Source organism: Apium graveolens, chromosome 1 (assembly GCF_009905375.1).
Source record: "Apium graveolens cultivar Ventura chromosome 1, ASM990537v1, whole genome shotgun sequence".
Taxonomy (NCBI): Eukaryota; Viridiplantae; Streptophyta; class Magnoliopsida; order Apiales; family Apiaceae; genus Apium; species Apium graveolens.
Genome location: NC_133647.1, coordinates 136,290,357 through 136,351,304, shown reverse-complemented (window position 1 = coordinate 136,351,304; position 60,948 = coordinate 136,290,357). Strand labels below are relative to the sequence as shown.

Here is a 60,948-nt window from a genome sequence, read left to right as displayed (position 1 = left end):
CGAGAGCAAGTGAACGATAAAATTTTGGATTTGGTACATTGTAGGACGGAAGATAATTTAGTGGATATATTTATAAAGTCATTGAATCCAGAGATGTTTTACAAAATAAAAAATAAGCTCGGAATGTGAAGTCGAGTTTGGGGGGGACGACTATTAGAATTTGAAACTCTTCCAGATTCATTATTAATATAATTAATCGCTAGGATTAACATCAGTGAAAAACACTAAGAATCATATTAATAGTAATACAACTATGGGGTTGAAGGTGCATGCATGAACTACTTGGAGAAAATCAATGAGAAAGAATCAGTGCAGCTGTACAATTTCAGCTGTTTAGAAGAATTAGAAGTGACAATACAAAGTTGGAACATGTTTGTTAATAAATTATCCCATAAAAATAGTGGTATGGAGCCTGCATGATAAATTAATTATCCCATACAAATATTTAGCTGTATTTTTTCAGTGATATAAATATAAACAAAGTATTTTAGTCAATTACCCTTCCAACAAGCCCAACCATTTTTAACACCATAACCCCTAAACTAGTGTATTAAGTATTTTAATTGTTGCCTCTCTTATTAGTGCTTGATTATCCTATAATCGAGAAGACAGAAACCCCATCAACAACTTCACAAAAAAAGTGATAAGTTAATGAAGAAAAAAATTATCACTAGGAATAACAATTTAGGTTGTTAGTTCATGCTCTTAAATATAAACTATCCACTACTAATCTATACTATACTATTATAAGTAAGACATAAGATAATTTGGTTGGTTGGTTAACACGTTCCAAAAATGATTATTAACACTTTCCAAAAAAATAAAAATATATATATAATTAATTTAGAAACACGTTAATTCCGTATAATTAAAAGTAAAATTACATATCCTACATAACTACCAATACTTGCACACTCCCATCACTCCCATCATAGCCAAAACTCTACTAATGCAAGTCTTAGAACAAACCCTCCATATATTTCGCAGGTTATTAATTAATATATAATAATTCAATTATTATATATCCTACATAACTACCAACACTTGCACACTCCCATCATAGATAAAACTCTACTAATGCAAATCTTAGCAGAAACCCTCCATATATTTCGCATGTTATTAATTAATATATAATAATTGAATTAAGTTACTATTATCAACCTCTTCACTATATTTCTTATATTTACTTTGTCCGGGACATGTCTACATAGTTGTTGTTCATAAAGAAAAAAAGGAGTACACTTAGGGATATATAAATTGTACAACTATACCAATTAAAGGGAAAATGAAAATGAAATTCAAATTCCGTAAACTCATCTTGAGAATTTATATGCCTTCTATAAGATTATAACAAATATAAAATTTATTAAATGGAGTTTTTACCACGAAAAAACTAAAGCTTTTAAGAAAATAAAAAATTTTGTTATTAAATTTTTTAATATCTTAAGATAGAATAAAACAAATTAATTTTCAATCACAAAGAACACAAAAAGCCATTATAGTTGAAAGATAAATAAATTGAAATAAAAAAAATTAAATATATAAAAAATAAACCATTTAACCCTTGATTAGGTAGCCCGTGCATAGGAGGGGTTACAGGCTGGTAATAATTATTTCATATATAAACTAAATATACATTGCTCTAGGACTGGTACTTGGGATTTGGAGTTCTAACCCTAGCTGAACCTCGCAGCTCTCCTGGACCATTTGCCGAGTTGGAAGAATTCCTAACACACCTCTGCTCTTTGATTGCCACATTTTCTTCCACCATATCATTTTTATTTGATCTCTTTTTCTGAGGCCTTCCTGGTGTAATCTTCAGTACTTGAGGAGTAGCACCGTAACCCTTAACTAGTGTATCAAGTGTTTTAATGGTTGCATCTCTCAATGCTTGATCATCCTATATTGAACAAGATACAAACCACATCAACAACTTCATTGAAAAAACATAAATAAAGAAAAGAGAAATTTGTACTATCCCATTGATCCAAAATATAGGGAATTTGACATTTTCACACATATCAATATGTTTTGAATGTATATTTTTTTTTCTTTTGCTAAATTAATATGTTTTTAAATTTTAATTCAGAAAAAAAGATGAAAAATGTGAAATCTAACTATATTTTTACAAGTGCTAAAGATAAGTGAAAAAAGTCAAATGCCTGACAATGGGCCAGAGAGAGGGGTAGTAGATAGTAATAATTGTTGGAATTTAATCATAGCATGTTAGTTTGAATAATAGTCAGCTTCCTGGTTTGTAGGAGTTGTGACTTAGTCTTCTGAATAGTTCTAGTTTGTTAGGAGAGTTAGTGGATTAGTGGGAGTACTAGCTAATTCTTAGGAGTTTAAGTTGCAGTTGCAACGTTAGAAATAGTAGCAGTTCTTTTCTATTCTCTATAAGTTTTTCAAGTTCAGTAAGAAAACTTTTCCCTTTGCAATATTTGTTCTGTGTATTGTGTCCTGTGTGTGTGTATCTATTCTGTGTTCTTCACGTGGTATCAGAGCCTGAGTAAGGTGTATGCCGAAGTATATGCCCAGAGTAATGGCTATGGAGATGAACAAAAGCAAGGAGAGTACGTTGGGACTGAACTACCCGATGTTGACAAAAAGTAACTACACTGCGTGGTCATTAAAGATGAAAGTCTTTATGGAAGCACATGGTGTTTGGGAAGCTATTGTACCGAAGGACCCTAAAGCTGCTGTAGAAGAGAAGAAAGATAAGCTAGCTTTAGCAGCAATATATCAAAGTATTCCAGATGATATGTTGCTCACTGTTGCAGAGAAGACGACAGCTAAAGGGACTTGGGAAGCACTCAAAACAATGTGTCTGGGTGCAGATCGGGTTAAACAAGCTAAGGTGCAGACAATGAAGGCAGAGTTTGAAGCTCTGCAGATGAAAGATGTTGAGGCGTTAGATGATTTTTGTATGAGGTTGAATGCCCTGGTTACTAAGATACGTGAGTTGGGAGAGGACATGGCTGAGTCGTATGTGGTTAAGAAACTGTTGAGAGCCATGCCTCCAAAATTTCTCCAAATTACATCGACAATCGAACAATTTGGAGATCTTGAAGTCATGACTATTGAAGAAACAATTGGGTCCCATAAGGCCCATGAAGAACGTCTAAAAGGATCAACCGAGCACGTAAGCAAACAGCTGTTATTAACTGAAGATGAATGGAAGAAACGCGAGGTTGGAGAAGGGCTACTATTTATGACCAAAGAAGACTGGGCCAAGAAATATAGAAAAGAAGGGACTGAGATGTCAAGACATCAAGGTGGTGGTAACTATTATAATCGAGATGGAGGATGTGGAGGCCGTGATAGACGTAACATCAAATGTTTCAACTGTGGGATCTATGGTCATTTCGAACGTGAATGTAGAAAACCACGACGTGATCGAGAAAACAAGGACAAAGACACATTTAAACAGGAAGCAAATCTAAGCTTCGCCCAAGACGATGAACCCGTATTGTTGTTTACAGAATATTCTAAGGAGGAACCAAAGGAGTTGTTGCTAAACGAAAGGAACATGGTGCCTAAGGTCAGTCAAGGGGGTAATCAAAATATGGAATCTAACGTCAGGTACTTGGACAATGGAGCCAGTCAACATATGACTGGGTATCGTACTAAATTCCGTGAATTGAACGAAGAAATCACGGGCAAAGTCAAGTTTGGTGACGGGTCCACAGTCGATATAAAATGCAAAGTTTCAGTGGTTTTTCAATCTAAGGATGGAAATGAGAAAGTGTTTCATGATGTGTATTAGATCCCCGAGCTGCGCAATAACATTATATCGCTGGGTCAGCTTACAGAATCGGGTAACGAGGTTGTGATAAAAGGGGAGCACATGTGGATTTATGATGATCAGAGGCGACTTCTCATGAAAGTTAAAAGGTCTGGCAATCGTATGTATAAAATTCTCCTCGAAACAAGTCATGCAGCGTGTTTAATGTCTAATGCGGAAGAATCAACATGGCTATGGTATACACGATTTGGGCACGTAAACTTTCAAGCAATGAGTTTGATGTCTACAAAGGGGATGGCAGTGGGGTTACCAGAACTTATACAGCCTAAGAAGGTGTGTGTAGGATGCTTAATGGCAAAGTAGACAAGAAAGTCTTTCCTTCGACAAGCAGATTTTCGTGCAAAGAAAAGGCTGAAGCTTATTCATGGTGATCTTTGCGGACCAATTTCACCAACAACTGCTGGAGGAAATAGGTACTTTTTACTTTTGGTTGATGATTTTAGTTGTGTGGTGTGGATATATATGTTAAAAGGCAAAGATGAGACATTTGAGGAATTTAAGAAATTCAAAACTTTTGTTGAAAAAGAATCAGGAGAAACAATTAAGATTTTTTGAACCGATAGGGGAGGTGAATTCATGTCTAAAAGCTTTACTGAATATTGTAATGAGGAGGGAATCACACGACATTTCACTGCTTCATACTCCCCTCAACAAAATGGGGTAGTAGAGCGAAGAAACCGGACTATTGTTGCCATGACACGTAGTTTTTTAAAGGAGATGAATTTGCTTCAAACCTTTGGGGTGAAGCTATACGCCACTCAGTATATGTATTAAACAGGTTACCCACAAGGTCTCTGTCTGACATGACTCCGTATGAAGCCTGGAGTGGTGATAAGCCCAATGTTGCTCACATTCGGGTTTTCGGTTGTGTGGCACACATGAAAGTGCCAAGTGTGCATACGACAAAGTTGGATGATAGAAGTAAAATAGTGGTGAATCTTGGCAAGGAAGCAAGGACTAAGGCTTATCATTTACTTGATCCTGCTCAAGGTACAATCCATGTAAGCCGTGATGTGATTTTTGAAGAAGGAAGAGCCTGGAACTGGAGTAATCAAAGGACAGAGTCCAATCTACCTGGAAATAACTTCAAAGTTATTGTTTCTCGTATGATGCCTGGTACTGATAATACCACAGAAGAGGAGGAAGCTAGTTCACCACAGAGTAATGAGTCTACAGAAGTGTGGACACCAACATCCTCATCTATAGCACAGAGTAATGAGTATACGGAAATGCAGACTCCAACATTGTCATCTGCAACTGGGCGGACGAGGTCAGACATGGATAACACTGTAGTACTCACCAGCGATGAAAGTGCCCCACGAAAGTTTCGCTCTATCTATGAAGTGTACGATGAAAGTGAGGAAGTGTTCCTTGATGAGAACATGTTGATGTTGGGGGTAGAGGAGCCAACGAATTACAAGTAAGCACTTACAGATGCAGCATGGACACGAGCTATGAAGTCAGAAATTGAGGCTATTAGGCGAAACAACACGTGGAAACTAGTGGAGCTACCATCTGGACACAAGCCAGTTGGTCTGAAATCACTACACCATAAAATGCCTACTGTAACACCAAAAAAATGTTGTATTAGGGGGTAAATATGTTGCTCTTGCCCCATTTTTAAGCTAAGGTAACATTTTCTTAAAGATAGGTTTTTCCATGTTGCCTTAGGGGTCTAAGGTAACATCTTTGGTGACTAAGGCAACATCGTGTTTTAACTTGTTTATATGTTGCCTTAGCTTGCTAATGCAACAGAAAGAGAGATAGTTGTAACTTGTTTTTTATGTTAGCTTAGAGTTCTAAAATGTTTTTAAAAAAGTGGGACCCACATTAGGGCCCACAATTATTACATGGAATATGGGTCCCATTTTTTTTATTATTGTAACATTTTATAAAGCTAATGTAACACTTTGCTAATAAAAAAAATGAAAATTTGTTGTTAATATTTATGCAATCCCAAAAACAAATTCATTAACCCAATGATCCATCCAACAATACCATTTCATAAAACCGATGTACAATTAAATGTACTATATCTAATACATCCCAAACTTCTTAATCTACTAAATACAAACATTACAAGTCTAGTTCATTGTAATTTTCTGCACATTGTCTTTGCACTCCTCCTTGTAGTGTCCTCTATGATGGAAGACATCCAATAGGTGGTATTCCAAATACACCTATTCGACGAGCACCCAATTTATTCCTTGCTCATTCTTTTTTATTATTTGGCAGAGAGCAAAAGGTCCCTGAAAAATTATAGAACATTTGTAAGAAAAGAGATCTTTAAAGTACGTACTTTTCAATTACCACAATTACATCAAAAAAGACACGAGTAACGAGTTAATTGAATATACCTGAGAGCTTGGGGAATCATGAGGAACATCAAGAATAAATGAATTTGCTGCAACTCAAATCTTAATAAATCAGAACCACCAAACTTTTAATTAAATTCTAATACCTGAAATCGAGCTACAATACCTGAGTCATGTTTGGTGCAAAAACCACATAAATGTTTATGGCATTCATTTTATTAAAATCATCTTGCTCAACAACATTATCCATGAGATTGATTAAGTCTAAATTCAATATACAAAACAAGATCAGTAAATAATATGCAAATCAAGGTTATGCACACCAGGGCGTCCATATGACACAGTGCACACACAAATATACCACGTCTAAATTATGATTCAACATGCCCTGTTTCTCAAAGTAAATCCGTGAATTTACATTGTTCTATTGAGTCTGAAGTCTGAAACAGTAAGCTTCTGCTAACTGCTCTACACTTCTACTATTAGCATACTGAAATGCCACATCCTGCATATTAAAACCTATTCTGAAGTGGGTAACATTCAACTTCAAGAGCAACATCCAGCAGAAGAAATAGTAATAATCTATCTGAATCATACCTTTTCTATTATACCCTTTCTTCTAGTTGATATATAACGGAAATCAACTGCAGTGCATTCTTACGTGCTCCTTTCTCGCGCTCACACACACAGAGCATCTTTGTATAAAGGTTTTGATGCTTCTGGAACATTACTAGTTGTATAAGCATAAACTCATTTTCTTTTATTTGTTTGGGATGCTCTTGACTGGTTTATCTATATAATGTTAGAACTGAAGTCAACTAAACGCACAATATTTGTAGTCATTTGTATAGATATCATATTTTAGAAAACATCAAGTATGTGAGAAATAATACAGAGACAGCGTGAAGGACTAAACATTCAATTTGCATCAAAACCAACTTCTAAAATAAAAGAACAGCTTCTGAGTAAAACTATCTTGATTCAAACAAACCTTAAATTACAGGCAACACTTACAATCAAATATTCTAAAAAGGTAAGATAGCATCAAGCATTTCAGATATCGTTTGCTATCATTTTGCATTTTTGATATCAATTTCTATTAGTATTTTTTTACTGAGGTAAACAAAAGTGTGCGCTAGAAACTGAAGCAAACATACATATTAAATGGTAAATGGTCCTGGTGTTTGACCAAAGGATTGAACCCCGGGAGTGGTGGTGAAGGTGGCCCAATTCCTATAAAACTTAAACAATATAAATGAGATAACTAAAATCAGACAAGTACCATTAAATCGTAAAATTCTAAATACAAGATTAAATTTAGACAGTTAGACTGGATAAATATAAGTTTGTGGGGATGAACACAGCATTAATTGATAACCTAGGGAAAGGCAGTGATAAAAGAGAAGCCAACAATCACCTAAAATACACTTTATAATCAGCCCATGCAAATAGATACACCAAAAATCTAATCCAGATTGATCATCATATATGCCAGGGTCTACCAATAGACTAACTTACGGAAATTTTACATTTTATAAAATGGCAGGGGATTCCGTTAAAAAAAGTTCAAAAAGGTCAAAATGAAAGTGACGACCAAAACTAGGCAGTGAGGCTATCTATATCTACTATGTAAACACTAATGATCATATGAATAGATTTAGACTAATATCTAACTGATTTTTTACGATCAGAGTTACAGTGATATCTACTGCCATTGACATATTACTAGAAAAATAATTTATGAAGAAACATTATGTATTGTAAACAAACCTAGCTAGACTTAGTATATATATGAGTTGAGCCTAATAGTCCATGACATTACAATATGTAGCTATCACAGAGGGAAGGTGCGAAAGTAACCCGGAATCTGTACATTGTACAAATTCGATTACAAACTACAATGGATATATAACGTTCAAATACTACTCACATCTGATCATGAGTCTACAATAACAATACATGTTGGGCAAAAAGGTAAAATCAAGAGTGAGAAGCTTACGTGTGATTGCAGAAAAAAATTATGCTCGCAGCTTCATACAAAATCATAATGCATGTACATCTTCAATCTAAGCCTCCTTAAAATATGTTCAGTGAATTGAAACTGGGTCATTGGATTCAACTTCCAACCAAGGGAATATAAAATCATATTTTTCCACTCTCTAAATTATGCTCTTGACATCAAAAATTTACTTAATTTATCTACTTGAAATACCCATCAATAAAATTAAATTAACATAAACATTAAAAATAAATTAAACATATCCATATATATCTCCCTCATTGAAACCACCACATTACAATGCTCAGAGAAAAATAAACGAGAAACTTATCTGAAATTAGTTCTCTTCAACTATAGAAGCTAACATTAAAGCGGAAATCAGGTCCTTAAATCAAAGTGAGAACCCCAATTCATTTTTCAGCAACCATGGACTTTTTGAGCTAATCTTTCACCTACATAAAAATGAGAAATTGATTAATTGAAACTTAAATAAATAAATACCTAAGTGAGAACTCAAAATAAAGAACCCTCAATTTGAAGACTGGACAAGATCTAATTCCGCATAACCGAGAAGAACCGAAGTACGAGATTTGAAAAAGCAAATTAAATCTCTAGTTGAAGAACCCATTTAAAGCGACGATGAGAACTATAGAGATAATTAAATCTCTAATTGAAAAACTCATTTCAACCCGTCTTACTGAAAGTGTGAACGAATAAGGAAAAGTCCCAGATAAGAAGAATCGGAATAAGATAAACAAGAGAATTGAAAGAAAAATGAAAGTAAGAAGAGAATAGAGAGAGCATCCAGAGAGAGAGGGTAACAAGAGAATAGGAGAAGTGAAGGAGACTTGGTGGGTTGAAACTTGAAATGGGCTGAAAAATTGGGCGGCTTTTACCTAAAAATTTGCCGCTCATGTAAAAACTAGGCGCCGGGTTTGAAACTTTTGATGTATTTCCCGTAGTTACATATAGAAATTGTAATAAATGAATACTTAATTTTTTTCAGAAAATAAATAATTTTTTTATGTGAATTTTTACTTTTATATCATAGATTTATAGTTTAATATTTGTATTTTGAAAAAAATATCTATAAACATTCATTTTAATATGGGAGGTAGATTTTACTATATTTATTTTTATTAAGACATCTTGAAATTGGAAATTCAATTAGTATTATAAAATTCCTTTTTTAATTTTATCTGTGGAAAATACTTAGATCATCATGTATTTTATTTATTGAAATTAATTCGTCTATCTCCCCAAATTCTTTTAAAATTAATATTTAAACTTAAAACAATATTATATTTTTCATTTTAATACTCTAAGCTAACATTTATCAATGATGTTGCAAACTTTAACACTTTGTAGCTAATGCAACACCAATTTTTTGGCTAAGCTAACAAAAAAAATATAATGTTATATTAGGTCTTAAGTAGCATACCTAAGGTAACATATTTGACTAACATTTGTAAGGAGGGGGTTGTGATAGGTCATTTATGGTGTAGTGAATGGGTATATAAATTAAAAGGAGACACCAGCGGAAATATCATCAAATATAAAGCACGCCTCGTGGCGAAAGGGTACGTTCAAAAACAAGATGTTGATTATGAGGAGGTGTTTGCACCTGTTACTCGGCTTGAGACAGTGCGGCTTTTGCTGGCTTTGGCAGCTCGAAACGAATGGGAAGTTCACCATCTAGATGTGAAGGCAGCCTTTTTAAATGGAGAATTGCAAGAAACAGTGTTTGTATCTCAGCCACCAGGTTTTGAAGTGAAAAACAAAGAACATCTTATTTACAAGTTAGGGAAAGCGTTGTACGGTCTTCATCAGGCACCACGAGCCTGGTACACTCGTCTCAACAAATATATGGAGAGTCTTGGTTTTAGTAAGTGCCCTTACGAGCATGTTGTGTACACGAAGAAGGAAGGTTCTTAAGTGTTGATCATAGGTGTATATGTTGATGATTTGCTAGTTACGGGTACGAGTATCTCCAATATTCAAAGGTTTAAAAGGCAAATGGCGGAGGAATTTGATATGACGGATCTCGGAAAGGTATCTCACTATTTAGGCCCGGAGGTTAGTCAGAAACAGGGATATACTGAAATCAAACAGGAATCTTATGCAAAGAAGTTGTTGGTTCGAGCTGGGATGGGAGAGTGTAGACCAACGAAATATCCAATGGAAACTTCAATCCAGCTTGACAAAGACGAGAACGGTAAAGTTATAGATTCAATCCAGCTTGACAAAGACGAGAACGGTAAAGTTATAGATCCCACTCAATTCAAGAGTATTGTGGGTGGGTTACGTTACTTGGTCCATATCCAGCCGGATATAGCCTATGCAGTTGGAATTGTAAGTAGATATATGGAACGACCCACGGTTCTTCATCAAGCAGCGGTGAAGCGGATTCTACGTTACATTAAAGGGACTACAAACTACGGCTTAATTTACTTGAAAGGAACAGGTAATCATCTGTTGAAAGGATACTCAGATAGTGATCTTGCTGGGAGCACCGAGGACAGGAGGAGTACTGGAGCAATGGTTTTTTACTTGAATGATAATCTGATTACTTGGGTTTCTCAGAAGCAGCGATGTGTGGCCCTTTCTTCCTGCGAAGCTGAGTTCATGGCAGCTACAGCTGCAGCCTGTCAAGCGGTTTGGTTGAGAAATTTGTTGATTCAGATAACATGAGTGGAACATGGTCCAGTGATCATCTATGTGGATAATAAGTCAGCTATCGATCTGGCAAAGAACCCAGTTTTTCACGGTAGAAGTAAACATATCGACATTCGATATCATTTTATTCGTGAGTGTGTTGAACGTGGGGAGATTAAAGTCAAATATGTGAGTACGAATGAGCAGCGTGCAGATGTACTATGGCAACGGTGAAATTTTGAACAGATGATGGCTTTACTTGGAATTCAGTGTCTGCAGAAACATGCTTAGATTAGGGGGAGCATGTTGGAATTTAATCATAGCATGTTAGTTTGAATAATAGTCAGCTTCCTGGTTTGTAGGAGTTGTGACTTAGTCTTTTGAGTAGTTCTAGTTTGTTAGCAGAGTTAGTGGATTAGTGGGAGTAGTAGCTAATTCTTAGGAGTTTAAGTTGCAGTTGCAACGTTAGAAATAGTAGCAATTCTTTTCTATTCTCTGTAAGTTTTTCAAGTTCAGTAAGAAAACTTTTCCCTTTGCAATATTTGTTCTGTGTATTGTGTCCTGTGTGTGTATATCTATTCTCTGCTCTACAATAATAACAATATAAGTTTATTAGACATTGCTAGCTTCTAGCTTCTTGTACCTAACTTAAAAAAGATGAAAAATGTGAAATCTAACTATATTTTCAAAAGTGCTAAAGATAAGTGAAAAAAGTCAAATGCCTGACAATGGGTCAGAGAGAGGGGTAGTAGATAGTAATAATAACAGTATAAGTTTATTAGACATTGCTAGCTTCTAGCTTCTTGTACCATTCTTAAAAATGCAGTCAGATCTGCCATAACATGCTCTAGGACACAGGATAGGTCTAGGTGCATTGGAGAAGCAGCAATCAGTGAGAAGGCCTGGAAAATAAACCAGATATTTAAAAATTAAATTGAAGAGAAACAACATGAGATATAAACATATATATTTAGTTATGCATGTTACGACTAAAATTTAAATTATGCACCTTTACAGCTGCAAGTCGAGTTATCTCATTTCCCATCCGATTTGCAAGAATAGTCAGGCAGGCAGGTAATTCTGCTCCAAGATTATCACCAAATGTACAAACAACAAGACCTATGCTGGAAATAGCACATTCTTTGACCTCCTGAAAAAAGACACGGTAAAAAAATTGCACAATGACCTTCTAGAAAGGTACGCCTAGAGAATTAACTAACCTGATACTGATCTTGATTCACTAAACATTCCATGATTGCATTATAGATTGGATAAATACATGGCTTGTAATCAAAATTGTACCCCTGAACAGAGAACGAGTTCCTTACATTTTAGAATTTGCACCATAATATCACACATAACTAAGAACAAGGTGAGGAATTGGACCTGGGTCTTTGGACGGACAACACGAACAATCTCATCACATACTCTTAATGCTTCAGCGGTAACTTTGTAATAACTGTCACGGACAGCTAATAAAATAGGACGAGAAATATCCTGTAACAGAAAAGAAGATGAAAGGAGGAAGGGAAAATATCTGACCAAGCACAACAGCTAGGGCAAACACGTCACTGCAGTAACTGTTTCTTTTATGTATAATTGATGAAGAGATATGATCTTGACATTAGATTAGCTTAGCTTTAGAAGAAGATTATGCATGCATGTTCTATGTGACTGTGACATTATCACATCATTTTATTTAGTGTGGACAACCAGCTTTATAATTACAATAAAAATATTAATTTACTTAAAAAAGTGCATCATTTTATAAGTTGACCTGGGGTCCAAATCTTTAGGGCCGACCCTGATTACATGCATAATATTGCAGGAATTTATGACCTAACCTTCATTCTATAAATGTAATTCTTGCACTAAATGATAGAAATGGAAAAAAATGCAGCATAAATGACTTTTATGTAACCACAGCCCACCCTTCTCAAACAGACATGTTCCCCCAGATAATTGATAAAGATGACAAGTTTCAGAAATTTCTAGTCCTAACCTTTCCTTGTATCAAAACTAATGGCAGGAAATTACAGGAATTGGGTGTTACTAAATAATTGATTTTAATCCAACTATAGGTTATTTATGACTTACAACATGACTCGTGAGAAAATTATCGCAAATAGTTTGATAGCTTTTCGGGAGAAGGGGATTACTTTTAGTAACTTATATTAATATTCTAACACTTAATATAAGATGTTGTGTAAGGGCTTTCCTGTAAAAGTTACTTAATATAAAATAAGATAGTCCGCAATTTGAACTTAAATTCAATCTTAATTCTTAAGCAATCATAAACACAATTAGGAAACGTTTAAATTTACCTCAATGTAAGTGTAAAACACGGTAGGAGAATTTGAAGCTAACACTAATCTTGTCAATATAAGAGCCTCAAGCTTCAAAGCTGAGGTAGAGGACTTGTCCTGGTAAAGATAACAAAAAAAATAACAAGCTAAGAAGTTGGATAATATAAAAATTTGCAAGCTGAAGGTTGATTAGTAAAACGTGGAATAATACTTACACACAAGGCATTTTGTATCTCTGGAAGGAGAATTTTAAAATTGTCTGCCACGCAGACCGGCAAGACAACCGCAAGTTCTTTCAAAACTAAAAGTGCGGCAACCTGCAGAAATTTAAGGCATGTTGAAACCCTGATAATTATTGAAAATTAGAGAACTAAGATTTCAGAAGGTTTCGACCTTTGTGTTGACAGATATCCCTCGCAGCTGCCTGTGAACCAATTTAACAATCTTTGGTACTTTTTGTTTCACTAAACATATGGGACTGATGGACAAATAGAGACAAAAAATTCAATAAGCAATCATATTCATATACCTTAAGTAAGTATATTATTTTCTCAAGGAATGAAGGACAAGAAACTTCTTGAGAGATGCTAGATAGACCCGCTAAGGTAGAGCAAGAAATCGATAATCAGTTAATACATTTGCATCAGACTTGGCGATATGGACAGAAAACTATATAACTGACAAAACAAAACCAAAATAAATACTGTAACATGATTCAACTGAAAATAAAATTTTTTAAAAAGGTTTGGATTGGTTCCAAAACCACTTATTACCAGCTCTCAAATATGTGATAACCATATTATGTATATAACTCTAAATTAGGATAACCATACCTAAAATATTTTCCCAAAAAACTTCTTGACACTGCAACAAATCTGGCCATTTACGACGGGTTTTTTGAACTGAAATCGTTCTAATTGAGAAATTTACGATGGAAAGAAATCATTTTTTTTGTCGAGTACTAAGTTCGTTTTTTCGTCACAAGATAAAATTGCGTCGCAAGTTAGGAAGTAGGGGCCCACATACCCAATAAAATAATAAATCTATTTAGGACGGAACATACCCAATAAAATAATAAAACTATTTATAACGAAATATATTCCGTCGTAAGTTAGTTACTTATGACGGAGGAATCGTCGAATGCTTTCTTGTGGGACCTATTTTTGATAAAATATAACATAAATTTACGACGCAATTATACGTCGTAAATTAGTAACTTCTGACAGAAAAGAATGTTGTATTCTGGGAGTTGGGGCCAACTTACGACGGAATATGTGATGAACAACCGTCGTAAGTTTGTTGTTTTAGAATAGCAAATTCCGATTTTTCAATTTCCAACAATTTTCGGCTTTCGATTTAAATTCCATAAAATACAACAAAAAACAATCAAAACTGTTGGAACAACTAACTAGTGTTTAATCCTGAATTGTTGTTTCAAATATTTTAGAAATATTTTTCAACAATCCAACCGTATGGATTTCAATAAATATATATTAGTGATATAACCAAAATTTCATATTAAAATAATTTTATTTGATTTGCCATTTTAACAGTCAAACTGATGTACAACTAACTAGTGCTTAATCCGGAATTTGTGTTTCGATTATTTTAAAAATATTTTTCAGCGATCCAACCATATAGATTTCAATATATATATATATATATATTAGTGATATAACCAAAATTTCATATCAAAATAATTTTATTTCATTTACCATTTTAACAGTCAAAGATCAGTTTGACTAGTACAAATAACTAGTGTTGAATCCTGAATTGGTCTTTTGATTATGTAAAAATTATTTTTCAATGATCCAATTGTATGGATGTCAATATATATATATATATATATATATATATATATATTAGTAATATCACAAAAGTTTCATATCAAAATAATTTTATTTGTTTCCATTCTAACAGTAAAACTTCAGTTTGACTTGTACAACTGAATCCTGAATTAGTGTTTCAATTATTTTAAAAACTATTTTTCAACAATCCAACTGTATAGATATCAATAGATATAGATATTAGTGATATAACCAAATTTCACATCAAAATAATTTCATCAGTTAAACATCAGTTTGACTAGTACAGCTAACAAGTGTTTAATCCTGAATTAGTGTTTCGATTATTTTAAATATATTTTTCAATGATAACCTTATGGATGTCAATATATATATATATATATATATATATATATATATATATTAATGATATAACCAAAATTTCATATCAAAATAGTTTTATTTGGTTTGCCATTTTAAAACTTAAGCATCAGTTTGACTGTTACGACTAACTAGTGTTTAATCCTAAATTCGTGTTTCGATTATTTTAAAAATATTTTTCAACGATCCAACCGTATGAATGTCAATATATATATATATATTAGTGATATAACCAAAATTTTATATCAAAATAATTTTAGTTGGTTTCCATTTTAAGAGTCAAACATCAGTTCTAATAATACAACTAACTGATAATTAGTTCTGAATTTGTGTTTCGATTATTTAAAAAAAAATCATCAATCCAACCGTATGGATGACAATATATATATATATATATTAATGATAATCAATGTTTCATATTAAATTATTTTTTAAAAATATTTAATTTTTTTCTGTAATTCTTGAAATGTCACCCAAACAAATAAATGATGACATTAATATGGTTGGATCATGAAATAATATTTTTTAAAAATTGAAATTATCAAAAATCATGTGCTAATTTATGCCGGAATCTGCCATAAATTATTATCTACAAAGAAATGGAGATAAGTCAAATTTACCGCCAAAATTTTGGGGAAAAGTTAAATTTCTCTCTTTGATAACTTACGACGAATTTTAATTTCCATCTTAAATTAGATGTTCAAATGTTTTCCGTCACAAATATTTCATCATAAATTTAGGTGAAATATATTTTTTGTTTAATTTCAAATTAAAATTTTAGTAAAAATATTTAACTTACGACGAAATGTTCAAATCGTCGCAATTTCAAATAATTTTTATTTTCCCGCCAAAAGTTTGGGGAAAATTTAAATTTCCCTCTTTGATAACTTACGACGATTTTTATTTTCCATCGTAAATTTTAATAAAAATAATTAACTTACGACGAAATGTATAAATCATCACAACTTCAAATAATTTTCATTTTTGTTTAATCGTATCGTGCATAATTTTATTAATAAAATACTAAACTTACGACGATTTTGGGTTTCGTCATAAATAATTACGACGTTTTACTTTTTTCCGTCGTAAGTTGGGCGCGTATTTTTCCATACGTAAGTTGACCGTCGTAATTGGCCTATTTTGTTGTAGTGTGAGTTTAACACTCACCGAAATGTATCTACAGGTTTTAACACACACTGATATGTATTTACCTTTTACACATAATCAGATTTTGAAATTATTTTAAGATGATAAGGCAAAAGATTAGATATATATAAATACAGTGCAAATTTACGTGGGCCCATCTTCATTCTACCCCTTCCAGGCATTTCCTGTCTGGCGTAGTAGCTCAATAAAAGTATTGAACACATCCATGTACATTAGGAAGATCTGAGAATTAGATCAGCTAGCATTCGATAAAAGAGGATAAAACATACAGTTTGTCGGTCCTAACCTTAACAACTTCTTCTCTTTCTCCGAATCTGTCCATCAATTTCGGGCAAGCCTGCAGGTACAGTAGTTCATACCCATTTAGGGTGACTTACTTTCCTTTTGTTCGAAACATAGCAGGTACAAACTTGCATGCCCTTTCTTTGTACTTTCATATACTTCTATTTTCTTTTCTATGTTTTTGCAGCCCTATAGTAACTTTTGCACAGGTTTTTACATGATTTTTTTTTGTTGTACAGAAAAGAAATATTTAACGGAGACCTATTAAAATTAGTTACTTTGTAAAATGGTTAAAGCAAAATTAGTTGACTAATGAGTTAATTATGAACAACAGCTTCTACAAAGTCAAAATAAAAATGAAAAATAAAACTTTAAGCACACCGGAGTTTGAAGCCATCTAAGAATTGATATTACCTCCACAAATAGCTTTGGGAGCATCTCCGGACGAGAAATAATTAAAGCTGCTAAACATTTTACAGCAGCCCTCCGGACTTTCCAGCTAACATATGTTATACCCAAAATTTGGCATTAAATTAACTCGGGTCAAATGTGGATTACGTGCGGTCAAACCCGGTATTGCATTGTAGAAGATTAGGACGCGTCCAGGCACAGAGGACGCGCCTACTTGTGAGAAGATGTGTTATAGTCTGGTAATGACGAAGCATGAGAGTGCGTGATCAGTATAGGACGCGCCCAAGCTATGTGGACACGTGAACCATGGTTAGAGTACTTAGCAAATATGGTCTTGTGGCAATAGACACTGGAGGACGCGTGTGCCTTGATCATGACGCGCCCTAATAAGTGGAATGATGTGTATGATGGTTTTTGAGGAGACGGTGCAAGTTTTATGAGGGTGAGGACGCGCCCAATGTGTTAGGACGCGTCCTATGATTGGTCTATGTGTTCTCAATGGTTACATCAGGATAAAATTTGCATGGAGAGGAGCAATGGAGGTTACTTTTACTAATATATTTGGTGCAGGTACCCTTTGAAGAATTCCCTCCTTGAGACGGTCAAGGAGAGGGATGTCCGTGAAAAGCTTGAAGGCCTCCAGGGGTATGCCTGATGATTGAAGGCCTCCTCCTGTATTCAACGGGTGTCCTCGTTGGGGATGTGGGGTTAACTTTGGTGTGTGCTTTGGAAACTCTATTCTTGTAATCAACGGGTGTCCTCGTTGGAGAACTTTGGAGTCATCCTGTACTTTGCACCCAAGAGCTTGGGATCACCTGTCCTGTTATCTGGTGGGTTATCCTCATTCGGGGGACATGGATGCGTCCGACACTTGGGGTGAACCGTGGCTATACCTGCGTCCGTAAATCAAGGGAGATAGCTGTAGCGGAGTTTTATTCTTGCGCAGGGAGATGCATTATCCGTGAAGTCCTGCGATTAAGGACGAGCCTTTAGCCTTCGCGGTTGGGCGTCATAGTTGGACATTCCTAAAGCTAGCAGAAGACGGACTTCGGATGGGCTTCTACCGGGCCTAGGAATAAGAAGTCTAAGCCCATTAGATTTCTTGTTCTACAAGAACTACGTCAAGCTTGATCCCCATATAAAGGGTACGTAGGCACATTGAGAGGGTAAGAAGTTGAGAGCTGATAAGAGAGCTACCACTTAATTTGATCAATCTCAGCCTAAAATAACCATAAACCACCATACACTGCTTGATTTTCCCGCAATGAACCACTGTCATAGATCTTAGTTCCGGCGAAAGACCTGAATCTTTGTTGTTACCAGATTCCTCCGTCAACAAATTGGCGCTAGAAGGAGGGGTGCTAATTATCGTCGTAATTTTAGGAGGAAAAGATGTCTTATAATCGTGATGGAAGTTCTTATGATGGAAGTGACAGCAGATCTGAAGGAGAAGGCGGGGGAGGCTACACTCGCCATGAACCCTACGTTCCCCGAAACATGGCGGATCCACAAAGAGCTCCGGATGTGGGGGGAACACCACCAGTTCTCATCAGCAACGCTGATATCTTGGAGCAGTTGTATCGCATAGGGGATACTCTTAATAGTTTTCACTCAAGACTGAACACGGTGGAGCGTCGGAGAACGAGGAGAGGTTGTCGTTTTCCCCGTCACGGCGATGCCGTGGGGAAGGCACCGGTAGTTGAAGGAGATACCCAGGGCAGTGGGGAAAACCCGCGAATCACTCTGCGGCGCTTGGAATATTCTGATGATGTAGAGCCTATTATGGAGCTTATCAATGAGGACACTGATGGGAGAAAAAGGCCTCGCCTTGGTAACCAGGTGGTGCCACACCTACATAGGTCTGGGCGTACGATGGATGAGTGTCCTCTTATGGAGAACACTCAAAATTAAGATGAGGAAGGAAGGGATCTTTTAACCTTGAAAAGAAGGCTTGGCATATGGTTGGAATATGACAATTTGAGGATGTTCCTGGTAGAATGGCAAAAGGAAGGAACACTGGAGAAGCGAGGCCCCGTGACACAACGCGTGTGCCCCCTGCATTCCAAAGGGATGACAGGGCGCGGCACCGCGAGCACGAGCGTGCCCCTCCGCGAGGAAGGCCCGTGAATTAATACCGAGGATACCAGAGGAATGGACGAAGAAGGATGAGATACCAATACGGAATAACACCCTACAATGGTAGGAGAGATGGAGTACCCTCCACTGAAGAAGCCCCTATCGTTATCCCTGTAGTTTCTCACAGTGCTACGGGTAATGGCACCAGGGCGCGTCCTCATAACCAGGACGGTGGTCGAATTCAAGTAAGAGTGTAGAATAATGATTAAATTCCATGACACGGTCAAGACGAACCTCGCGTACGGGAAAATATTCAAAACCAAGATGGTAACATGCCACAGCCACAGCCTCAGGGCGAGGGGTAACGAGATCCACCATTACACCCGGGGGGTAATTAAAGGGAGCTACAACAGGTCGCAGAGCAACCCCAATAGCCTAATGTTTAAACCATTCATGGAGTAGGGACGTTTAATGTGAACGATCTCAAGAGGCTGCTCAACCATCTTGAGGGAGGAAGAGTAACGGCGACTGTACAAGCTCCTTCTCCTTTTCCTGCTGTTGTGAGAGAGGTGTGATTGCCTGCAGGGTACAGGAACACAACCAATGACTTGCATTTTCATGGGAATTCTGATCATGTAGAATTCCTGGGGCGCTTTAACATTGAAATGGATGTATATCAAGTACCTGATTTAGCTCGATGCCGTCTTCTGGCGGCCACTTTTAGAGAAGGCGCTCAACAGTGGTTCCAAAAACTAGGTCCAGGTGTGTTCACATCCTGCGAACATATCAAAACTTTTTTTTGACTCAATTTCAAGCCGCAGTGAAGTACACACCACCAGTTACCACACTGGCTAATGTGAAACAGAAGGAAGGAGAAAGTTTAACTTCATACTTCAAAAGGTTTAATGCAGAATCCACTTTGGTAAGGGGTGCAACTAATGAAATGTTGAAAATACTTCTTATAGCTGGATTGCGTGTGGGAACGGATTTCTGGAAGCACCTGCAAGGGAAGGACCCTGTGTCATTAGCTGATGTGCTTGCGCAGGCAGAATCATTCAAAGTAAATGAACAGTCACTTGCAGAGATAAAAAAGAATGACAACCCATAACTCCAAGGGGCGATTCAAGAGAAGGGATAGATCCTTGAGCCCAGTTTATCGGAGGAATGCTAGAAGCCCTAATAGTGAACAAGCGGAGAGAGTGGAGCCCGCCATCAAACTATGAGCGAAGGGTCATCAATTATACACCGTTGGCGGCATCCATTGATTATATCTTTGAGGTAAATAAGGATAGAGGAATCTTCAAGAAGCCCGACCGTCTAACTTCATGGCAAAGCAGAGACAAAAAGAAGTATTGTGATTACCATGATTCCACCAGCCATGACACCCACGAGTGTCGTCACCTAAAAGATGAAATTGATGAATTGATCAAGGCTGCGTACCTGGGAGAATGGATTGACAAGGTGAAACGACGCAGGGGAAGCGATGACAAATGTAAGGATGAAAGATAGCCCCCGCGGGCGGAAGATGTTGAAAAAATAGCAGAAGTTAAGTTTCAGAGAGCTGACATTATCAGGGCGATTTTTGGAGGACACCCTTTTGTTGGTGATAGTAATCGAGCATTGGAAAGAAACGCGAGAGAGACGCAACATTCGCCACTCATCAACATTCAAAGCTTGGAAGATAGACCTCCGAAGATCTTTAAGGGAGAGTCCACTGACATTACATTTAAGGAAAAAGAATCAAGGTGGGTGCATCATCCCCACGACGATGCGATGGTGATTACCGTGTTTATTGGTATAATGAATGTACATCGAGTCTTCTTGGACAATGGGAGTTCTGTGAACATCTAGTATTACAGCAGATACAAAAAATTGGGTTTCCCGGATAGCGACATGTATTTTGAAGATGCACACGTCTATGGTTTTACTAGAGAAGCAGTGAGAGTTATGGGTTCGTTTAGGCTTCCCGTCACACTCGGTGAAGGAGCTTTTTGGGTCACTCAAATGATAGACTTCAAAGTGCTGGATCAGGATTCCGCGCACAACGTGTTAGTCGGCAGACCTTGGTTACGAGCGTTCAGGGTGATAACCTCGATACATCACTTGATGATAAAGTTCCCAACACCAAACGGAGTACGCAGTCTGAGAGGGTCGCAATACGAGTCACGCGACTGCTATCATAAGGCTGTTAAAGTATTCCGCAGGAGAAGGTTCGAGGGAAAGGGTCTCCCATTTGAGGGTGCGGAGGACATTCATACAAAACCAAGCGGAGAAGTTCATGCCCACTATTTCGTAGAAGGCCCCGAAGAGGAAGAAACCTATGTCACTGGGAACTCTGTTTTGACTTTGGGGAGTGTTTCGAGGATCCGTAGCGTGGAAGAAGTTGTGGTGAACCATGCAGAGGAGATCATGCAGAAGGAGGTTAACGGGGAGAAATTGGAAGGAAGAAGTGAGATTTTGCAAGTTCTCGGAAATAACTTCAAAGTGGATGCTCCTCAAAGGGAGGACGCGCCTTTCAAGAATAAAAATGGAATTGAGGTTGATGCTCCTCCATATGAGGAAGCGCCCTCTTCACCTGCGTTGCACAAAACTATGCCTTGTCCTGATTTAGATGTTCCCACTCATGGGGACGCGCGCTCAGATGCAAAAGTGGAAGTCGAGGACCCCCGAGACTTTGATTTCGATTTGGATCCCAGGATCCCTATGCCCGCCGAAAAGATGGGATCGGCCGAAGACACAATATCTATTCCGGTTAACAAAGATGACCCGAACAAGGTTTTGAAAGTGGGATCCCAGTTAGATGATGAAACGAGGGGAAGTCTTACCCGCTTCTTAATTGCAAATCTTGATGTCTTCGCATGGAGTCATTCATACACGGTGGGAATCGACCCAGAGGTAATGTATCACCGGTTGAACATCTTCCCGAATTGTACATGCATACGTCAAAAATGCCGCCCGGTGAGCGGGGAAAGGGCGATAGAATTAAAAGAAGAAGTAGACCGGTTATTGGAGGTGGGACTAATCAAAGAATCATTCTACCCTGAATGGCTTACAAATCCAGTGCTTGTGAAAAAGCTGAACGGGAAGTGGAGGACATGTGTGGATTTCACATATCTCAATAAAGCATGTCCAAAGGATAGCTTCCCGCTCCCAGGAATTGATCAGTTGGTTGACGCGACAGCAGGGCATGCATTGCTGAGTTTCATGGATTCATACTTTGGTTATAATCAAATTCCGATGTATGGCCCTGATCAAGAACATACATCCATCATCACTGACAGGGGGTTATACTGTTACATAGGAATGCTGTTTGGTTTAATCAATGTTGGCGCAACCTAACAGCGGTTGGTAAATATGATGTTCAAAAACCAAATTGGGAGAACCATGGAGGTGTTCGTGGATGATATGTTGGTAAAGTCTATGTCGACCCGTCTACCATGGTTAGAGTACTTGGAAAATGTGGTCTTGTGGCAATGGACGCTGGAGGACGCGTCTGTCTTGAACATGACGCGCCCTAATAAGTGGAATGCTGTGCATGATGGTTTTTGAGGAGACGGTGCAAGTTTTATGAGGGTGAGGACGCGCCCAATGTGTTAGGACGCGTCCTGTGATTGGTCTATGTGTTCTCAATGGTGACTTCAGGATAAACCTTGCTTGGAGAGGAGCAATGGAGGTTATTTTTACTAATGTATTTGTTGCAGGTACTCTTTGAAGAATTCCCTCCTTGAGACGTTCAAGGAGGGGGATGTTCGTGAAAAGCTTGAAGGCCTCCAGGGGTATGCCTAATGATTGAAGGCCTCCTCCTGTATTCAATGGGTGTCCTCGTTGGGGATGTGGGGTTAACTTTAGTGTGTGCTTTGGGAACTCTGTTCTTGTATTCAACGGGTGTCCTCGTTGGAGAACTTTGGAGTCATCCTGCACTTTGCACCCAAGAGCTTGGGATCAGCTGTCCTGTTATCTGGTGGGTTATCCTCATTCAGGGGACATGGATGCGTCCGGCACTTGGGGTGATTCGTGGCTATACCTGCGTCCTTAAATCAAGAGAGATAGCGGTAGCGGAGTGTTATCCTTCCGCAGGGAGATGCATTATCCATGAAGTCCTGCGATTACGGACGAGCCTTGGGCCTTCGCGGTTGGGCCTCATGGTTCGACATTCCTAAAGCTAGCAGAAGACGGACTTCGGATGGGTTTCTACCGGGCCTAGGAATAAGAAGTCTAAGCCCATTAGATTTCTTGTTCTACAAGAACTACGTCAGGCTTGATCCCTATATAAAGGGTACGTAGGCACATTGACAGCCACCACTTACTCTGATCAATCTCAGCCTAAAACAACCACAAACCACCACACGCTGCTTAATTTTCCGGCAAAGAACCACCGTCACAGATCTTAGTTTCGGAGAGAAACCTGAATCTTTGTTGTTACCAGATTTCTCCGTTAACAACATCCACATCATCTATGTATTCATAATTGTTGTCGCTACAAATACTCAAAAGTAGATAAAGTTAAGTAGTAGATATAACACTTCAATATTATTACACAAGAAACGCAGGGCATATAGAAAATACCATACTTGTCCTCCTCGTCCTCGTAAATTTCATTGTCAGTATCCTCCTCCATTTCATCTGAAACATCACGATCATATCTGAGAAATTTCAAAGTAAAATGCAAAATTTCCTCGCAGTATGAAGATACATCCCTGAAGCACACAAGTAAAAAGCTCTCCATTGCCTATACTCAATAAAAAAATATTACTGAACAAGTAAGCGTAAGAAACATAAGAAAAGTGTTCAGTACAAATATGTCAGTACTACCTGCAAGATGCATTCACGGGGTTCCTCGCTGTTCTCTGATCCACTCGTATAACTCATTAATAGGGGAATCGTTACTCCAAGGTAGGTACCGAAGCGGTCTCCAACAGAATGGCTGAAAAATCAACATTAGTAATTCGACAATATTAATAATTTGCAAAAATTTATAATTTTTCAATAGAAGTGTTGAATGTAAAACTAAAAACCATAACAAGTTCTGTAAAGAAACTTTGCAAAGCAGGGTGATTGTATGAAACTATGCAAATGTGCATTTTACATCAACACTACAACAAATTTATTAATATGTTACTCCTCCATCCCATTCATTTTGGTCACATTTCCTATTTTTTCGGTGTCAAAACTGTTGTCTGTATTGGGTGATGGATAATTTAAGTGTTAATTATGTTAATTCATTTGTTCAATGTGGTTGAATAAAATGTTGAAATCTGATTAGACAAAATGAGTGGGATGGAGAAGTATATGTTAATGCCAATTAAGAGCTATCTAGATACCTAGATTTACTACTAACTATTTTATTAGGGAGAATCTGTTTATGGTTGTGATAGAAAAGAAATATTATTAATCACATAGAGGAATTTTCTAATTACAGATTTGATAATCCTGAAAACCCACTTTTAATTAATTATAATATTCAAAATTGCAGGTTTCTAATAAAAGTTAACTCATAATATAAACACAATATTTCATAACAAGCTTACCATAAAGCCCCTAACATCTGGATGTTAGTACGAGCAATTTCAGGTTTTACTGTATTTCCCAGAAGCCTAACAACTTCCAGCGTAGCTTTTTCCAACATATTTTCTGACAAGTATGTAGCCAAAGAGGCTGGGTAGAATGGAGTAGTTAGTTTTTATAAAATATACTACTAGGTACAAGCATTATATCCATCTACATGTACATAATAATATACTAAATTAAAGAAAACAACCTGCAACACCTTACTTATATGTATACAAGAAATATATATATGTACGGATTGCGATTAACTGTGAGACTGAAACTGCAGGAACTATGTTGTTATTATTACTCAATGCTAACCAAGATCAAACAAATGAATAGGAAACAAACTCCTAAAATGACTCTGCACTACTAACTTATTCAAACTTAAACTCCTAAAACTTCTCCCAGCAAGGACTTGGTCGATACAAGTAAAGAACCAAGTTAAAAATATGATTAACAAGAATAAATAAAAATACTAAATATAAATCTAGTTTAGATTAAACCCAACAAACTCCCCCTTAATCTAAACTAGTTTATTTTTCAGACAATTTCTTGACACCCAGGAGACTTCGCATCTTTTCAAACTTAACGATAGGAAATACCTTTGTAAGAGTAATAGCTCATTGATCATCCGTTTTCACATACTTCAGCTCAATCTGTCCATGTTCCACACACTCCCTGATAAAATGATAACGTATGTCAATGTGTTTAGAGCGTCCATGAAACACTGGATTTCTAGCCAAATCTATAGCTGACTTATTATCCATATACAGCAACACTGGACCTGGATCATCACCTGTGACCTCCATCAATAAGTTTTTCAACCAGATTCCTTGGCATGCCGCAGTCGTGGCTGCCATAAATTCTGCTTCACAGGAGGACAACGCTACGCACTTTTGCTTTTGAGGTACCCATGTAATGACATTTTCGTTTAGGTAAAACACCACTCGTCCTGTGCTTCGTCTGTCGTCTATATGTCCTGCTCAATCACTGTCCGAATACCCCACAAGTTCATTGTTGTCGCTGTCTTTGCTATATATCAAACCATAGTTGATTGTACCCTTAATATAGCGTAGAATTCGTTTGACAGCTTTAAGATGTAGAACTGCGGGTCGTTCCATATACCGACTTACTACTCCAACTGAAAAGGCTATGTCTGGTCTGGTGAGGACCAAATATCGAAGGCCTCCCACCAAACTCTTATATTTAGTGGAATTCACAGAATTTCCTTCTGGATCCTTGGAAAGCACTAGTTTTGGATTCATTAGATATTTAGTGGAATTCACAGAATTTCCTTCTGGATCCTTGGAAAGCAGTCTGTTTGAGCTCCACAAAACCATCCGCTTACATCACCTGAATTCCCAGATAGTAAGATAACAGACCAAGATTATTCATTTCAAAATGATGTTCCATTTGTTGCTTGAACTTCTTTATTCCTGCCATACTCGTTCCTGTTACTAGGAGATCAGCCACATACACTGAGACAACCAAGATTTCATCTCCTTCCCGCCGTGTATAGACAACATGTTCGAATGGGCACCTAGTCAGACCCATCCCCTCTAGACACTTATTCAATTTTGAGTACCAGGCCCATGGAGCCTGTCGAAGACCATACAAAGCTTTGATCAATCTATAAACAAGATGCTCCTGACTTTTCTTTATAAAACCCTCAGGCTGCGAAACATACACCACTTCATTTAGATCACCATTTAAAAAGAACGATTTTACATCCAAATGATGGATTTCCCATCCGTTTTTAGCAGCCAATACAAGAAGGAGTCTCACCATCTCAAGACGTGTTACCAGAGCAAAAATCTCGTCAAAGTCGACGCACTGCTCTTGTACATAGCCTTTCGCTACGATTCGAGCTTTGTATTTAACTATTTCTCCACTTGCGTCTCGCTTAGCCTTGAAAATCCATTTTAAATCAATTTCCTTTTGTCCTTCAGGCAGTTTTGCGAGAGTCCAGGTCTGGTTCTTTTTGACAGCTTCTATCTCCTTTTCCATTGCTTCTCTCCACTCCCTTTTATTTTTTGCTTGACTGTAATTTACAGGTTCATATACTCCCATAAAGAGCAGTTCATCTGGAAGCCCCACCACCTCTGTTTCATCGTATAAATCTCTTAATGACCTAAAATTATGTGGTGGACTGCTGTCTGTGCTTTGGGTTTCAGTTCCCGTGCGAGTTGGGGATGTTTGAAGGGAGTTTTGCACTGGAGTTGACATGGTATTCCTGGTTGAGCTAGCATCCTGGTTTGAGTCAGTGCTCCCATTGTTGTTGTAACGTGGCTGTATTGGGGTAGTGTACCCTAAGTCATTATATGTTCCTTCTGTCACACTTGTCCCGTCATGTCCCATGTCAAATAATGTATAATTCCCATGGTGGGCTGCTGAATGGTTGTTAGAATCATTCCATGGCCAGCTCGCCTTTTCATCAAACAGAGGAATAGGAAACAAACTCCTAAAATGACTCTGCACTACTAACTTATTCAAACTTAAACTCCTAAAACTACTCTCAACAAGGACTTGGTCGATACAAGTAATGAACCAAATTAAAAACATGATAAACAAGAATAAATAAAAATACTAAATATAAATCTAGTTTAGATTAAACCCAACATAAATCACAATCATGAACAACTAGGTAAGCTTATATCCATCTCACCAATGCATGAAAGAACCTTATTTCTGACACCCGTATGATTGCAACTTAATTGCCCAAGAAGGACATCTAGTATGTGCTGATGATATCTGGTCCAATTCCCACATCTAACCAAAGCGGGACATAAAATATCCAGACAGGCGCACTTCATATCTGTGTTCATATCATGATATCCACACTTCATATCCGTGTTCACATTCTGGAAATTAAAGTTGTTTCCACATAATTCCCAGCATATCATTACCAAGATTAAACTTTCTGGTGAATTGACTCAGGTAGACAAAAGAGTTTCGTATTTAAGACATAAGTTTAGAAAACTCATCAGTAATCAGTATAACTAACTGCAAGATCAGTGTATTGCCACTCACCATCACCAGAGCAGTTATTCCCTCTACCAGCTTTTCTTTGAGAGTTAAAAAAATATTTAGTGCTGGTAACTCAGGTACTTCACAAAAAATAGTCTTGAGCGCTAAACATGCAATATCATGATGTTGCTCCCTTTTGTTAATCACTCTGTCACATAGTTGAATTGCCATAAGAGCTACATCCACGTATACAATATTCACTTCACCAGTGGAGAGACACTGAAAAACTCACATAAAAATCAAAATTACTAAGAGCAAAGCAGAACAATTATATTTGCAAAGTCCTTAAGTTTTTTATTTTACATAGTTTGAAATATATATGGTAAAAGGGAACAGGTCTTCTAAGTAAATTAAATTCAAGAACTAATAAATAGTTTTTTAATTTTGGTTATTTTAATCATATATAACAAATAAAAAATAAAATAATTGATATAATTGGGGTTCTACAATTTCAAAATGTGTATATATAATTATAGAAACATTAATTAAGAAATACTGACAAAAGAGTAATACCAAGAAATATTTAAATATGATGATTGACGAATAAGAGAAGACTTGCATCAACAAGAACAAATACTAATAAGTAAGTACGAACTCGAAAAACTATGAGGAATTATTTTTTGTTAATATTATTCTACCATCATAATACTATTTACTTAAGAATAAAACCCTCAAATATAATCAAAACAAATTATAATAATTAAAATATTAAATATAAACAACTTGATCATGCCGTTTTGAGCATATTCTTGCACCACAATCTCAATCCACCATTTCGGCATGATCAGGGAGCTGGTAAGCATAATGGTATTGTTAATTTCTTTCTACCTTTTCATGCCTTCTTCTATCAATTTTTTCTTCAAAATATCATACCTCTTGTTCTCCATCAGTTCCTCTCATCTTTGAAAAATTCGACCTCGATTTAACATTATGATATAAAGGAACTGTATCATGAAACTCATTTAGTTCTTCTAGATTGAAAGTTTTCGAAACAATTTTATCACTAGAAAGATCAACCAAATAAACATTATAATTAATTTATTTCAGTATATTTACATGACTTAAATTTGTTTAATATCTCTAAAATAAACCTCTAATTCCTTTGAAAAATTATCATATGTTCCCTTCTATTAATAATTTTTGACGTAGCTTCATATCATCATAAATCTTGTATTTATCATTCTGAGTCGGGGATTTTTTCACTTCACCTTATACTTACATACTTGTGTTGCTAAATTTTTCCCTATAAATTTACGAACTGACCTTGGGGTAATATTATGTATCCAATGTATATCTCTTTTAGGATGATCCTAAAAGAAACTCAGATGTTACAGAATTAGGTAAAGGAGTTGCTATAAAACTTTTCTGCATCATGTTTTAGTTTGAGGCCAAAAACATCTCTTACATACTTAGCACTTATCATCTTATCATGCCTAAGATGACAACTTAGTCCATTATGATAAAAATTCCTAATTAATATTTTGCACAATGAACTTTTAGAAATGCATAATTGATCAACTCTAGATAATAATCCATCAGTGACATGAATAATTGGAGGCACTTCTGTTATTGAAGATATCGCGAGCATTTTGACGTACACGGGGTGAATAGAAGAGCTAATATTTGAAGTAGCAAGTTTGGATAGGGCGTCTGCCCAATGCTTTACAGATCTGTCTATCCAACTTTTTGTCCATGAGGAGAGTAACTTCCCCAAGCCCTTGACGATACTCACATACCTAGCCATCCTTTCATTTATAACCTTGCATTCACCCGGAATGTACTTCATTACAAGTTGAGAGTCACAAAATATTTTAATAACGTTGACCTCGAGGTGGTGAGCTAATCATAATCCTGCTATGAGGGCCTCGTACTCTACCTTGTTATTGGTTGATTTGAATAGAAATTTAATGGCATACTGTTTCTTGAAGCCTTCAAGGCTTGTGAGGATAGCGCCAGCTCCTCCCAGGTTTATTGTGGAGGATCCATCAGTGAAGAGGGTCCACTATTTTCTGTCTTGTTCCGAGGGAACCTCTCCCTCCTCCGGGGTTGTAAAACTGCTTTCAACGATCAAACCAGCCAGAGCTTACGACCTCATCGACACCCTCAGAGCAAAGTCAATGTTGAATTGGATGAGGTCGATGGTCCATGCAAATAATCTCCCGGACATATCTGGTTTGTGTAGTATCTTTTGAAGCGGTTGGTAAGTCATCAAAGTAATCAATCACCATTGAAAGTAATTCCGCAGTTTTCTGCTTGAAATTATTAGAGGAAAGAAAAGTTTTTCAATTTTAGAGTAGCGAAGCTCCGCATCCTTCAACATATGGCTTAAATAGTAAACTGGATGTTGCTCTTGGGCCTTCTCTTTCACCAGAACCGAGGCTATCTTGGTGTTTGTTGTGGGTAGATAAATTTTGAGAGGCTCTAAAGGGGCGGCCTTTGTTGGGACTGGTAGTGAGGCTAAGAAGGCCTTAATGTCTTGAAGACTTGCGTCGCAGTCGTCGTCCCAAATAAAAGTGCTTAACTTCGAGGCTTTCTTGATGATATCAAATATTGACAGACAACTCTTGGAAGACTGGGGAATGAAGCGCCACAAAGCAGCTTTTTCGAGCATGTGAGTCACTAAAGATCTTTCAGCGCCTTAGGAGATGGTATTTCTTGGATTGCTTCAATTTGGATTGGGTCTTCCTTGATACCTCGACTTCTTAGTAGATATTCTAATTTTCAGAAAATAAAATAAATAAATAAAAATCCAGAAACACAAAATAGCAGTCAGGGTTTGGGTTTTAGGATCAAACCCGGGTCGATTTCCGGGTTGGAACCGGGTCGAACCCGGGTCGCTCAAGAACACCGCCCCGACTGCCCAGAAACCGGCGTCGGCGGCGTTTCCCGGCGAGACGAAAACACGGCCAAACGTCGTGATTCGAGTTCGTTTCTTCCTTGTTTCTGATGCACAGCAATACAAACGATGCCTCCTTCGTTCCCAGGCCTCCCTTCGTCCTCCTTCCCCGTCGAGCATCACCGGAGACGAAGAACACCGCCATGGCGGCGGTTCTCCGACGAGCACGCAAACTACATCCAAACACTACGAAACCGATGCCGTTCGACTCGGTTTTTGACGATCTAATCGTTTCCAGCAACAATAACATCAAACAAGCAGCCATAATCAAAACCCGAATTCAAGAAATTAGACCCGAAAAATGAAATTAAAATCCAGAAATCAAACACTAAAATTAATTGCATAATCAGAAACTACGATTCTTGGGCTTTAAAACGGATACTCACATGACTGATTTGGACTCCAGAATCATCTTCAAATTCAGCTTTGATTCTCTGTCTGTTCTTCACCAACACAAACCCTAATTCCCTTTTCTGAATTTTCTGATTTATTTCGCTGATTTTTTAATTAAAATTAATAATTAATTACTGAAAAATCAGCTATTTATACTATGTAAAATAATACCCCTAAATAAAATTAAGGGGCTAATTACACTCCTAATAAAAATATTTGGCCCTAATTTTTATAATTTTTGGGTATTAATATTGAATTTTTAAATATCCAATAAATACAAAATTAATGCTAAAAATTCCCAAAAATTATCAATATTACAAAAATGCAAAGAAAAATGATATATGATAATTTCATGATTATATAAAAATAAAAATGTGATTTTTGTGGGGTTTTTGGTACCCGAAGGGGCCCAGAAAATCCGTTTTTCGCGAAAAAGGTCAATTTGTCTTTCATTGTCATATTAAATGTTTGTGCCCTTGGATGAACTGATTGTGCTTGTTAGGGTGGTGGTCCAGCAATTCTCAAGACATTTTCCTTCTGAACAGGATCTTTACAATTCATTGCCATATGGTCAGCTTTTCTGCATTTGAATCATGCTATCTCGGATCTTCCCACAATATTTGAACATTCCGATGAGTAATGTCCTTTCTGATTACACTTAAAACATGTCATATTAAGCTTGTTGTACCTTCCCGGGTGTCTCTTTCCACACGTCTTGCATTCTGGGATTGAAGGTCTATTATCCCTTGTCAACCATCACTACAATAGATTATAACATAAAAGGGGAACCCGACATCTAACCAAGTATCCCAAGCCTACTGGCGTTGAAAAGAAACAACAACAACTTTTATGGGCTGTACCAGATATCTCGTCTGAATTCATAACCATAATTAAACATTACGATCCAGAACCTCTCTCGACACTGACATCAGCCACCGCATCAATTTATGAACTCCGCGGACCTCAAGTCCTAAAATTAGTGATCCATTCGAGATATTGATAGATATAAATAAAATTTGTTCATGAGTTGATATTACCGTCACATACGTGTGTACATATAATGTGTTGTCTGTCAATGTTAAAGCGAAAAGTATTTGATTTGAATTAAGCGATTGGTTTGGAGCCAATGGGCTCTTGTTTAAGTTTATTCTGCATATAGTGATCGATCCAAATTCTTGATCGTTAAAGGCGAGTTCGTGGAAATGAGAGTATATCCATAGTAAGTACGTTTGAAATCCTCGAGTAAAAGAGTCTACCTGAGAAATAGAGTCAGATATGCTTGATAAATATCCTCACTTGTTTAACTAGACCAGATTCTGAGGGCAGAATCTTTTTAAGGGGGAAGGATATAACGACTCGTGTATTTTTGAATTATTTAATTATGTAATTATGGAAATTATTAAATAAATAAAATATGTGTATTGGTTTTGACCGCTATGTACTGTTTGATTATTGATGTGTGATCTATAATATACCGGGTTGTTCGTGTGATTAATTATGGGGTCGTATTGGATTGTTTCATTTTCAAAAGTGAATTTGGTGCAAATTTATTTGCGTAAATACTTCGAACGTCTCTAAAATTGTTTTTATGATTTTATAATTACAATAATTATTTTTAGGATTTTATAAAATTGAGAAATCAATATTTTATTAATTATTTATCTTTAAATGATTTTTCTGATTGCTTTTATTTGTAAAATCCATATTTAATTCTAAAATTCTTCAAAAATTATGAAATTTATATTTATTTAAGTTTGAAATATTCTGAGAATTTTAAAATTATTTTGGAAATTTTCGGGATTAATTTCACGCACTCGTTGTTTTGTTTCATTGATAAAAGCGGGTGTAAATTGTGTTTCATAAATTATCTTAAAATTTCAAAATTTATGTCTTTATAAACTTCGGGATATTCGTAATATTTTAAAACTATTCTTGTAATTTTCTGAAATTGTTTTAAGTACAGCTTGGTTCATTAATTGTGAAATACGGATGTAAGTTGCGTTCTAAAAATACTTTAAAAATTATGATTTTTTTTTAATAACTTCGATTATTTGTGATATTTTAGAACTATGTTGATAATTTTTCGGGTTAATTTTACCCGCAACTTGGTTCGATTATTCGCGAATTTCTGGAGAAATCGAGATAACGGGACACGTGTTTGCTTATCAGGCTGGGTTTTTGCTGCGGTTGTGTACGTGGCATCTGTTGGTGATTAAAAAGAAAAACACAGACACAAACACCCATCCCTGTACCGCTTTCTCCCCATCTTTCTCTCGGCTTAATCTCTCTACTTCTCCTACATTTCTCTCCCCCTCTATTCTGTTGCCCCTGTCCTCTATTCATTCGTGGCTGTTCTTCTCTCGTCAGGCAAACTCCGGCCGCCTTATTGCCGCCGTTTTTTTTTTCCGGTGAGGTGACTATGGTGTGGTGGTGTGTGTCGTGTGTGTGCTCGGTTGTGTGGGTATGTTACATGTGTATATGGGTGTTGTGTAATCTGTTTGCATGTGCGATTGTGTTGGGTGATGCTGCCGATCGTACCCTGTTGTTGTAATTATGGTTCGACTGTTCTGTGTTTTCTTCTTTCTGTTTTCGTGCGTGAGGCGCGCACGGCTGTGGTTATTATTTTTCTTAATATTATTGATTTCTCTGCAGGAATAGTTGATTGATTGCGTGAAAAAAAAATAATAATAAATGTTTGTGCAGGAATTATTAAGTAATCGGTGGAATTTTCTGGAAACCTAAATTATTCGGGTACCGATAAATTCCGCCGCCGTCAGCGATGAACATCAGTGAGCTGACGGTGGACTGTGATGACACGATTCCGACTCCTAATATTGTAAATAAATAAAATTCGTGTGGTGTTTTTATTCTGGATCGAATTAGTAATTAGTAAATATGGAATCAGGATGGTTGAGTTGGTTGTGATTATTAAATTGTATCGGTAATTGGAATTTGCGAGTTGTGATTGGTGGTCGTGTTTTAAATTGGATTATTGTTATTGAATTGATGTCGATTGATATTTCGACGGGTAGTCCGATAAACAAAGGAAACGCTGCCCGATTTCCAGGAAACTGAATTATGTAAATACGGGAACGTATCCAGTGAATATCGGGACGTCGAGAGACTATATACATGTGTGTATTTTATACGAAACTTGTTTGTACGATGTGATGAAATATTCTGCCAAATCGATAACCCTAATTTTGTAAAATAAAGAATATATGTATTTTCCTAATACGAACACCGAACCGATTTTTCGAGATTGTGAACCCTATTTGTTACGTGTGTTAATATAATATACATAATCACGAGTCGGGTTTGAATATCGTGGGGTAAAATTTGTATCGAGGATATGTCAAGCATACCTAGACGTCTAACATAGGGTATTTCGACCCTATAGGTTATAGTCGGGAACCTGAAAGTGCACGATGGACTAAAGATAACCTAGTGATCAGTCGGCGAGCTCAGTAGAGTTTCAACAGAAAAACCTGAGTGTCGAAGTCAAATCCAATGGGATCTAGGGGATAGACAATAAAGCCTGAACGGCAGAGTCGGCCTAGAGTTGATCAGTAATAGTTGTAAAGCCCTGTAAGGCAAGTCCTTCTGAACCTTTCTTCGAGATATATTGCAAATATTTATGAAATTTCTCATAACATGTTGTTATTACTCAAAATAAATCATGTTTTATATTGCAAGTGTTTTAAACTATTTAACCATGAACCCCGATTTTCTTCATCTTGAGCCATAAGCCTTGTTCTTTGTAAACCATCATTTATTGATTCTCAGATACCAAGCCACCCAAATATGACACTGCTCCCCAAATGTATAACTACCAAATACCAAACACTGGAGCAAAAAAATTGTTTGAAAACACAGAAACTTTTATACTCCAACCATTCTTTATAACATCAAAGAACTATACCTTGAAATAAAAAATTAGTATTCGTCCAATACCTGATCACTTCACAGACTAAAAACCGTTTCTTATACATACCTTGATATACCCTTGATATATCCATGAGTTTCCTTACATTTTTATTCAATTGTTTAATCATCATTGATTATGATCTTGTAGAATTGAATTATATTGTGTATCATATTGAACTGCTTTAGAATTGGATAGTTTTTTTTATGTATGGACCAGATTCGTGGTCAGACCATATCAATGGTCAAGTTAGGCCAATGTGTGCCTTGGATCCAGTAGTTAGAGCAGGGCTCTGTGCTTTGCTCGGGGTTAGTGCGTGACTGATTAGCAGCCTAACCTTGATTTTAAAAACTTAAAATGAATGTCCAATTCTAATGATTGTTTAGCAATAAACTTGATTCCTCTGAATCATCTCGTTTGATCATTGATTAATCTCAATTATTGTCATTATGACTTGCTGAGCTAGTTAGCTCACTCTTGCGAATCTTTTTATGTATTCTACAGTTAAGAAGGATATGGTTGATAGCGAGGTTTCCCTGTTCAATGTACGAGCTAGGATTCCAGATTGAGTTGAATCGAGCTAGCAGGAGCTTATTGCGGTAGTGAGATAGTAGAATTGTAAGAATAATTTCATTATCAGTTGTAAGTTAAATTAGTCGGGATTTGGTACGATGTAATAAAAGTTAAGATTATGGCTTGTTTTCATACTTTAACCTGTTGTGATCCGTGGTTATATAAATAAGGGTCATTGCAAATAGTATCTTATATACAGGTTTATATGTTGTATTTGTATTGTGGACCCCAAACTTCTGACCCGGGTTTGGAGGGCGTCACACTCCTTCTCTTCTATTGTGTCTGAGGTACTTTCTTAGTCCTCTTAGGTTTGGAAGATGAAGGCTGCACTGTAGGATCGGAAGGTTGAGGTTGAGAAGTTTGTGGTGGTTGAGTAGAGGTGGTAGGTGCTAATGGATGAGGTTCAGATGGTTGAACATCAGGATATAGTGCAGTGTACTTAACAGGATCATAGGTTATTAAGGCTTGTTTGACAGATAAAGGAATTAAGAGGGGTCTTAACACAGTCTTCTTATTATCAGTAGATAATAAGTCAGTAAAAGCTCTTTTAGCTATTCTGAATGATGAAATTAATTCATCAGTATTTTGGGGCTTATTATCACAACAGAAATTATAGATAAGCTGACGGAATCTAGCAAAATAAACAGTAGATCTATCTTCATTCATTCTGCCTCCAATAAAACCTAAGACAACACTTGCATAGTCAAAATCAGTTCGATTTATGAGAGCATACCCGATTTGTTGGCTGAATATGGGAATTGCATCAAAATTGGAACATTTGTTTGCAAAAGCCTTGGATATGCAATTGAAGAAGAAAATCCATTTCCTCCTTATGAAAGATCTCTTCAACTTGCCCAGCTTTGCCAATGTCCTTTCATATCCCAGACTGGCCATCATGTTTTGAAGAACTGGCTCGTCAACAGTAGAATAAATACAGTTCTCAGGTAGTTGCAGTACTTGTCGAACCGTAGACAATGTCACAACATACTCATCCTCCCCTGATGAAAAATAATACTTGGGGACCCTTGAGCACCACCATCATCATATACACCGCTTCTCCAGAACTCCAGTACTTGAGTACCAGAGACTGCTTCGGGGAATACTGTGCAACTTATCTGTGAAGGTACTGAACAAGTTAGAGAAAACAAAATGCAACTTCTCATTCAACAATATAAATATTTTCATTCTGAAGAAGGAGAATCATTGAATGATACCTTCAATAGATTTCAGAAACTGTTGAATGGATTGAAGCTGTATGGCAGAGCGTACCAAGTTAAGGATTCCAACTTAAAATTTCTGAGGTCTCTACCAAAGGAATGGAAGCCTATGACTGTTTCACTAAGGAATTCTCAAGATTATAAGGACTTCACACTTGAAAGATTATATGGAATTTTGAAGACCTATGAACTTGAGATGGAGCAAGATGAGCTGTTGGAGAAGGGAAAGAGAAAAGGTGGATTAGTTGCACTTGTAGCTGAAAATGAGAGAACTGAAGCCAGGAATGAAGAAAAGACAATGCCAAGTCTCAAAATTGGCACAAGCAAATCAGAATCAAGCAAGGGAAAGGAGCAAGCAGCTGAGGTTAAAGACAATTCCAGTCAAGATGACTCTGATGATGTTGATGGACATCTTGCTTTTCTGTCCAGAAGGTTTGCAAAGATGAAATTCAAGAAAAACACTAGAGCCACTAAGCCAAACAAGAACATGGTGGACAAATCTAAGTTCAAGTGTTACAACTGTGGCACAAGTGGACACTTTGCAAGTGAGTGCAGAAATAGTTTTAATAATTCTAATAATTAGCTAAAAATTAGATTTAAATTTTGAAAAATAATATTATTAATTTCTGAACTATTTTATTAATATATAAATTCAAATTTAATTATTTAATTATTTATCTAATTATTTATTAGTTATCTAATTAATTAATAATTAGGTAATTAATTAAAGATTAAATAATACGAGTAACTCGTATTTATGCGAGTAGTGATTCGATAATGAGAATTATTATTCGAGCGTTAATTATTCGAATAATATTGCAGTAGTTGTTCGTATCGTATAATTAAATACCGATAATTAATTGATTAACGAATCGTTTAAATTCCGATAATAATATATTAATTCGGTAGTATTCGAGAATATTGCGTAGATCGTATTTATACGTGTATTTAATCGATGAGTTGTAAATATTTGCAATAAATTGTGATTAATCCTAATAATTAGGGATTAATTATTTTAATTTATTAAATAATTATCTATTAATTATTTATTAGTTATTTATTTATTAAATATTTAAAAAGTGATTAATTATTTCGATAATTAGTCACATAATGTTCGATAAATCATAACTTCTTCATTTTAACTCCAAAAATTATAAAAAAATTATTTTTGACTTTGATTTTTCTTAAATAATTATTCAAAAACTATTTTGGGATTTAAAAATTAGCAATAATTGTTTATATTGAATAATAAATTGAATTATCAGTGTTTAATTGATAATAATTCAACCGTTAGTCCGAATTGAGCGAAACGAAAGCCTCTTGACTCAGAAAAATGAATTCTTTTCACTAAAAATAATATGAAGACCTAATTTCTTCTCGAAATTAGTTGATTTTATTGATTGCTTGATTATCAGTCGAAATGTGTGCCGAAACGAGTTCGAAAAATTACGGAAAAATGGGAAATGAAGCATAAGGTGATCAACGGAGCAATCAGTGAATCGATTTCGATTCTAAAAATTATTTTAACTATAAAAACGATTGTGCGTTTATGTGCTTATGTGCATTATGTGGTTAATTGAATCTTACTTGTTTATATGTAATATTCGAGTTGGTTATAAACGTATGGGTAAATAGTAGGAACAAAATGAAGTCGATTTAAGGTACAACCGAAGTACAAAATGACTTAACCAATCTATTTTGCTAACAGAAACTAAGCCAGCAAGGTAGGTCAAGTAGAGAATAGACGGAAGTGATTTAATTGCAGTAAGTCGCACGGAAGGCAAGTTTCTCCTCTATTCTATTTTCCAGAATAGTGATATTCTCTTCAGATTCTTATTACATTTGCAATACTTTAACTCCTTTATTCCTATCTCAGTTCGATTCTTGAATTATTCTTTTCATTTGAATTTATTATTCATATTCCAATTATTACTCACCATTATTAATATATTCTGGTGATTAGAATATATCAAAGTATACCGATTATTCTGGTTGCTATTCCAGGGACTGGATAACATTACTTTTGGGGATTAAGGTTACTTAATCCTAACGACCGAGACATAACCGGATCCTTGAGATGGGCCGTAGTTCCTGGGTGCCTGATGGGATCTATATAGTGAGATATAGATCTGCACTGTATCCTGGCTGATCAGCAGCGTATAGCTGCGAACTTGAGTCCAGTGTAGTTCGTTTATATTCGCCAGCAATGGCCTTCTTTTGATTCTTATGAGGTTATATCTTTGCAGATATACCTGGGATACGGATTCAGTTATATTGCTTTAACATTGTGTATATTTGGTAGACTTGTTGAGCAATTTTAGCTCATCCCTTTTTGTTGTTATTCACCTTATTATTTCAGTTAAGAAGGAATATGAAACCCGTCAGAACACGAGTGGTAAAGAAGCGGGTCAAACCTCGGGATCCTCTTATACCCAAGGTGTTGATCCCTATCCAGGAAGAAAGCTTTGAGTTGCCCGAGCAGGTGGAGTGTTAATAGATAGTATGTGTGTTTGAATAAAAGCTGAACTTAGTTTAAAATGAGTTAGGCAATGGTTTGTAATAAAGAAAGTTTGTGAGATTTTGAATATTGGTTTGTAATAAAAGTAGTTAGTGGTTCTTGTTTTCATACTTCAACCTAGAAAGGTCCTGGTAGTTGTTAAGGGGTTTAGTTTCATTTCTTTATTATTTATCAATAAGTTTGTTCAGGTTTGGTGATTAGCTCGTAACCCCCAGACTTACACCCCGGGTCTGGAGGGCGTTATAGTTTGGCATCAGAGCTGTAGGTTTGGTCCCTGAAAACAAGAACATTAGGATTAAGATATGATAGAGAGATCACATATGATAGGGATAGTCAGATTAGGAAAAATAGTGTTAGGATTTAGGTCAGATTAGAATAGGAAAGTATAAATCTTAGAATTGTTTAGTGACCTTTTCTTTTCTTTGATATATTATTAGATGGCTTCTTCGTCAGAGCGGACTGAGTCAGACCCAGTAGTAGCACCAGTACTAGCCCCAGCATCAGTGCAGGTTTTTCCTCCATTGCCACCACCTCCACTATTACCATTTGGACCAGCACAAGAGATACCACCTCCACTAGAGGTACCAGACTTTGTTGATTATTTCCCTTATGTTGAGCCAGAGATGCCTGACTTTCCACCTTTGGAGTTTCCGATGTTTGATATTCCTGATATGATTGATCTTCCACAGTGGGATGATTTAGAGCCGTAGATTCCAGTACCGCAGCCTGAGATTCCAGATATTCCACAGATAGAGCCAGAGGCAGAGCCACCAGTGTATGCACCTATGGAGCAGCCAGTCTTATTTCCTGCCCCTTTAGCTATTTATGCCCCTATTCCTGGAGTATATCAATTTCCATATCAGGAGTTTATGGATGAGATAGTAGTCGGTGGGCCGTTACCTTCTCGAGGTTCTAGCACGGATCTTAGTGAGCATCATACAGTTACTTATCAGCGTTTTCAGGAGGAGAGAGAGGAGAGGGTTCGATGGCAGACCCAGTGCGGAGAGATCCTTGGATTGTTTGAGACGCAGGCAGATGGTCCCGTCCGAGCATTACGATCAGATTACATACTGAGGGAGAGGTTACGTCAGATTCACCGAGTTAGTTCTCAGCAGCTTATGGATCTGAGACAGCAGGATATTAGTGCAGAGACAGCATATCATAGAGCATTGGGACTTACCGAGGCAGTGCTAGAGGCATTGCAGGAGGAGTTGAGTCATGTGCCACCAGGGTTCTGAGTCAGGGATAGATGAGACAGTGACTTCAGAGTATAGATGTACATGGAGGCAGCGTAGTATGACCTAGTGAGTAGTGTGTATGTGTGTACTAGTAGTTTAACCTGTAGTAGGTTTTGACCTGTAGTAGTAGTATGACTTGTAACCCCGATGACTTCCAGCGTAGCGAGACTTTTTGTATCAAGCATTTACACCTGAGGCTGGTGTCATATATATATAAACTGAACTTTTTAAATTTCTTTTATTTAAATTTCAGTCTTTCCAGTTTTACAGCATTTACTTTCATTTTACTGCTTTACAGTCTTTTATACTATAATTCCTGTTGGAAAAAAAAACAGAATAGGATAACCATTTTATTTAACTGCTTACATTTCTAATTTTTATATTGAGCAACTATTTTCTTTATATAAATCATGTTAAGTAATACCGGATAAATTGTTTTCTTACATACTGTCAATTATTTATTAAACTGTTAAATAAATATCACCTGTTTTATTATCAGAAGAAGATGGCACCAAAAAGAAAGACTAGAGCTGAGACCTCTAACAACAATTCTGAAGGCCAGATTAATGAAACCATGAACCAAATGTTCCATCTGATGCAACAACAGATGGTAATGATGCAGCAGCAGATGCAGCATCAGCAACAGCAGATATAACAATAAATGTTACCACAACCACCTCGTCCTGAGCCTCAACCTGTTGTTACTTTTAAGCAATTTCAGTCAGTTAAACCTCCATAATTTGATGGGTCTACTGATCCTATTAAAGCTACCACCTGGTTAAAGGAAATAGAGAAAGCTTTTGTACTAGTGAAGGTAGGTGAGGACCAGAAGACTGATTTTGCTAGTTACTTGTTGAAAGGAGAGACAAATTATTGGTGGGAATCTAAAAAGGCTTTAGAAGGTGAAGATGTTATTGCTTGGGATAAGTTTAAAGAATTAATTTTAGAAAAGCATTTTCCTCGCTATGTAAGGAATCAGATGCAGATAAAGTTTTTAGAGCTGAAGCAGAAAAGTATGTCTATAACAGAATATGAAGCAAAATTCAATGAATTGGCTAGGTTTGTTCCGGAATAGGTGGACACTGAAGGGAAACGAGTGCAGAGGTTTGAAGAAGGATTACGACCATGGATACGCGGACAAGTTGCAGTTTTTGAATTAGCAACATATACTGCTGTAGTCCAGAAAGCTTTGATCATTGAAGGGGAAAGTGAAAGGTCTCAACGAGATAGAGGACAGGGAAGTTTCCAAGACCGTTTCAACAGAAAGACGGGATTTTGAGCCTGGGCAAATCTGAATTTCAAAAGGATAGGACAGGGTACACAAAAAGCAGGTAATCGTTTCCAAGTCTCCAACCAGCAGGGAATTGTTAAGGTTCCAGTGCCGTATTGCAAAACTTGTGGACGCAAACATATCGGCGTATGTATTAAAGCAGAGGTGACATGTTTTAAATGCAAGCAGAAAGGGCACTACTCTAACGAATGTCCGACAGGAAAAATAGCAGAAATCACTTGCTATCAATGCGGAAGGAGAGGGCATATCGCTAGGAATTGTAAAGGACCAGCAATGGCAGCCAGTATTCCGAATGTATTGGCATTACCTCCGCCACCGCCGCCAAATCAACCCAGAGCAAGGACTTTTAACATGACCATGAAAGAAGCAGTACAGAATCCAAGTGTGATTGCAGGTATGCTTTTGGTGAACTCCGTAGATTCAAAAGTATTAATTGATTCTGGAGCTACCCATTCATTTATTTCTGAAGAATTTCTTGATAAGTTACATTGCGAAATTGAATGGTTGGGTGAGACGTTAATTATAAAATTAGCGAATGACGACCAAGTTCCGGTAGATCGAGTATGTCCTGCGTGTGTTGTAGAAATAGCCGAACATCATTTTTCTGTAGATTTAATTCCTTTTAAGCTAGGAGAATTCGATATCATTTTGGAATGGATTGGTTAGCATGTCATAAGGCTCAGATAGATTGCGCGAATAAGAAAGTTGAATTGTGAACTGCGGAAAATGCAATGGTAATATTCATGGGTGAAAAGCAGCAGAATAAATTTCTCACTGTAGTGCAGACCAAACGATTGCTTCGGCAAGGATGTGAGGCATACATAGCTTACGTGTTAGATACTGAAAAAGGAAGTCCTAGAATAGAAGACATTCCAGTTGTATGTGAATTTCCGGACATCTTTCCAGAAGAGCTTCCAGGGTTACCACTAGATCGAGAAATCGAGTTCACGATTGATCTAGCACCAGGTACAGAACCAGTTTCGAAAGCTTCGTATCGAATGGCTCCAGTCAAAATGAAAGAATTGTCAACGCAACTGCAAGATCTTCTAGACCGAGGCATTATACGACCTAGTGTATCCCCATGGGGTGCACCAGTGTTATTTATGAAGAAGAAGGATGGCAGCATGCGATTGTGCATCGACTATAGGGAATTGAATAAGCTTACTATCAAGAACAAGTATCCTTTACCGATAATCGGCGATTTGTTCGACTAGCTAAAAGGAGCTGCATGGTTTTCGAAGATAGATTTACGCTCAGGTTATCATCAATTGAAGATTAAAGCTAAAGATATTCCAAAGACTGCGTTTCGTACGAGATATGGGCATTACGAGTTTCTTGTAATGGCATTCGATTTGACAAACGCGCCAGCTGCATTCATGGATTTGATGAACAGGATATTCAAGAAATATTTGGACAAGTTCGTGATTGTATTCATTGATGACATCTTGATTTACTCCAAGACAGAAGAAGAGCATGCAGAACACTTGAGGATAGTTTTAGAAATACTGAGGAAAGAGCAATTATACGCAAAATTCTCAAAATGTGAATTCTGGTTAAGGGAAGTACAATTTCTAGGGCATATCATCAGTAGAGAAGGCATTCAAGTTGATCCAGCAAAGATTGAAGCTGTGTTGAATTGGGAAAGACCAAAGACGCCGACAGAAGTTCGAAGTTTTTTTGGGATTGGCAGGATATTATCGAAGATTTGTCAAAGATTTTGCGAAAATAGCAACGCCGCTGACCAAGTTAACCCGAAAAAGTGAAAAGTTTGAATGGAATGATAAGTGTGAAGAAAGTTTTCAGGAGTTAAAGAATCGGTTGGTGACCGCACCAGTACTTGTACTGCCAGACGATCAAGGAAATTTCATCATTTACAGTGACGCTTCGTATCGTGGGCTAGGATGTGTATTGATGCAACACGATAATGTCATTACATATGCTTCGAGACAACTTAAACCCCATGAGCAGAAATATCCTACGCATGATCTGGAATTGGCAGCGATCGTATTTGCATTGAAGCTTTGGAGACATTATCTCTACGGTGAAAAATACGAAATCTACACGGATCATAAAAGTCTGAAGTATATCTTTACGTAAAGAGAACTGAACATGCGACAACGTCGATGGCTGGAATTGATTAAAGATTACGATGTTACAATCAGTTATCATCCAGGAAAAGTAAATGTTGTAGCGGATGCGCTAAGCAGAAAAGAAAGATTGAATCGGTTAACTTTATGCGAAGAATTGGCCAAGGAATTCGACAAATTGGAAATCGAGATTCGTATTCCCAATGAATCTGCAGGAACTATCTACGCTATGACTTTCCAACCGGAGTTGTTAGAAAAGATTCGCCGTTGTCAAGATGAAGTGATGAGTCAAGATGACGACTTAACGGGAGAAGAGATCACAACTCAGAAAGATAATGAAGGAATTTTATGCTTTGCATCGAGAATCTGGATCCCTAACGTGGCAGAACTAAAAGAAGAAATAATGCGGGATGCGCACAATTCGAAGTATTCCATTCATCCAGGAAGCACAAAAATGTATCGCGATTTGAAGGAAAACTTTTGGTGGCCGAATATGAAGAAGGAAATAGCAGAATGGGTGATAAATGCTACACATGCCAGCGAGTTAAAGCGGAACATCAACGTCGGAGTGGGTTATTGCAACCGTTAGACATTCCCGAATGGAAATGGGAACATCTAGCGATGGATTTTGTGGTAGGACTACCGAGGACTAGGGCAAATCATGATGCGATATGGGTAGTCATTGACAGACTTACGAAGTCGGCATATTTTCTACCAATTAATGAAAGATTTTTGCTCGACAAATTAGTGCACATGTATCTCAAAGAAATTGTGATGCGACATGGAGTTCCAATATCTATTGTATCAGATCGAGATCCTCGTTTCAATTCAAGATTTTGAAGACAATTTCAAGAATGCCTTGGAACAAAATTAAACATGAGTACCGCTTATCATCCGCAAATCGACGAGCAAAGTGAAAGAACTATTCAAACGATTGAAGACATGCTACGAGTTTGTGTGATCGATTTTGAAGGTAGTTGGGATGAGCATCTACCCCTAGTGGAATTTTCCTATAATAACAGCTATCACGCCAGCATTAGAATGCCACCGTATGAAGCATTATATGGGAGAAAATGCAGATCACCAGTGCACTGGGATGAAGTTGGAGAACGTAAAATTTTGGGTCCAGAATTAATTCAGCAAACAAAAGAAAAGATTGAACTTATTCGAAAACGACTCGATGCAGCGCAAAACAGGCAACGCAAATATGCAGACCAAGCAAGGAAATATATGGACTATCAGGAAGGGGAACACGTATTACTTAAAATATCGCCATGGAAAGGATTGACCAGATTTGGCAATAAGGGTAAATTAAAGCCACGATACGTCAGACCATTTGAGATTTTGAAGAAAGTAGGAAAGATTGCATACGAATTAGCGTTACCGCCTCATATGCAACATATTCACAATGTATTTCATGTGTCAATGCTTAAGCGATATAATCCTGATTTTAGGCATGTAATAGAGTATGAACCGATAGATATCCAACCAGATTTGTCTTTTATAGAACAGTCGGTAAGAATTTTAGATCGGCGAGAGAAAGTGTTAAGAAACAAGTCTGTGTATTTAGTGTGAGTGTTGTGGAGAAACCCAGTGGTTGAAGAATCAACTTGGGAGCTTGAAAATGAAATGTTAGAGAAATACCCTCATTTGTTTTCGTAGAAGATTCTGAGGACAGAATCCTATTAAGGGGGGGAGAATGTAACGACCGGGAAATTTACGTTGTATGATATCATATTTATAATAAAATATGTGTATTAATATGTCATTTATATGTGATTAAATGTGTTGAGTCATTAAACCTTAACTGCTATGTGTTATGTGTTATCTGTTTTGATCCAAATGTGTTTTGGACATTTATTGAGTGTTTTATTGTAAGTTAGATATCTTATATCAAAACCCGTAAAGCTCAAAATCATGTTTTAAAATCCCGTATTTCAAACAAAATCATTGGCCCAATTTTGCCAAAAATGCCCTATACCATATCGCTATTCTGAACCCCTAGACGTTTTACAAATTGACCTTTTTCGCGAAAAACGGCTTTTCTGGGCCCCTTCGGGTACCAAAAACCCCACAAAAATCACATTTTTTTTATATGATCATGAAATTATCATATATCATTTTTCTTTGCATTTTTGTAATATTCATAATTTTTGGGAATTTTTAGCATTAATTTTGTATTTATTGGATATTTAAAAATTCAATATTAATACCCAAAAATTATAAAAATTAGGGCCAAATATTTTTATTAGGAGTGTAATTAGCCCCTTAATTTTATTTAGGGGTATTATTTTACATAGTATAAATAGCTGATTTTTCAGTAATTAATTATTAATTTTAATTAAAAAATCAGTAAAATAAATCAGAAAATTCAGAAAAGGGAATTAGGGTTTGTGTTGGTGAAAAACAGACAGAGAATCAAAGCTGAATTTGAAGGTGATTCCGGAGTCCAAATCAGTCATGTGAGTATTCGTTTTAAATCCCAAGAATCGTAGTTTCTGATTATGCAATTAATTTTAGTGTTTGATTTCTGGATTTTAATTTCGTTTTTCGGGTCTAATTTCTTGAATTCGGGTTTTGATTATGGCTGCTTGTTTGATGTTATTGTTGATGGAAATGATTAGATCGTCAAAAACCGAGTCGAATGGCATCGATTTCGTAGTGTTTGGATGTAGTTTGCGTGCTCGTCGGAGAACCGCCGCCATGGCGGTGTTCTTCGTCTCCGGTGATGCTCGACGGGGAAGGAGGACGAAGGGAGGCCTGGGAACGAAGGAGGCATCGTTTGTATTGCTGTGCATCAGAAACAGGGAAGAAACGAACTCGAATCACGATGTTTGGCCGTGTTTTCGTCTCGCCGGGAAACGCCGTCGACGCCGGTTTCTGGGCAGTCGGGGCGGTGTTTTTGAGCGACCCGGGTTCGACCCGGTTCCAACCCGGAAATCGACCCGGGTTTGATCCTAAAACCCAAACCCTGACTGCTATTTTGTGTTTCTGGATTTTTATTTATTTATTTTATTTTCTGGAAATTAGAAATTAGTTTTAATAATTCTAATAATTAGCTAAAAATTAGATTTAAATTTTGAAAAATAATATTATTAATTTCTGAACTATTTTATTAATTTATAAATTCAAATTTAATTATTTAATTATTTATCTAATTATTTATTAGTTATCTAATTAATTAATAATTAGGTAATTAATTAAAGATTAAATAATACGAGTAACTCGTATTTATGCGAGTAGTGATTCGATAATGAGAATTATTATTCGAGCGTTAGTTATTCGAATAATATTGCAGTAATTGTTTGTATCGTATAATTAAATACCAATAATTAATTAATTAACGAATCCTTTAAATTCCGATAATAATATATTAATTCGGTAGTATTCGAGAATAGTGCGTAGCTCGTATTTATACGAGTGTTTAATCGATGAGTTGTAAATATTTGCAATAAATTGTGATTAATCCTAATAATTAGGGATTAATTATTTTAATTTATTAAATAATTATCTAATAATTATTTATTAGTTATTTATTTATTAAATATTTAAAAAGTGATTAATTATTTCGATAATTAGTCACATAATGTTCGATAAATCATAACTTCTTCATTTTAACTACAAATATTATAAAAAAATTATTTTTGACTTTGATTTTTCTTAAATAATTATTCAAAAATTATTTTGGGATTTAAAAATTAGCAATAATTGTTTATATTGAATAATAAATTGAATTATCAGTATTTAATTGATAATAATTCAACCGTTAGTCCGAATTGAGCGAAACGAAAGCCTGTTGACTTAGAAAAATGAATTCTTTTCACTAAAAATAATATGAAGACCTAATTTCTTCTCGAAATTAGTTGATTTTATTGATTGCTTGATTATCAGTCGAAATGTGTGCCGAAACGAGTTTAAAAAATTACGGAAAAATGGGAAATGAAGTAGAAGGTGATCAACGGAGCAATCAGCGAATCAATTTCGATTCTAAAAATTATTTTAACTATAAAAATGATTGGGCGTTTATGTGCTTATGTGCATTATGTGGTTAATCGAATCTTACTTGTTTATATGTAATATTCGAGTTGGTTATAAACGTATGGGTAAATAGTAGGAACAAAATGAAATCGATTTAAGGTACAACCGAAGTACAAAATGACTTAACCAATCTATTTTGCTAACAGAAACTAAGCCAGCAAGGCAGGTCAAGTAGAGAATAGACGGAAGTGATTTAATTACAGTAAGTCACACGGAAGGCAAGTTTCTCCTCTATTCTATTTTCCAGAATAGTGATATTCTCTTCAGATTCTTATTACATTTGCATTACTTTAACTCCTTTATTCTTATCTCAGTTCGATTCTTGAATTATTCTTTTCATTTGAATTTATTATTCATATTCCAATTATTACTCACCATTATTAATATATTCTGGTGATTAGAATATATCAAAGTATACTGATTGTTCCGGTTGCTATTCCAGGGACTGGATAACATTACTTTTGGGGATTAAGGTTACTTAATCCTAAGGACCGAGACATAACCGGGTCCTTGAGATGGGCCTTAGTGCCTGGGTGCCCGACGGGATCTATATAGTGAGATATAGATCTGTACTGTATCCTGGCTGATCAGCAGGGTATAGCTGCGAACTTGAGTCCAGTGTAGTTCGTTTATATTCGCCAGCAATGGCCTTTTTTTGATTATTATGAGGTTATATCTTTGCAGATATACCTGGGATACGGATTCAGTTATATTGCTTTAACATTGTGTATATTTGGTAGACTTGTTGAGCAATTTTGGCTCACCCCTTTTTGTTGTTATTCACCTTATTGTTTCAGTTAAGAAGGAATATGAAACCCGTCAGAACATGAGTGGTAAAAAAGCGGGTCAAGCCTCGGGATCCTCTTATACCCAAGGTGTTGATCCCTATCCAGGAAGAAAGCTTTGAGTTGCCCGAGCAGGTGGAGTGTTAATAGATAGTATGTGTGTTTGAATAAAAGCTGAACTTAGTTTAAAATGAGTTAGGCAATGGTTTGTAATAAAGAAAGTTTGTGAGATTTTGAATATTGGTTTGTAATAAAAGTAGTTAGTGGTTCTTGTTTTCATACTTCAACCTAGAAAGGTCCTGGTAGTTGTTAAGGGGTTTAGTTTCATTTCTTTATTATTTATCAATAAGTTTGTTCAGGTTTGGTGATTAGCTCGTAACCCCCAGACTTACACCCCGGGTCTGGAGGGCGTTACACTTAATACCATTTAAGTTAGGAGAATTTGACGTCATACTCGAAATAGATTGGTTCACGAACCACGATGCGCAAATCTGATATAGAAGTATGAATTTGAAATTGTGGTCCAAGGATGGAACTGAAGTGATATTTAAAGGGGGAAAAGCAAGGGAGAAAATTTCTACAGATAACTCAGACAAGAAGATTGTTACGACAAGGATGCGAAGCTTATTTGGCTCACGTAAAGGATGTACAGAAGAAATCCCTTAGGATTTGAGGACATCCCTGCGGTTAAAGATTTTCCCAATAAATTACCTGGACTACCTCCGGATCGAGAGAGCGAATTCACAATTGATTTGGCTCCTGGAACAGAACCAGTTTTGAAAGCCCCTTATCGAATGACGCCCATTAAAATGAAGGAACTAGCGATGCAATTACAAGAATTGTTAAATAAAGGAGTTATTCGACCGAGTGTATCCCCGTGGGGTGCACTAGTGCCGTTTCTAAAGAAGAAAGTTGGAAGCATGAGATTATATATCGATTATCGCAAACTCAATAAGTTGACTATCAAGAATAGGTACCCTCTCCCGCGAATTGATGATTTATTTGATCAATTGAAAGGAGCTACTTGTTTTTCGAAGATCGATTTACGATCTGGATATCATCAACTGAAGATTAAGGCATGAGATAAAGCCAAGACGGCGTTTTGAACGAGATATGGACACTATGAATTCTTGGTAATGGTGTTTGGCTTGACAAATGTGCTAGCTGCTTTTATGGATCTTATGAATCGAGTATTTAAGAAATACTTGGACAAGTTTATAATAGTATTCATTGACGATATCTTTATTTACTCAAGGTCAGAAGTGGAGCACATGGAACATTTGAGAATTGCTTTGGAAATCTTGAGGAAATAGAAATTGTACATAAAGTTTTCTAAATATGAATTTTGGTTAAATGAAGTTCAGTTTCTTGAACACGTAATCAATAGTGAAGGTATCAAAGTAGATCCTGCGAAGATTGAAGCTGTTATGAATAGGGAAATGCCAAAGACTCCAATATAAGTGAGAAGCTTTTTGGGACTAGCTGGATATTATCAACGATTCATTCAAGGTTTTTCTAAGATTGCAGTTCCACTGACTAAGTTGACGAAGAAAAATGAAAAAAAATTGTTTGGACAGATAAGTGTAAAGAAATCTTCCAAGAGCTAAAGAAAAGGTTAGTTTCTGCACTAATATTGGTTCTACCTTATGAGAAGGATGAGTTTGTGATATATAGTAATGCTTCGTATAAAGGTTTAGGTTGAGTGTTGATGTAGCATGGAAAGGTAATATCGTATGCATCACGTTAGTTAAAGCCGCATGAGCAGAGATATCTTACGCATAAAATGGAATTAACAGTTATTGTGATTGCTCTTAAGATTTGGAGACACTATTTGTACGAAGAGAAATATGAAATTTATTCGGACCACAAGAGCTTGGAATATATCTTTACACAGAAAGAGATAAATATGAGACAAAGGAGATGGTTGGAATTAATCAAGGATTACGACTGCACAATAAGTTATCATCCCGGAAAAGCAAATGTCATAGCGGATGCGCTAAGCCGCAAGGAAAGATTTAATATGTTAACTTCATCTATAGAATTGATCAAGGAGTTTATGAAATTGGAGACAGAAGTGTAAATCCCGGAGATAGAGAATGAAATGATTTATACCATGGCATTTCATCCAGTCTGGAAAAGATTCGACATTGTCAGGATTAAGTGATAGAATATGAGAAAGATAAATTATCTGGAGAAGAAATTAAGACTCAAAAGGATGATAAAGGAATATACAGATTTAATTCACGTATTTGGATTCCAAATGTTGTAGAGCTAAAGCACGGGATTTTACGCGAAACGCATAACTCGAGGTTTTCGATTCATCCTGGAAGTACGAAAATGTACAAGGACTTGAAAGGGAACTTTTGGTGGCTGAATATGAAAAAGGAAATTACATAGTGGATAAGTAAGTGATATACTTGTCAAAGAGTAAAGGCGGAACACCAATGACCGAGCGGATTGCTTCAACCACTAGACATACCTGAATGGAAGTGAGAACATATCGCAATGGATTTTGTGGTAGGATTACCAAAGACCAAGGCTAATCATGACTCAATTTGGGTGATCACTGATCGACTGAGAAAGTCTGCGCATTTCTTTTGAAGAATTATAACGCAGATTCCAGTCACGTACTAATTCGAACCAATGGAAATTCAGCAAAATTTTTCTTATATGGAACAACCCATACAAATTTTAGATCGGAAAGAAAAAGCGCTTAGAAATAAAGTGGTGCCATTAGTTAGAGTTTTGTGGAAAAATCCTAAGGTAGAAGAATCAACTTGGAAATTAGAAAGTGAAATGTGTGAGAAATATCCCCATTTATTTGCTTAGGCTAGATTCTGAGGATAAAATCCTTTTAAGGGGGGTAGATTGTAACGACTTGGATTTTCGCGATGTAATCATATGATAAAGTATAGATTTGTGATCTATGTGTGGATTTATGATTATAAATATAATGTTATATAATTTTGTGGCTTATGTGTGTTTCTGTAAAAAAGTATAAGGGATCGTAAAATGACTCGATCCAGTTTGACGAGTCAGCAAAATGCATAAATTATGTTTTAATAAAACATAAATTAATCAGTTGTTGTCAAGTCATCAGACAGAATGGGACCTATTATAAAAAAGGTGCATTAAATGAAAAAGGAATAAAAATAAGAGAATTCGTGGATTATATTAGGATATGAAAGATATCTAGTCCTCTGTGTGTTTCTGTTGTATGGAGTCATAAATGTGAAAGTTATATTGCTATTTGAATTACTGATAATTGTTATAAGCGTAATTAGCATTTACAAGGGGAAATTATATGTTGAGGTGTACAAATGTGAAATGTGGATGATGTTATAATGTGATATATGATATTTTAGATTTAGGAATGTGATTCTGAGATTCGCGAGTATTTAATTATTTGCAAAAAGGATTTATTGAATAAAAATAAGGATTATTTGATCCTTATTTATTTTTATAAAATTATTGGAGTATGATCAAAGTGTGAAATTTATTTTATAATCTTTGAAATAGTCCTAGAGACTTTCTAAAAATGATGGTTGAATTTATTCTGATATTCTGATATTTTAAAATGATTTTCGAAAGGTTATTTCTATTATCTGAGAGTTAATTGTAAAATTCATAGAAAATGATCTGTTTACTCAAAAATTATTTTAAAAATATTAGGAGAGTGCTAATTTCATGATATTTATTTTAAAAATAAAAGTTGTTTAATTTTTATAATTTATAAAGCTATTTTTATATTTGTTACTTTATAGTTCTAGAATTTTCTAGAAAAGAAAAGAGAAAAGCAATTGTGAATTATCATGTTGCCCCTCCACTCCACTATATATACTCCCTCCTCCCCTCCTCCTTCATTCCCAGCTTACTCTCTCTCTCTCTCTCTCTCTCTCTTTTCTCTCTTTTCTCCTCTCTCTCTCTCTAGAATTCTTCTTTTCTCTCTCCATCTCTCTCTCTCACATACGAGATCAAAATCTAGTTAGTTTTCAAAGCTTTTACCATCAATATTAACCATTTCTAATCCTCTATCACTACATCATTTTCATGTAATTTCTTCAGTAAGTTTTTATAAAACCCTCTCTTAGAGTATATTCAAGAAAAGTACAATTGCTTGATGTATGTTCATAAGGGTGTATAGTAGATTAGTTTTACAAGGTATAGAGGTCCAAAATTCGAAGGGAGACCCCTGCATGGGCACCCTCGAATTCAACCACCCCGACCATGACCAAAAGGGACCGGTGGTTTTGTTTAAACTTGATCTTCCATTTTCTTTAGTGTAAAGAAGATGAATTGTAAAATGTATGTTATTTGTTTAGTGCTTGATTGGATTTTTGATTTTTAAATCAAAGTTTATGCTTATAAGTTTGAATAGAATGATTATTGGCAGTTGATTATATGATTAGTTGACTAAATATTGATGCATGTCACTAAAATATTTATGCATGTTATTAAAAATGGATGCATGTTGATTTTCTAAGTTTCATTCGGTTTCCAACATGTTTTGGTTCGAATTTTTGATAAAAATGTTAGGTAATTATTTCTAAAGGTAATTGATATTTAGAAGTCTTGTATTGATTGATTGATGATTGTGTAGAAGCTAAGAAACTTTTTAAATGTCAAAAATGTGATTTTTGTTCGAATTAAGAGCCTTTATGGTTCGAATTTTTATAAAACAATGGTGAAAAATAATGATTTTAAGGATGGTTAGGATTACACATGTTATGGATCATGCATGTTAGCTTGTATAGTTTTAAGAAGTCAAATTGCACGATTAAGTGTTTTAAGTGATTTTGGGATATTTGAGATGGATATGCTAATTTTAATTTGCATGCAAAGTGATATTTGTTTAATGTGAGTTGATCACAAGGATTGGTATTCAGTTTTAAAAAGAAATAAGGATTCAAGTCATATATTGTAGTTTTGATTCGAGTTGTTAATCGTATAAAGTTTAGTGCACGATACGTTTTAAGGGTTAAGTTATAAAAAGAAATTATGTATACTTGATTGATTATTTTGATTGATTGTTGTGATAAGGGTAAGCGTAGTTGCGAATACGTCATGCCCTATTATCGAGAACAATATATATATATATATATATTTATATATATATATAGGGGTGGATTCAGTGGGTAACTCTATCTATTGAGTAACTAGGTAACTCTAACTCTAATATCACGTCGTTACATTGATTCAGTTTTTTTATCTGCATGTTCTTTTACTTTTTTTTTGTTTTTCTTTAATATTTTTTACCGTGCACAATATTTTTTTATCAATTTTTATTTTGTGCACAACAAGTCTTTTATTAGTATTCCCTTCTTTTTATTAACATTGTGTAATTTATTTTATGTATTTTTATTTTTTTTTATCGTAGTAACCCGCAGTCGTATTTTGTAATTACCTTAATGTGCTTTTATTTATTGTGCATTGTGGTGTTATGTAATTTCAACTAATATTCTGTATTTTGTTCTATAATTCTTATATGTTCTGTTTTTTTTTAATGCTATATATTTTTTACTTTATGTCTATTTTTCTTGTTTTCATTTTCAGTAACTTTTATGTGTTCTATATTTATTTTTATAGAACACATCTAGTTATCCATGAGTTCTAAAATATTTGTCATGTGCTCAATGATTTTTTATAATTTTCATGTATTCTGTAAAATAAAATCATGTGTTCTATAATTATTTTTACTGAAACTTGGGTTATTATTTTTTACCGTGTTTTATTAATTTTTAATTTCATGTTTTGTGTTTTTAAATTTTTTTTTATAATATAACCTTTAGTCATACCTTTTTACATTCTTTTTATAACGTAACTTTGATTAATGATTTAAACATGTATTCTTTTCATATAAAAATTTAATTGGCCATGAAAGTTTTACATGTTCTGTAAACTTTTAGTGTTCTGTAAACTTTAATATTTCCTATTATTTTTGTTAATGTTATGTTCTGTAAATTTTATGTACACGGGATGTTAGTTTTTTGTATTTTTTATTTATTTTCATATCCAGTGTTTCTTTTTCCTTAGATTGACTACCCTAAAATTTAAATTATATTTATAAATATGAAAAATTAGAATCTCAATGTAAAAAATCCTAAAATATGTAGAATATTATATTTACAAATGATTTATAAAATTACATAGTATTTAAATTCAACCAGAAAAAATAAGGAAAACAAAAAAAATTAAAAATTGGAAACGCTGTTCACACTGTGCAACACTAGTAGTCAGTTTTTTTAACAGCATATACAATATTTGATGTTAGGTACGTGTCAAAATCTAAACCCCTAACTAACATAAATCTAATGAATAGTTACCAGTTGATCCCTTCTCTCTCTCTATATGTGTGTGTGTGTGTGTGTGTGTTGATATATATATATAAGTTTAAGGAATATAGATGTAAAGCTGTAATGAGATTTGGATATAAATGAATGTGTCGGATTATGTGTATACGTGATTACGTGTTTTTAAGTAAATGATTGAACAAGGGTATAAAGGATATAAGGTTGATATTTGATATATGTTAAGTATGATATAAGTTATTATAGGGAATAAGATATATTGATTGGGGTAGAAAAATAGACGTTCTGAGAAATGTCAAGTTTTGATGAGGTTCTAATTATGGATTATTTTGTGATTGTAGATTCGGAAAGCAGAGGCATTCGTTCTAGGAAAGGAAAAGAGACTCTAGGTGGCAGTAGCTTAATATGCAGTTAAACAGGAAAACTTGTGAGGCAAGTAACTTTATGTAATAACCCCAATTTTTGGAATTTTTTTGAAACCCTTATGAATAGTGATTTTGCTGATTATGCTGAATAAGAAGACTTTTCATACCACACTTTGTAGAGGTTCTTTTATTGTTATTCTGAGATCTTATTAGTACTCTATATGGTATATAAGTATATGTAAAGATCGTCAGAAATCCAAATTTGAACACTTTGATTTTTCCCGAAAATCCACCAGATACCGAAAGAATTGAGTATAAGGTAACATGATAAAAAGGATTTAAATTCAAGGATTATAAGAGAGGATCATATAAGAAATATAATATATTGAGAAAGGTTTAGGGGAACCCAAGTAATAAGATCCTGGGTATGATCCCTCAACCGATAAACGAGAACGAAAATTAAGTGAACCGTATAACAGATAAGCGGTCATTAACCAAACAATTAAGCAAGGATTAGCATAAGAAGATGCTTCCACCACCAAGTGATGACAAGTGGCAAGAGATGAAGTCACCAAGATGATGTCATGCTTAGTCATACTCCACTCACTTTAAACAACCAACAAATCATCCAAATATCCTATTCACTTCATTTTCCACCACAAAAACATTCAACGAAGCAAATACTCTCCCAAGAACACATAGATCACGGCTTTTTCATTTTTTCAAGGAGAAAAATTCCAAAAATCAAGTTTCTAGCTTTGTTAATTTGCAAGGTAATTACCCAAGGTCCCTTATGATTAGATTAGCATATCCTAGGAGTTTAAGCTTCTATTTCTTCTAGAATCTCTTCCAATAAATCAAGGAAGAAGATGATGAATAGTGTTTTCAAGATTACTAACTTTATTTTCTTTGATTTCCTTTAAGATCCAAGCATTCCTAAGCTATCTCAAGGCTTCTCAAGGCTTCTTAAGGCTTCCTAGCTACTCTAATCACTCCAAGGAAGGTATAACCCCTCCAAAACCTAAATTTACTTTGAGCATTAGGTTTGGTTTTGTTTGTTATGGTTCATGAGAGGCATGGTTGTTGTGTATTGAGAGATTGTTTGGTTTTGTGATATTTTTGGAATGGTAAATCTTGGTAATTAGTTAATTAACTTAAGTAAGATTTTAGTTCATGATTGAGAAGTAGTATAAAGTGGAAACCTTGAGATGTTGGGGCTGTTGTAGTAGTATATGGATGAAGTTTGGTTGTAACAATGATTGTGGGTTGATTATGGATTGAATTGGAGTAGTATAAATTTTGGTAATCGCGTAAACATAGCCGACGTAATGCCCGATTTACTTTAGACTGTTTTTGTTCTTAACATCAGGACCCTTGAACTCACTGTTAGGTTTTGACCATTGTCATGATTAGATAGTTCATGTTACGAGCTTTGTTTTGATATGTGGTTCGTTTGAATCTGATGTACGGTTTAGGAGAAACGACCGTTTTAAGTAACGGCGCTTCGCGACTGAACCATTATCCCTCGCCTTACTTTGAAACCTTGGTTAAGGATCTTAAATGACTAATTGGGGTATGAAACAATTAAGTAAAGTGGATTAGGCAGTTGGTAAGGTGCTCGCGAAAGAATCGTCTTAAAACTTTTAATTGTTAATTTATTAAAAATGGTGGAGCCGAGGGTACTCGAGCGACTTAAGAGAATCGTTGAGCGCAAAGCGAGCGTTAGAGTCTAATTGGTTAAAGTATAGATTCATAAGAGACTTTGGTTTAATTCCAACTTATATGTGGTTTATAGGTTACCAGAATCATCCCAGGACTTTTACCACCCCCAGTCGCTTAGGCAAGTTTTCTACCCGTTATACTGTTGTTGTGATGTATATATGTATATGCATTATCTTGTGATAGATGCATGTTGGTTAATTAGAAAATTTTGTGATATATTGAAGCATGCTGATATGGTATATATATGCATGTCTGTTTCGTAATCTGGTTATCTATCTGTTGATTTCAATGCTTATAGTTGCATAATACCTATGCTAGAGATAAGCAGTAGTTGCGTATACCCTTAGTATAGGGGACCCAAAGGTGAACATTTTCTAAAACCGGGAGTCGATGTTCCCGAGTATATTATATATATATATATTTATTTATTTATTTATATATATATATAGTTTTCAAAACTATTAATCGAATAAGGTTTATTCGATAACTTTATTTTTATTAATGAATATTATTTGAATATTCATTCGAGGACTAATGACTCTGTTTATTCTATTTAATGAATATTATTTGAATATTAATTCGAGGACTTATGACTCCGATTATTTACTAATTAATATTCTTTATTTTATTAAAGAATAATGTGTCGATAATCAAACTTACTTTTGATTATACAAATAAAGATAGTACTTTCGTATAAGAATATCTTTGGTTATTGAATATTCATTTCAAGTATAAGTTTTAAAACTTCTACTTCGATTATATTTATAAAGATCATCCTTATGGGAATATTATTTAATTAATAATATTCGGATATTTTCTAATATATCGGGACTGATTTATTTCATTAAATCAGCATTACTCCAGACATTCTTAAAAATGTATTCGAGTCTTCAAAATGATTTTTAAAAGTTAGGTCGGATCCCAAAACCCATTTTTATATTTAAGATCTTCCTTTCAAAGGGGATTTAAATACTCGTTCAAAACCTGAGGGATCCGGCTCTGTGGTGTATTTTATATTCGCAACAAGGTTGTTGTGTTGACAAAAGAGTTTTTGATTACTTACCCAACTCTCGGGAAGTAAAATTCTGGGAACAAGTTAATCCATTAACAGGCATCGCCTGGGAAATATCGGTGAGTTTTCCTTTCCAACTAGATACGACTTCTTAGTGGAGCCGTATCAACAAGTTTCTACTTGGGGAAAGGGAGAACGAGCTTTACGTTACAGGGTCATGGATTTCATCTGAACTAGGAGTGGCGTAAGTGGTCGAGTGGCGCCGGCCCAGCCTTATTATATTGGCCCAAATAGCCCGGAAGTTCCGCTAAGACGGTCCATTCCTTAGGAGTCCAGTGTTCGGTTGACAAGTAAATCCGACAGGTTCTCCTCTACATGTAGAAAATGGTGGGGTTGCACTACTATGACTGATCATCGTAAGTGGATATTTCTGTAATGAGTTTATCATCCAGTTGGATATTTCTGCAACACTACCCAGAGCACTTCGATAGAAAGGCTACGGTTGGGCGATTGTTGAGTGTTGGCAGGGTCGAGTTTTCAAAATGATGTTTGCATCAAATGAAGTATCTCGTAACTTCATTTTATTTTGATGATATTTTAAAGATTGATTCTATACAAGTTTTTTCTTGTAGCTTAATCTATAGGATGAACTATTTATACATTGAACGGTGGTAGTTCAAATAGTATTCGGAAAAGATATAAGTATATTGGAGTATCTTGTAACTTCATCTTTTAAACTTATATCTAGTAAATGATTATCTTGTGCATGTTAAAGATTTTCAGAAAAACGTTGAGACAAGGTTAGATATATGAGATTACCTTGCAATGATATTTTTATACAGTTATAAACTGGAACTCTGTGTATATTATACATGTCAGAGGATTTCAAAGATTGTGAAAAGTATATATGTATATATATACTGAATATTTTGTGACTTGGTCGCGTTAAGATATCGACTTGGTTCATTTCTTCTTGACCAAGACTTTCATGAGTAGTATGAGAATGCTCATATATTGTTAATTATTATACATATTATTTCGGTGGGCTTGTTGCTCACCCTTGCTTTCTTCTTTCATCACATAACAACAGATAGACAAGATGAACAGGATCAAAATCCCAATTCGCGAGCAGATAGGAAACGTTCCGCAGTTTCCTGTAGGCGTTGATTCCGTGTAGCTGAGGTAGGATCTACCAATAGGTTAGGCTTTCAACTTTCGATGTACCAGACTTATGTATATTTATTATTTGTAATAATGGCAATGAAATATGTAAATTATTCAGAAACCCTTTTTAAGGTGAAATGGTTCATAATTGTTGAATAAAACGACTTGCGTTATTTTTGGTATTCATCTCTGAGACTATAACATGTGGTGTGTGTGTGTGTATATTGTGGGGTCACAGTACGCAATAGTTGGTTGACTGTTAAGATTAAGTATTGATAAGGGAAATGGAACTCGTGACAAGCTGGATCCCCGACCCCGGATTTGGGGGTGTTACAGAAATGGTATCAGAGCTAAGCGTTATAAACCTCAGAGATGATATGACGTTAAGATAATAAGTTTACTAAGATAATAAGAACTCTTGCCAAGTTCATAGTCGGGCTACCTAACGTAGTACTGACAGTTAAAACCCTTATGGGAACCCTTATAAATATCATGATAGAAGCGTAGTTCGTTATCATATATAGTTGCGGGACTCCGAACCCTGAGGTTGAGGAGCAACAGCGCGATGATGTTTTATTACTAATTGGAGATCGGATTGTGGATCCGATAGAGCGTCCTAACGCAGGACCGGATGATGTTCATATTGAGGATGTAGCGGTTGAGGATGTTGTCCTAGAAGGGATTGTTGCTGAGGAGGATCCCGTGGAGGATCCTGACAAGAATGAATAAAGGACCACTGAGGAATTGATGACCAAGGTTAGGGAAACTACCAGAGGTAGGATTGGCCGGTCACTACTGGAGGTTCGTTCAAGTTTGTAAAGATAGTAGCCCCTTTAACGCGGCTTACTCGTAAGACTGAGAAGTTTGAATGGATCGAGAAATGCGAGAAAAGCTTTTAAGAACTAAAGCAAAGGTTGGTGGCGGCCCCTATGTTGGCGCTGCAAGATGAAAAAGGAGATTTTGTGAATTATAGTGACGCTTCGCATAAGGAATTAGGGTGCTTCTTATACAGCACAACAAGGTAATCGCGTACGCGTCAAGACAATTAAGGGAATATAAAATTCGATATCCCCACCCATGAGCTTGGGCTCGTGGCAATAGTTTTTCCCTAAAGATTGGAGGCACTACTTGTATTGAGAGAAGTGCGAGATTTACACAAGCCATAAGTGCTCTAGTGCATTTTCACGTAGAAAGTGCTCAACATGCACCAGAGGAGGTGGTTAGAGCTAATCAAGGATTACGATTATGAGATTCTTTATCATCCAGGGAAAGCCAATATGGTGGCTAACGCCCTTAGTAGAAAGGAGAGACTCAAGATGATAATATCTTTGGGAGAGTGGATAAGAGATTTTGAGGAAATGGAAACAAAAGTAAAGGTAACCGGAGCCAGAACTGAAAAGCTGTTTGAGATTGCAATGCAGCCCGAATTATCGAAAAAGATCATATTTTGCCAAGAAAAAGTGATGAATGAAGGCAGAGAGCCAACAAATGGAGAAGAGATTAATACCAGGAAAGATGATAAGGGAATAATAAGGTATTCCTACAGAATTTGGGTTCCAAACATTTAAGAGCTTAAGGACTGGATCTTAGATGAAATCCATAGTTCGAGGAATAAGATTTAGGGCAAACCCCGAATGTGATAGTCAGGGAGGTTGCCA

General features: G+C 35.8%; 2 protein-coding genes across 2 annotated transcripts; one reads left to right on the top strand and one right to left on the bottom strand.

The window, feature by feature from the left end:
* The first annotated feature begins 10,135 nt into the window (after positions 1-10,135).
* LOC141706984 (secreted RxLR effector protein 161-like) lies at positions 10,136-10,810 on the top strand. The gene has a single exon (XM_074509915.1). The coding sequence runs from the start codon at positions 10,136-10,138 to the stop codon at positions 10,808-10,810; it is 675 nt and encodes a 224-aa protein (XP_074366016.1).
* A 578-nt stretch (positions 10,811-11,388) lies between these two features.
* LOC141706974 (cullin-associated NEDD8-dissociated protein 1-like) lies at positions 11,389-13,963 on the bottom strand. The gene is made up of 8 exons (XM_074509903.1): positions 13,914-13,963; positions 13,474-13,558; positions 13,296-13,397; positions 13,099-13,197; positions 12,161-12,271; positions 11,995-12,078; positions 11,784-11,924; positions 11,389-11,676 (listed from the first exon to the last, which is right to left on the bottom strand). Exons 1-8 carry the CDS (start codon positions 13,961-13,963, stop codon positions 11,563-11,565), a joined length of 786 nt encoding a protein of 261 aa, XP_074366004.1. The 3' UTR covers positions 11,389-11,562.
* Positions 13,964-60,948: the final 46,985 nt, after the last annotated feature.

What these genes read in the sequence shown, in the direction of transcription:
- LOC141706984 (XM_074509915.1), top strand. Translation starts at nt 10,136, where the DNA reads ATGGCGGAGGAATTTGATATGACGGATCTCGGAAAGGTATCTCACTAT.
- LOC141706974 (XM_074509903.1), bottom strand. Translation starts at nt 13,963, where the DNA reads ATGGCCAGATTTGTTGCAGTGTCAAGAAGTTTTTTGGGAAAATATTTT. An exon ending in TGTTTTACACTTACATTGAG is followed by an intron (nt 12,272 to 13,098) that starts GTAAATTTAAAC and finishes TTTCTGTTACAG; the next exon opens with GATATTTCTCGTCCTATTTT. An exon ending in TTGTCCGTCCAAAGACCCAG is followed by an intron (nt 12,079 to 12,160) that starts GTCCAATTCCTC and finishes TTCTCTGTTCAG; the next exon opens with GGGTACAATTTTGATTACAA.